The sequence below is a fragment of the Cetorhinus maximus genome, chromosome 4 (genome assembly GCF_964194155.1).
Source record: "Cetorhinus maximus chromosome 4, sCetMax3.hap1.1, whole genome shotgun sequence".
Classification (NCBI taxonomy): Eukaryota; Metazoa; Chordata; class Chondrichthyes; order Lamniformes; family Cetorhinidae; genus Cetorhinus; species Cetorhinus maximus.
The window spans coordinates 120,011,154-120,083,242 of NC_135882.1; the positions used below are offsets into that span (position 1 = coordinate 120,011,154).

At 43.9% G+C, this 72,089-nt stretch overlaps 1 long non-coding RNA gene across 1 annotated transcript; it reads left to right on the plus strand.

Annotated features, from left to right (window-relative positions):
- The first annotated feature begins 10,513 nt into the window (after positions 1-10,513).
- On the plus strand, positions 10,514-36,703 carry LOC144679354 (uncharacterized). The gene is made up of 3 exons (XR_013576327.1): positions 10,514-10,651; positions 19,525-19,580; positions 36,301-36,703. It is a non-coding gene; the product is annotated as an uncharacterized LOC144679354 (long non-coding RNA).
- The last annotated feature ends 35,386 nt before the right edge of the window (positions 36,704-72,089 follow it).

Here is a 72,089-nt window from a genome sequence, read left to right on the forward strand (position 1 = left end):
GACCGCTTTGTGGAACACCTTTGCTCAGTCTGCAAGCATGGCCCAGACATTCCTGTCACTTGCCATTTCAACACACCATCTTTCTCTCATGCCCACATGTCTGTCCTTGGTATGCAGCAATGCTCCAGTGAACCCCAACGCAAACTGGAGGAACAGCACCTCATCTTCCGATTAGGCACTTTACAGCCTTCCGAACCTAACATTGAGTTCAACAACTTCAGACCATGAACTCTCTCCTCCATCTTTACCCCTTTTTTAATCCATTTTTTTTTCTCTTCCCCTCACCCCACAACAGGGCCATCTGTCACTTGTTCTTAGATTTGCTTTCACAGAGCGCTGACCCTTGTTCTGCTATTAACACATTCCGCTCTTACCTTTATGGCACTATCAGCACCTTGTTTAATCTTTAACCCTACCCTTAACACTTGCTTCATTCTGTGTCCACGATATCTTTGTCAAATCTCTCCTGAGCTCCCACCTATCCCTGACCTTCTATTTTGCTCCACCTGCTCCACCCCCTCTTAAACAGTATGAAATCCATTGCATTTCCACCTTGCTTTAGCTGTGAAGAAGTCATACAGACTTGAAACGTTAACTCTGTTTCTCTCTCCACAGATGCTGCCAGACCTGCTGAGTTTTCCAGAATTTTCTGTTTTTATTTCAGATTTCCAGCATCCGCAGTATCTTGCTTTTATAATATTTCATATTATTTGTTCTGAAAAAATATACTCATAGTACATTATTGTATTCATAGTATTTGTTCTTTGAGATTCACCGTTCATTCAGAAACAACTGAAGCCTTTTTTTATAAACTTCTTTTTGTTCACAGGACTTGACTCAGTAAATCAAATACTTCTTCAACAAACAGCAGAACCAATCTTGGGCAACCTCACACTGGTGAGTGAGGCTATACATTCATTGTATGGAACAGCAACAATATATTGCTGCATTTTTATCAAATTCTATAAGCAAACACAAACCTTAGTCCAGCACTAAATTCAGATTGGCTAAGGAGCAGGTCTTTAGGTGAAAATTTATTCAGCAAAATCATTTGCAGCACAAAGGTAGGAGAAAGCTATAAATAACCCAATACTTAGAAACATTGCAAAAAATGGATAAATTAGTAAGACTTGGGCCAGGATTTTCGTGCCCGCTGGCATCGGGCATGCTCAGTGGCATGAGCGGATAATATGGCGTGATCAGTTTCACGACAGTGTGAAAGCAGTTTGCGAACGTCTGCTCAGCCCGCCAATGGTGGTCCGTGTTTCCCGCCATCGGACATCAGGAACCTCATTTTAATATATCTGCATATCATTATTAGGCCTGCTCGCAGGAATCCATCCTCCGCCCCCGCTGAATCGTCCGCCCACATCGGAGGGAAAGCACGCCGACATGTTTCACAACAGCATATAAAAGGCATGCACTTGGCAGGCTGCACTTTGAGGGGAACTCAGAAGTGAGTACACAGCAATGTTGTGCAGTGCTCACCAGGGTCGCCTGTTGGACTTCAAGCTTGAGACATGTTTGGGGGTAGCGGGGTGGTGGGGGGGCGAGTGGGGGCAAGGGCAGCCCTGTGGTAGAGGTGACCTGGCGGGGGGGCACTTGGGCTGGCCTGCACTTGAAAGTAGTGCACAAGCATTTGGGGCAGAGCGTAGAATGGGCAAGGGAAGCATCACCTTATATAAAGTAACCATTCCTCTGCAACTGAGACAGCTCAGCTGGAGACATTGATATGATTGGAGTCGGGCTTCTAGCTTATCTGCCCACTCAAGCAACGCAGAAGCATCAAAGTGCCACAAGTGCTCCAGAGCTTTTCACCCCTTGAGCACAGACTGCAAATCAATCAGTGTATTAGCGGACTGCAGAACTGTTGGCCAACTGTGCATGTTGTACAATCTCCTTGCCAAAGATGGCCATGGAGCAGTCACTGGTGGAGGCGTTCACAGCCCCTTACAATGTCAGCATCCCGATTTGGACCAGTCTTCCCTATGGTTCAATCTAACAGTGCTGCCTTGCAGCGCGGGTTAGGAGAATGCCCCTGAGCTGAGAGCACAGCATGCAGTCTAATGAGCTGCAGCCAATCGGTCAGGTGGAGTGGGGCAGAGGTGGGTGGGGTTTCAGGCAGCCATGCAGCGCACTAAACTCTGGCCATCCAAGTGGTGGCTAGCACTCTCCAGGATGCCTTAAAGGGCCTTCACACTTAACCAGGACAGGCCCTTAGTACACCCATGCTAAAACACGTGTCTCTCTCTTTCATCTTGCAGGAGGAGTAAATCAGGATCATGGAGCCTTGTGAACTAGCTGTATGCCTTGTGGTGAATACGACGGAGGAGAGAGCGACTGAGGCGCCTGGCTGCGCAGAGGGAGGAGCAGCACCCTCAGGAAGAAGGGGCAGCTGGGGCTCCTGCACACGCCGCCCAAGAGCCACAATGAGCCGTCACTGGTCAGTGCCTAGCAACACCTAGGGTCCATAGACCCTGCCTTTCATTCCTGCAGATGACAGAGAACCTGTGTCGCCAAAGACTACGCATGTCTAGGGAACTGGTCAGTCACATCTGCCACCTGATGAAGGATTTGGCGCCACAGGGACATGGAAGGCATCCACTACTAGCACTCTCCGGGATGCCTTAAGGGGTCTTCACACTTAACCAGGACAGGCCCTTAGTACACCCATGCTAAAACACGTGTCTCTCTCTTTCATCCTGCAGGAGGAGTAAATCAGGATCATGGAGCCTAGTGAACTAGCTGTATGCCTTGTGGTGTACAGAGAGTGAATACGACGGAGGAGAGAGCGACTGAGGCATGCAAGCCACAGCGGCGCTCAATTTCTATGCCAGTGGCTCCTTTCAGAGCTCCACAGGTGACATTCACCCACAAATGCATCCATGAGCTTACGAATGCAATCTCCTCGAGGGCACACAACTTTATGCATTTCGCCCGGGACCAGGAGAGCCAGGATGCGAGAGCGATTGGATTTGCCCAGATCTCAGTTTTCCCATGGGTGCACGGTGCCAGCAACTGCGCTCAAGTGACACTCAGGTTTCCATCACGACATACAGTCAACTACATCAACCGCAAGCGATTCCATTCTCTGAATGTGCAGCTGGTATGCGACTACCAGAAATGCATCCTGCAGGCCTGTGCATGGTTTCCAGGGAGTGTGCACAACTCCTACATTCTCAGTCACTGATCCCTGATGTATTCCAGGGTCCACAGAAGCTGCAGGGATGGTTCCACAGGGACAAGGGCTACCCACAGAGGACGTGGCTGATGACACCCGTACAGACTGTAGCAGAGCGAAGGTATAATGAGGCTCATGCTGCAACTCGCAACTTGGTGGAGCAAACCATCGGGATGCTGAAAATGAGGTTCAGTGCCTGGACTGGTCTGATGGAGCCTTGCAATATAGTGCACAGAAGGTGTCGCACATCATCATCCCCTGCTGCACCCTTTACAACCTGACACTGCAGTAGGGAGAGGAGCTGGCTGAGGAGGAGATGGAGGAGTTGGAGGTCTCCTCAGATGAGGAGGACGTTGATGGGGATGAGGTCCTCACACTGGCCAGATGAGGGAGGCCTTCATGGCTGCTAGATTTGTGGAGGATGATGATGACATGCAGTTAGGAGACCCCATAATTCCTCACATTGTACCTGTTAATGTTTGATTCCAGTCTGGCTTGTGGCAGGGCACATACCCTCTGTGGTAATACTCCTGTCATGGAGATGCAGTGGAGGCCCTAATAGTCGCTTGATTGCAGGAGAATTATGACGACATGCAGTGAGGGACACTCCATAGATCTTCGCATAGCCTCTGAGAATGTCTGACTCCTGTCTGGCCGAGGGCAGCTCGCTTGTGCTCTGTGATCAGGGTCATATCATGGAGATGCAGCCATGAAACTTTAGAAGCACCTGATCCTTTGTCCATCTTTAGCACTTTACCCCTTCAGGAGGTCAGTGGTCACAGACTTTCATTTATTATTCATTCACGGGATGTGGGCTTTGATGGTTGGGCCAGCATTTATTGCCCATCCAGCATTTATTGCCCATTTATTGGACACTCTCTGGAAACTGTGCGCAGACCTGCAGGATGCATTTCTGGTGGTCGCATATCAGCTGCACATTCAGCGAATGGAATCCGTTGCGATTGATGTAGTTGACCGCATGTTGTGATGGAGATCTGAGTGCCACTTGAGTGCAGTCAATGGCACCCTGCATCTGTGGGAAAACCAAAATCTGGGCAAATCCAATCAGTCTTACATCCTGGCTCTTCTGGTCCCAGGCAAAATGCACAAAGTTGTGTGCCCTCGCAAAGATGGCATCTGTAACCTCATGGATGCTGAAGAGATGGGGCCAGCCTCACCTTAAAGGGGCTGAGAGCACTCAGAGAGAATGACGGAACTCTGTGACGCCTGCCCACTACATTCTGGCAGCAATGATGAGCTTTGTCGAAGTGCAGGCATCAGTAATGTGTCCAGGGAACGCGAGGCTGGACCATCACTGTGGTCTGAAGGCTGCACAAGGCACAGTGAAGAGGCCTTGGACTGGGACACCTGCCTTCATCTTGTGCAGAAAGATTTCACATCTGAATGACTCAAACACTGCTCATCAGAACAAGCAGCCATAGGCAGGGAGACTTTCTTGGGAGTTTATTGACAATAGTGAGCAGTATGTACAAGTGATTAACACCCCTGCCCAGGCTGTGCGACTAATTCTCCTTAATTTTCATAACCCTGCCGCTACATCTTGGTGCTCCACAGACATCCACAGTGGAGGTGGAGGCAGCCTGCTGACTGCTACGCCCTGTCTGTGATGACTTTGGCGGGCACCCTCTGGAGGGCCGAGACCTGGAGGACCCCGGCCTTCTTTCAGGGTCCTGCTATGTGGCAGTGGCACCCTCCTCGGCCTGTGTAGCTGAGGCTGCTGAGGCCATAGGAAGAGAGAATTCAGATGGGCCGGACATTCCCAGAGTCACCTGGATGGATGGCCCCGGAGGGGACAACTGCTGATCCTCCTCCCTATGGGTGCCCAAGGGCCCCCGGCTGACTCCTTGAGGAGAAGGGGTAGTAGGAGTGAGATCAAGCTGCCCCACACCTGTCTCGTGTACACACTGTTGGAGACCAACTGTGGCAGCAACGATGGAGTTGTGCCTGCGCAGCAGTGCAGGAGCGATGTCCTGTACCAATATCTCCATGGCGGCTGCCATCCTACCAGTCTTGACCTTGGTCCGTTGCAATGCCGGCACTATCAACTCAGGCTGAAGGCGGATGGACTCCTCTATCGTGCCTTGCAATCGGAGGAGTGCAGCGGACCACCCTTACTGATGTTCCCAAGTTTGCCTTTGCAGCTGCAGTAATTGTGACATGACTGAATCCAGAGGCTCGTCATCTGACTCAGACTCAGCAGATTTCTGGCCTCCAGCAGTCCTCTGAGTGCCAAACACCTGGGAAGTCCCTGCCGGCACCTGCTGCGGATCAGACAGTGCGATATGCTCACCAGATTGTGATTCTGAGGCTATTGTAAAGCTAGGTCCCACAGAGGTGTGTGTCTCTGTGCTTGTGGAAGGTGTGGGTGAGCGCTGTGATGGGACTTCAAGGAGGATGCCTTCAGATTCCTCTTCAGAGGTTTCTTCGAGGCTTGATTGGAGGCCTTTGGTTGTGGACTGTTGGCTTTTTCCCAGGTGTGCCTGCAGAAGCAACGGGAGATAATTAGTGCATGGCAATGGCCTGTGAAACAGGACACATCACTCACCGAATATTTGTCTGATGGATGTTGCACTGCCGACTTTACCGTCAGCACAGGAACGGCCCAGATCATCGCTGGCCAGCTGGATGGCTCTATTTTCAAAGTCCGTGAGGATCTTGATTTCAGGCATTCCTCCAGCAGTCTGCGACCTCTCCCTTGTTGTGTGCCAGCTTGTCCTGCATGAATAGAGATGGAGAGGGTATAAGAAGAATGCCTTCCAGGCCAGAAGATAAGTATGCCTGGCATGTGTGGGTGGTGAGTGGTCCTATGGACGGGATGAGGACAATGAAGGTGCGTATAAGAGAGTGAGTGGTGATGTCCCTTGAACTGGCCGTGAGTGAGATTCCTGTGAATGTATGATGGGTTTGTGAGCTGAGAGTGTGAGAAGAGTGACTTACTCTGGCAGAACAGAGATTATTCATCCTCTTGTGGCACTGGGTGGCTGTCCTCTTTTGAAGGGCATTGGTGCTGACCACAGTTTCACCGCCTCCCAAGCCAGGTTGGTCAAGCCACTGCGCATCCTGCGGCCAGAGCGGGTGTAGAGAACATCACGGCTGGCCTCCAAGGCATCCAAAAGGTGTCCCAGTGGCACGTCACTAATCCTGGGGGTTGCAGTCTTTTTGCCTTTCATGGACATTTTCCCTGCAGCAGTCATGGGCTGGAAGCACTGAGATGTGTGCACATGGATGGACTTTAAATATGGCGCCCGGCATGCTGAAGCGGCAACGTGATGTCATAAGACCACAAGACGTAGCAGCAGAAGTAGGCCATTCGGCCCATCGAGTCTGCTCCACCATTCAAAGAGATCATGGCTGATCTGATAATCCTCAAATCCACTTTCCTGCCTTTTCCCCATAACCCTTGATTCCCTTACTAATTAAAAATTTGCCTATCGCAGCCTTGAATATACTTAACGATCCAGCCTCTACAGCCTTCTGCGGTAAAAAATTCCAGACTGATAACCCTCTGAAAGAGAAGAAATTCCTCCTCATCACTGTTTTAAACGGGTGCCCCCTTACTCTGATATCATGCCCTCTGGTCCTAGACTCTCACACAAGAGGAAACAACCGCTCAGCATCTGCCCTGTCAAGCCCCCTAAGAATCTTATATGCTTCAATAAGGTCGCCCATCATTCTTCTAAACTCCAATGAGTACAGGCCCAACCTACTCAACCACACCTCATAAGAAAATCCCTCCACACCCGGGATCAACCTAGTGAACCTTCTTTAGACTGCCTCCAATGAGGCATACCTTTCCTTAAATAAGGGGACCAAAATTGTTCTCAGTATTCTAGGTGTGGTCTAACTAGTGCCTTATATAGCTTTAGCAAGAATTCCCTATTTTTATGCTCCATTCCCTTTGAAATAAAGGCCAATATTCCATTTGCCTTCCCTATTACCTGTTGAACTTGTATATGAGTTTTTTGGGATTCACGCACAAGGACTCCCAAATCCCTCTGTGCTGCAGCTTTCTGCAGTCTTTCTCCATTTAAATAATATTCAGCTCCTCTATTCTTCCTGCCAAAGTGCATTACCTCACATTTTCCCACATTATACTCCATCTGCTAAGTGTTTGCCCATTCACTTAACCTGTCTATATCTCTCTGTAGACCCTTTGTGTCATCCTCAACACTTGCCTTCCCACCTATTTTTGTGTTGTCCGCAAACTTGGTGATAGTACATTCACTTCCCTCATCTAAGTCATTAATATATATTGTAAATAACTGAGGCCCAGCACTGACCCCTGTGGCACTCCACTAGTTACAGATAACTCTCTGTCTGCTATTAGTTAGCCATTCCTCTATCCATGATAAAATACTACTCAACACCATTGGCTCTTATCTTATAAAATAGTCTGATGTGCAGTACCTTATCGAACACCTTTTGGAAATTCATATATATTACATCTATTGGTTCCCCTTTATCTATCCTGCTGATTACCTCCTCAGAGAATTCTAATAAATTTATGTTGTAGCGGGCGAATGAGAGCCTGCCATACAAATGGCGTGTTTCCCGGGAATGCATAAGTAATGCGGTATTTTTGGGACGATAAGGCATGCAAATCTGGAACAATTCCGCCCTTAAAGTTAATAAATCCCCTGGACCAGATGGCCTGCATTACAGAAATATTGGATGCCCAGAATTATCTAGATTCTAGAACAGTCCCCATGGATTAGAATGAAGCATACATAACCCCACTATTTAAGAAAGGAGGAATAGAGAAAACTGACCAGTTAGACTGACATCAGTAGTAGGGAAAATGCTAGAATCAATTATTAAGGATGTATAACAGAACACTTGGGGCAGAATTTTAGGTCCTGCAGATAGGCACGTGCCCAACGCAAACGGGCGTAAAATTGCACGAGAAGATATCAGGCGAGGGTCCTGACGTCATCTCGCACTCGCATGATATTTCGCTCGGCAGGCGCACGCAAAAATCGGAAGTACGCCCACCGACAATTAAGAGGGCAATTAAGCCCATTAAAGGTGCAATTGCCTCCGATTTTTCGTGGCCTGTCCAACCTTAAAATGGGCGAATTGGCCAGGTGGCCTTTACATTTCTCATCAAACCACATCTAAGGGCAGGAAGAAATTTCCATTATGAAACAAAATTGAAATAAATATCCGTGAACAACATTTTCATCAGCTGTAGTTTCAGGTGATTGATTGTGATGCATGGACATTTTTTTTCAGCTTTTTTAACCTTTATTTCATCATTTTCAGGTCTGCAGGTCCCTAAGGCAGCTGTCTGCATTCAGGGAGCTTTCTCGCAGCCCTCACCCGCGCCCGCAGAAACATCATCGCCCATTCTCTTGCCGCCAAGAGGCGTCAGGACAGTGGGGGCAGGGGGAGGGTCGGTAAAGCGGGGGGGCCGGGGGTGTCCCATGGAGGTGGGGAATGGTCTGTGTGTTTACAGTAGTTATCCAGAAGTTACAAGAGGTTTTAATTCTTCTAACCTTTTCTGAGTAACTATTTGTGTAACACAGCCGTAACCATCTGAAGTTTGCGATTTAAATCACATTTTCAGATGGTTCCCAGAGCAGGGCAATTGCCCAGAGAAAGTTTGCACCTCTGGGCAATTGCCATGCAAACCCTTAGCTTTGAAGTTCCGAGAGAGGTTCCCCAGTGCATCTTTGGCGTACCCCCCAACCAAATATGACACAGGGGAGTTCGGAAGCTACAGCCCAATGTATCCAAGTTTGCTGATGATGCAAAGTTAGGTGGGATGGTAAGCTCTGAGGAAGACACCAACAGGCTTCAAATGAATATAGCTCGGTTAAGTGAGTGGGCAAGAACACGACAGACAGAATGTAATATGGGGAATTATAAAGTTATTCACTTTGGAAGGAAAGTAGAAAAGCAGAATAGTTTTTAAATGGTGAAGGACTGGGAAATGTTGGTATTCAGAAGGACCTGGGTGCTCTTGTATATAAATCACCAAAGTTTAGCAAGTAGGTAGAGCAAGCAATTAGGAAAGCAAAGGGTTTTTTCACCTTATTATTACAAAGGGATAAGAGCGAATAAGTCTTATTTCAATTGTATAGGGCCTCAGTGAGACTAGTCTCCTTAACTGAGGAAGAATTTACTAGTCTTGGAGTGAGTGTGCAAAGATTCACTAGACTGGTTCTTGGGATGAGGGGATTGTCCTGTGTTGAAAGATTGTGTAAACCGGGCCCATATTCCTGGAAATTAGAAGAATGAGAGGTGATCTCATTGAAACATATAACCTTCTTCAAGGGCTTGATGGGGTAGATGTTGGGCAGATGTTTCTCCTGACGGGAGAGCTAAAACTAAGTGTCACAGTCTCAGAATAAGGGGTCGGCGATTTAGGACCGAGATGAAAAAAAAATTCTTCACACAAGGGATTATGGATCTTTGGAATTCTCTATCTCAGAGTGCTGTGAATGCTCAATTGTTGACTATATTCAAGAGCGAAATGGATAGATTTTTGGATTCTAAGGGAATTAAAGGATGTGGGGTTAGTGTGAGAAGATGGAATTGAAGTAGAAAATCAGCCATCATAATGAATAGCAGCGCAGGCTTGAGGGGCTGTATGGCCCACTCCTGCTCCTATTTCTTATGGTGCTATGAATTCTTGTCAGCAATAAACAAAAAATTATTCTCAATAAATAGTCTCTGTTTTTTCAAATCATCAGTTAAGAAATCACAGTAACAGGTATTGTTGTTCACATGTGTTACAATCATTGAAGAAAAAAATCTTAAGCACAAAAGAGGCAGTCCAATTTAGGCCCACACCCTATCTTCTTCCCCATAACCCTGCAAACTAGTTTTCTTAAAAACACGTCCAATTGCCTTTTGAAAGTTCCTATGAAATCTGATTCCACTACCCTTTCAGGTAGTGAGTCCTGGACCCTCTATGTGAAAAATAAATTCTTATTTCCCCTCTAGTTCTGGTGCCAGCTATTTTAACTCTATGACCTCTGGTTACTGAACCACTTGCCAGAGCAGTTTCTCTTTATTTGCTCTATGAAAAACCCAACATTTTGAATATCTCGACAGTAAGTCCCAGATTAACGTTGCCCTGTTTTACATTGTTTACTTTAATGTGGGTCAGTTAATGGGGCATGTATTCCAATTAAATGTGGCGAGTTTTGTTTTAAAGTCGGTTTGCACCAGTCTGACATAGGGCCGCATGATCCGACCAGCGCCATTTTGGAGCAGCCTGTCCTGTTTCCTGAGCCTTTCTCTTGCTGCTGACCCTCCAACTTGTGGCCACTCCTACTCCCTGACTCTCCCTCTTGTCGAACCTCCGACTCTCCTGTTCACCGCTTCCCTCTCCTGAACTCTTGCTGTGAGCGAGGGCTCTGGAGATAAGCAGCAAGAGGCATGAGGAGCAGTTTCGACTTGTAGGATCAACAGCAACTAGGATCGGCAGCGAGCAGGAGTTAAGTAAAACATTACCAAACTGTATTTCTTTTATATTTTTAAAATGTGTTTTGTTTTAAAAGTTATTTCATTTACTAATATAGGAATTTAGCAATGTAAAGTTTTTCAACTTACAGGGTATATTTTTTTTTCCGAAGAGGAAGGTCCTATAGAACCTAACTATAGCTTTTACGTTGGTTTTAATGGGAAAATGTGATTCACTTAAAGTCAATTCACTTAAAGTTGCACTTTACAGGACGCAACTACAGCTTTTAAGTGAGGACTTACTGTATTAGTTACTGCAAAGGTCAGTGCTGGGGTTGTCTCATTGTGTGTCTGGGGTCTAGATGGGAGTTTTGGTGATTGTCTATTCTCCCAAAGTATGCTGCTCGAGTCTATAGTTTTTCAAAACCATTACTCTTTACTTACATCAAGTTTTTACACATTTGGACCTCTATATGAGGTTGCAGCTTCTCCTCCTTCCAGATCTCTCTTACTCCTCAGGCATGTGATCTGACATCATTATTACATCAGCATCATGTACGCTTCTGATTTTAACCCTTTACTCTACAGGGGTCTCAGCTATTTACAACCTATATCAATGTCCTCCTGAAGTTTAAAAATAAGCGGTCTCCCATTTAAGACGGAGATTAGAGGAAAACTTTCTCTCAGAGCTTCATTAAACTTTGGAACTCTCTTCCCCAGAGAGCTGTGGAGGCAGGGTCAATCTATATTTTTAAGGTAGAGGTAGATATATTCTTGACTAATGAGGAAGGCAAAGGATATCGGGTGTAGGTGGAATGTGGAATTGAGACCACAGTCAGATCAGCCGTGATTTTATTGAATGCTGAAGCAGGCTCGAGGGGCCGAATGGCCAACTCCTGCTTCTAATTCATAGGTTCGTATGGAGTTTAGAAGAATGACAGATGATTTCATTGAAACATTGAAGAGTATGAAGGGGTTAACAGGATAGATACTGAGATGTTGTTTCCCCGACTGGGAATTCTAGAACACGGGGGAACAGTTTAGAATAAGGGGCCGATTATTTAGGACTGAAATGAAGAGGAATTTCTTCACTCAAAGGGTTGTGAATCTTTGGAACTCTCTACCCTAGAGTATTGTGAATGCTGCACTGTTGAATATTTTTAAGGCTGGGATAGACAGATTTTTAGTCTCAGGGAATCAAGGGATATGGGGAGTGGGCGGGAAAGTGCAGTTGAAGCCAAAAATCAGCCATGATCATATTGAATGGCAGAGCAGTCTCAATGGGCCATATGGTCCTGCTCCTGCTCCTATTTCTTATGTTCTTATGTTAGGCTTTGGAAAGGGAAAAAGAAAAAGCAAAGATGAAAATACTCAACTGGAAGAGTGATTTGATAATGAATTCAGCACAGGTGGACTGGGAACAAAGACTGGCCAGGAAGACAGTAAATGAGCAATGGCAGGCCTTCAACACCAAGATTCTTTGGATACAAACCAAACATATTCCCATGAGGAGGAAAGTTGAAGCATCAATAGCTGGAGTTCTCTGGATGATAAAGAAAATAGAGATTTAAATCAAACAGAAAAACATTTATGACAAATGTCAGGTGCAAAATTCAGTCAGAAATCTTTTCTATCACAAACTTACCTTCACTGGTCAATGCACACGTTGGGATTCCTACAGCTCCACACACTAAAAGATTAGCCTTATTGGCAATCTTGTAAATAGGGCCCAAGCCATTTGCTCACTGTGCAAGCTTGATGCTGAAATAGGGTGCATCAAAGCTATCCTGTGGTAAAATGGCTGCACCTATCAGATCAGTGCATTGCTGTGTATCACACATGCAACTAGGACTAAAGCTGCCACTTTACAGGGGTCTCAGCTATTTACAATCCATATCAAAGTCCTCCAGAATTCTATCGTATTCACTAGGTATTATATTGCCAAGTTTGATATCATCCACAAACTTTGAAGTTGTATTATATCCAAGGCAAGGCCATTTACAAGCATCAATGGCATTACCATCGCTGAATCCCCCACTATCAACATCCTGGGGGTTACCATTGACCAGAATCTGAATTGGACCAGCCATATAAATACTGTGGCTATAAGAGCAGGTCAGAGGCTAGGAATCCTGTGGTGAGTAACTCACCTCCTGTCTCCCCAAATCCTGTCCACCACCTACAAGCCAGGAGTGTGATGGAATACTCTTTACTTGCCTGGATGAGTGCAGCTCCAACAACACTCAAGAAGCTTGACACCATCAAGGATAAGGCAGCCCACTTGACTTGCACCCCATCCACAAACATTCACTCCCTTCACCACCAATGAACAGTAGCAGCAGTGTGTACCATCTCCAAGATGCACTGCAGAAACTCACCAAACCTCCTTAGACAGCACCTTCCAAACCCACAACCGTTACCATCTAGAAGGACAAAGGCAGCAGACTTATGGGAACAGCACCACCAGGAAGTTCCCCTCCAAGCCACTCACCATCCTGACTTGGAAATATTCTGCCCTTCCTTCACTGTCGCTTGTTCAAAATCCTGGAACTCTCTTCCTAATAGCACTGTGGGTGTACCTACAGGGACTGCAGTGGTTCAAGAAGGCAGCTCACCACCACCTTCTCAACGGCAATTAGGGATGGGCAATAAATGCTGGCCTAGCCAGTGATGCCCATATTCTGTAAATGAATAATAATAACAAGAAAATGGTCCTAATACTGACCCCTAGGAGGCTGCACTGCATACTTTCCTTCAGTCGGAAAATAATTTGTTCACCACTGTGTTCAGCTTACTATCCTTGAGGGAATTATGTCCCCAGGTTACCACCATGCCTTCAATACCACACATTTCTATTTTCTGAATCAGTCTGTTGTGTGGGCCTTTATCAACTTCCTTTCGAAAATCTATATATGCAACATGTACTGCATTACCTTCATCAACACTCTATGTTACTTCTTCAGAGAATTCTATTAGGTTGCCTTTAGCAAATCCATGCTGGCTGATCCTAATTAATGTGGCATATTTCCTCAAGTGAGAACTAATTTTGTCCTTGACAATGGTCTCTAGTAGTTTTCCCACCATTCACATTAGACCGATTGGCCTGTGGTTACCAGTTTATTCTTCTCCCCTATTTTGAACAGGGCTATAACATTTACAATCCATCAGTCCTTAGAAACCACAGAAATATCAATGGAGGATTGAAAGATTGTGGTCAGAGCTTCAGCTATCTCCATCCTAGTTCCCTCAGCAACTTAGGTTGCATCCCATCTCGACTGGATATCTTGCTAAATTTGGGTAAGGCCAACCTATTTCACACTGTCTTTCTATCTATTTTTATCCTTTCCAATATCTCTACTCTCCTCCCTCTACTGTATCAGCAACTTAATTCTCTTTTTTGTGAAGACTAGTGTAAAGTACTCATTGTGTACATCAGTCTTGCCCTCTGGCTCCACCAGAAAATTTCCTTTTTTGTTTGTAATTGGCCACACCAGCCCTTTAACTATCCTTTTATTATTTATAGGTTAATAAACAATTTTGGGGTTCCTTTATGATACCCACTAATCTTTTCTCAGATTCTGTCTTTGCCTTTCCTATATAATCGCTTGGTAGTACAGAGCTTGAGTATTGCTGAAAAAAGAGAAATGACGTTGAAGCTTTACATCTTGCACTCATCAGGACAAATGCGAGAATGCCAAATTTTGAAGGAAGCAATAATTTATACTGCATGAAAAAATGGTGCTGATTGGTTGGCGAGTTGGCTTGGATTAGTCGAGGCATTGTCACAGAGAATGCACTGGGAAACAATTGTTCTCCACGCCTTTGTTTAATTCAAAAAAGATGCAATGCCTGGGCATGTTCCTTTTAACTGCAGGGGACAGGTCTCTGCTTATGAATATAAGTTGCTTCTGGCAAGTGTATATGAGCCACATTGCGAGACCGATTCATAAACTTAAGTTGATTATCAATGTAATTCTTAGCACACTTAGGATTGTTCAGAAAGTGAGGTCCAATCGCTGAAGCACATCCAAGGTCAGACATTATGTTCTGAGTTTGAAAGCACGGGCTGGCTGAGTACGGTCAGCACTTGTCCTGTTGCGAACGGCCAAAGGGATGTGCTGTTTGATATGATCCGCCAGTTGTTGGCACGCGCGACCTACATCACACAGGCACTGAAATTAATATGAATTTTACCACTTTACTCATTTGTGTGGTAGGCAGAGCACCTCTTTGGTTTGTCAGCAGCACCCTGCTGGCAGAAAATACCACTCAAGTTTCTACTGCATGGTAGCAGTGTGAAATGGCTAGCTTCATCTGTTGCTCAAATTTTTGAGATACCTTATCCTTCCAGGGTAATATGATGTAGACTGGTCAGTGTTCAGATCCGAAAGTGGCGGCCATAGGCCCAGTCGTGAGTAAGTGCGATACATAGCAATGCACTGATCTGATTGGGGTAGCCTTAATATTACAGGGTAGTTTTGATGCACCCTATTTCGGCGCCAAGCTCGCACAGTGAGCAAATGGCTCAGGCCCTATTTACGAGATTGCTAATAAGGCTATTCTTATAGTGTGTGGGGGTGTAGGAATCTCAACGTGTGCATTGACCAGTGAAGGTAGGTTTGTGATAGAAAATAATAGAGAAGCCATTAGCAGATTTCTCAACTAGCATGTCGAGGAAAGCTAGTTTGTTAGGCTGCTTTGTATAGCCTTTTCCAATTTCCCCCTGCACTCCTTATATTCTGCCAGGTTTCTGACTGAATTTTGCACCTGACATTTGTCATGAATGTTTTTCTGTTTGATTTAAATCTCTATTTTCTTTATCATCCAGAGAACTCCAGCTTTTGATGCTTCAATTTTCCTCCTCATTGGAATATGTTTGGTTTGTATCCAAAGAATCTTGGTGTTGAAGGCCTGCCATTGCTCATTTACTGTCTTCCTGGCCAGTCTTTGTTCCCAGTCCACCTGTGCTGAATTCATTATCAAATCACTGAAATTGGCACTCTTCCAGTTGAGTATTTTCATCTTTGCTTTTTCTTTTTCCCTTTCCAAAGCCTAACATAAGAACATAAGAAATAGGAGCAGGAGCAGGACCATATGGCCCATTGAGACTGCTCTGCCATTCAATATGGTCATGGCTGATTTTTGGCTTCAATTGCACTTTCCCACCCACTCCCCATATCCCTTGATTCTCTGAGACTAAAAATCTGTCTATCCCAGCCTTAAAAATATTCAACAGTGGAGCATCCACAACACTCTGGGGTAGAGAGTTCCAAAGATTCACAACCCTTTGAGTGAAGAAAATCCTCCTCATCTCAGTCCTAAATGATCGGCCCCTTATTCTAAACTGTTCCCCCGTGTTCTAGAATCCCCAGTCGGGGAAACATATCAGTATCTATCCTGTCAACCCCTTCATACTCTTCAATGTTTCAATGAAATCATCTCTCATTCTTCTAAACTCCATATGAATCTACAAATTCGCAGCAGGAGTTGGCCATTCGGCCCCTCAAGCCTGCTTCAGCATTCAATAAAATCATGGCTGATCTGACTGTGGTCTCACTTCCACATTCCACCTACACCCGATATTCCTTTGCCTTTCTTATTAGTCAAGAATCTATCTACCTCTACCTTAAAAATATAGATTGACCCTGCCTCCACAGCTCTCTGGGGAAAAGAGTTCCAAAGATTAACGACCCGCTGAGAGAAAAAATTTCTTCTAATCTCCGTCTTAAATGGGAGACCGCTTATTATTAAACTGCGTCCCCTAGATTTAATCTTTCCCACAAAGGGAAACATCTTTTCAGCATTCACCTTGTTAAGTCCCCTCATGATTTTATATGTTTCAATAAGATCACCTCTCAATCTTCTAAACTCCAATAGATACATGCCCAGCCTCTCCAACCTTTCCTCATAAGACAACACCCCCCATCCCAGGTATCAGTCGAGTGGATCTTCTCTGAACTGCTTCTAACGCATTTATATCTTTTCTGAAATAAAGAGACCAAAACTGTACACAGTACTCTAGATGTGGTCTCACCAACACCCTGTACAACTGCAGTAAAACATTCCTGCTTTTATATTCCGTTCCCCTTGCAATAAATGACGACATTCCATTTGCCTTCCTAATCACTTGCTGTACCTGCATACTAACTTTTCCTGATTCATGTACAAGGACACCAAATACCTTTGTAGCTCAGAGTTCTGCAATCTCTCTCCATTTATATAATTTGTTGTTTTTCTATTGTTTCTGCCAAAGTGAACAAGTTCACATATTCCCACATTGTACTCCAGCTGCCAATTTTTTGCCCACTGTCTTAATCTATCTATGTCCCTTTGCAGACTCCTTATGACCTCTTCATAATTTAGTTTCCTATTTACCTTTGTGTCATCAGCAAATTTAGCAACCATACATTCAGTCCCTTTATCCAATTGTAAATAGTTAAGACCCCAGCACTGATCCCTGTGTCACTCCACATCTTGCCAACCCAAAAATGCCCCATTTAGACCTACTCTCTGCCTCCTGTTAGCTAACCAATCCTCTGGCCATGCTACTGTGTTACCCCCATTCTACACCATGAGATTTTTTTTGCGTAGTAACCTTTGATGCGGCAACTTGTCAAATGCCTTCTGGAAATCTAAGTATAGCACATCCCACAGGCTCTTCTTTATCTAAGTTGCCTGTTACTTCCTCAAAGAACTCCGGTAAATTAGTCCAACATGATTTCCCTTTCATAAAACCATGTTGACTCTGCTTGATTTTCTAAGTTTTCTAATGAGATTTTCTAATTTTCTATTAATAATAAATTAAGGAGAGATTATCATCTTTGAGGTAATGTTCTTTAATCTTTTCCTAGTTCCTGAAACTCTGACTGTAGGATCTCAACCCTTTTCCTACCTATGCCATTGGTTCCAACATGGACTACAACTTCTGGCTGTTCTATTATCCCTCACCTATTTCCTGTACCCATTCAATGTTATTATTTACCTTGGCATCAGGGAGGCACACAACATTCAGGACTCACATCTGCAGAAACAACAGTCTGCCATCTGGCCATTGAATCCTTTCTAACAACTTTATTTCAACTGTTTCTTGCACCCCCATTTGCAGCTGAGAGTTTCCCACAGTGCTGTGGATTTGCTCTGACTGCACTTCCATAAGGTGTTATCGCCTGCACTGCTATTCAATACTCAACATCAGTTTGTAAGTGCTACATTTGTAGCTGATACCACCTGCCTGTTCCTTTTTGTCTGCCTGGTGATCACCCACTCCCTCTCCTCCTGCACTCTCTACATTGTGGGATGACTACCTCCTAAAACTCTCAGCTTCTCATGCACTTCAATGATGTCAACCACCTCTGAACTCGAGCTCTTATTTTTCACAATTGTGACTTTTCACAGTCTATGGGCAGTTCAGAGTAGAAAAACACAGTTGCTAATATATTTGTATGAATGCAATTCACTTGATAGAAATAAAATCTTGGAGGATTTAATGTCTATCCATCTATAATTAGCCATAGTCCACGAGGGGCCATAGGCATCTCTCTCTGTCCACTGCAATTCTGCTTGTCACTGTCATTCCTCTCTCCATCCAGTTTCTGATGTTGCCTACCCATCCAGTCCTCCACCAACCTTTTCTGTTCTTTCCTGTTGTTTCACCTTCTATTGTTGCCAATGCCAGACTTTCATGCTGCCTTTTCCAGCGGTTGGACTTTCATTTACATATCCATTGTTCCCTGCCAGGTCAGCCCTTCCCTAGTTGTATTTAGTGTTCCACCAACCCTGGAGGTCCCTTCTTTACTTTGTACTTCCATTTCATAGAAAGAAACAAACGGTTATAGTTTCAGGGGCACCATTCCACAAGCATGGCTGAGCAAAAATCTCCAAAACACCAAGGTCCTGCTCTACCACCGACCTGCGCCTTCACTGCTGTCAGAGTCTTCAATTGACTCCACTGCTGGAGATTTCAAGCACTTGAGGGGTATATGTCCTCATCACTATTAAGGTACTCTTACATAATTGGCCTGTGGGTCAACACTTGCTGCCTGGGATGTAGTTGCTGCCATGCCCATGCAGTTACTTGGAGCCATATATGAGTCTACAGGTAGGTAAGTTTAATAGTGAGAAATATATAATTTTGGATTTTGAACTTTTATTTAAAGCCTTATTTTTTACATTAGAAATATCAATTACTAAGAAAGGTGACATGATTTTTTTTTCATAAATCCTTTTGAATGATTTACAGTATAAATATGTGCTACCCAAAGGCTGACAGATATTGTAACAGGTCAACCTTCCTGGATTCCGATTAGACTGCCATTTGGTAGTGTGACTGGTAATAGTTACAGGTAAGTGCTGGCATTTTAACCTTAATGTTAATATAACCATTTCTCAATGGAGTATACGGCCTATAGAAGATTTTTAAATAAAAGTTAATAAAATATAGATAGATGGGTAAGGATTTTAACTGCCTGATGTAATCCCTTATTTATTTATTTGCTTTCATAGATCACATATTTTACAGTTCCACACCATGTCCTTAAAAAATTTGGGCAGTAGAAATGTAGCAGATAGCTCTTTGTATCCTATTGCCTGGTTCTGGCAAATGGGGTGTCATGGTATATTTTAATTATTCTTTTTAGTAAACCTGCAGCACCAATGCCTATTCCTTCTATTTCTTGACCCTAGGTTATTTTTGAACAACAAACCTTCATTGTGGTGGAAGTACCCTGCTATTTTGGAATTGGGCTTATGCTCTATTTAACTATCTGTTTAATACTTTACTGGAATAGTTACACCATTATAGTGGTATGGAGCAAACTATTCCTAAAATTGTGAAGTCCAACTGTGCAACTATCTTTGCAAAAAAAAAACCTGTTTGACTATATTGAGGGATTTTTTTTTAACCATGCAGGAAGAGGTCAACAACAGATATATTTCTCTGGAAAAAGAGAAAGAATGGCAGCAGTTTAAGGTAAATATGCATTTTCTACTATGGATTTGAATCATGACGCTTCCTGGGAAAGGGCAGATAATTGCAGCTTCATTTTAAATCCTACGAATTTTGGAGTGTTTATGAGATGCCTACTTGGAGCTGCTGAGGTTTATAACTCTCTAGATTCCTTTATGTAGCATTGATTTGCGAACCCTAGATGATGAAAAGGCTATGCTCACATTGTAAGATGCAACTAAAGATAAAAATCCAGCAAAGATGACTAGGCTATTTTAGAAAATAAGATTAAGTAACACCAGGCCTGAGTTTTAAGAGCTTTTTGATTTTAGGAGGCAGACAGGATTCCAGGAGGTAGACTGTGATTAGATGCAGACCAAACTTTCTCTACTTTGTTTCAGCATAGGCCAGGATTTTCTGATTGCCATTATTTTGGTGCTAATGTTAACCAAATTATTTTAATATTGGTACTGTTCAACCAGTCTCTTCCTGTTATCTTAAATGCCCTTGTCTACAGTAAAACCTAGGATTTTGTGCTTTAGGTTGACACCCCAACCACCAAGTGTTGATTCCAACTCCATGCGCTATGTTTGTTGTGCTCATGTATGCATGCCAATCAAGACAATGACATGTACCTTAAGAAGCTGCATAGTGACATCACTGTGACATCGCCGTGTGTAAGGCTGGAGGATAAAATACGCAACCTCCATGTTAGATGTTCACTATTGCCTGTGATCTCTACTGCAGCTGTTCACTACTGCCTGTGACTCTGTATCAGTAAGACTTCATGTATACCTTATGAATCAGGCATATAGTCAAGTAATCAGCCTAAATAACTGTAAGGACCTAGACTAGATCAAGGCCTGTGCAAGGCTGTATATAGTTGTTGCTAGGAATAAACTTCATGTAATTATGTTCAACCAGAGCCCTCATCAGTCTCAATACCTTGCTTAACGTAGATAGCATAGAGACAGATCCCTTGAGGTCTACATCGAGACCCTCAAGCTATATGGTGGCAGCAGATCGTAATGGACCATGACATGGCTGGAAGCTATGTCGCTTCTAAAGATCTTGCAGCAGCCAGAACACAAGGCAGAAGAGTACTTAAGCAGCAACATCAACTGCAGTGATTCCACATACCCAGCTCCAATCCAGAATCCTCGAGGGAAGTATAGCACTTTAAGGGAAGTTACACAGGAAACTTCAATTCAGGTGCTTTGGTTTGAAAACAAAAAAGTCCAGTTCTTCAACTACAAGAACCTGGCATCCGACATTAGCTACAGAGACTATTTCCAAAAAACATCCGAGTTCAGAAGCCAGTGAATACCTCACACAAGCTCAGTGATTTGGGCAAAAAGCTTTGTTTTAGCTGAACGTCAAGATCAGCTATTTATAAGTCACTCATCTTCACAGTGAAGGCTAGAGCATCAAGTTTGTTTAAAAAAAAATGTACCCTAGGCTAAGAGGGCTGCGAGTGGCAAGTTCCATTGGCTCTCGGCAGAGCTCAGTACAACTGTCGGTTGTTTCCGCCATTTCTTTTTCAGTTTCGGTGCTTAAACCAGCTTTCCCTCCATGACAATTGAGGCATGGTAGCAACCTAGCAGAATAAAATGGTACAGTCTCAATACTGCAATAGAAACAATGAGCAAGGCAAAATTTCTGCAATCTAAAGATCTGCAACTTAAAATTCTTTCTCCTTATTTCAAGCCAGACTGCAAGAAGCCAAGCATCTAAAGTGCTACTTTTGAAATATACAGTAAAAGGAGCAGAAAGCTTTTTCCTTTAGCAGCACACTGTTATGAGCCAACAGTGATACATTGCTGTGGCATTTGTTCTCCAGAGGCAAAGGACAACAGACAGGCAGCGAGTGCAAATTCTTATCCAAAAGACACAGCACTCAGCAACTACATTTGTGTAGCACCCAATGCAGCCAATAACCAAGAATATCACAATGGCAAATAGAAATTTGACAATGAACTGGCACACAGGAGATCATCTTGCAGAATTTAAACTCTTTAGACAGAAGATGCGCTTACATTTTGTAGACCAGCGGGTACAGTAATAAGAGAAAAAGGCCGCCAAATTACTAATTGCACTTGGCAATGCGGGGCTAATGTGTGTAAACTCATCTGGTCTATCTGATGAAGACCAAAAGGACCCCGACAAAATCTTCAAGTTCATCAAAGGTCCAAGTCAACTTTAGAATTTCTACTGACAGCAGCCAAGTGAAAGCATCGATCAATTTATAAACAGGTGCTGGTGCAAAGGAGCCTAATGCGATTGCATGAATCGCTGAAAGCTAGTATGCAGGTACAACAGGTAATAAGGAAGGCAAGTGGAATTTTGGCATTTATTGCTAAAGGAATAGAGTACAAAAATAGGGAAGTGTTATTGCAACTGTACAAGGCATTGGTGAGACTGCACCTGGAATACTGTGCACAGTACTTGAGGAAGGATGTAGTTGCATTGGAGGTGATTCAGAGGAGGTTCACTAGATTGATTCCAGAGATGCGGGGCTTGTCTTATGAGGAGAGATTGAGCAGTTTAGGCCTATACTCGCTAGAGTTTAGAAGATTGAGAGGATATCTAATTGAGATATATAAGATGCTAAAGGGGATAGACAAAGTAGACGTGGAGCAGATGTTTCCCATTGTGGGGCATTCTAGAACGAGAGGCCATAGTTTTAGGCTAAGGGGTGGTAGATTTAAATCAGAGATGAGGAGGAATTACTTTTCTCAAAGGGTCGTGAACCTGTGGAATTCACTACCTCAGAGTGCAGTGGATGCCGGGATGCTGAATAAATTTAAGGAGGAGATAGACAGATTTTTAATTAGTTAAGGGCTGAAAAGTTATGGGGAGAGGGTGGGAAATTGGAGTTGAGGCCGAAATGAGATCAGCCATGATCGTATTGAATGGCGGGGCAGGCTCGAGGAGCTGAATTGCCTACTCCTGCTCCTAGTTCTTATGTTCTTATGTTCAATGCCGATAACCTTGAGACATAAAAGCAAAATACTGCGGATGCTGGAAATCTGAAACAAAAACAAAAATTGCTGGAAAACTCAGCAGATCTGACAGCATCGGTAGAAAGGAATACAGAGTTAACCTTTCCAGTCCGTATGACTCTTCATCAGAAATAAAGAGGAATAAGAAATGTGGTGAAATATAAGCTTTTTAAGGGGGGTGGGACAGGTGGAGCTGGATAGAGGGCCAGAGATAGGTGGAGGAAAGGAGAGATTGCCAAAGATGTCATAAACAGAAGGACAAAGGGGTGTCGATGGTGGTGATATTAGCTAAAGGATGTGCTAATGGTGACATTAAGGATAGAAAGCAAGATGAGCACGTGACAGATGGCCCTAGTGGTGGTGGGATGGGGGGAAGGGATTGAAATAGGCTTGAGAGAGATTGATGCCCACCCCACAACACAAGGATGACCTGCAAAGAATTTTTATCTCCATACATCAAGGGTTTTCCAGCCAAAGTTTCCTCACTCAGACACCTCCTCAAGAAGGATATGCCATGAAGATCACCAGCACATTTTTCAGAGATCGAAGGACACCCTGTCTTCGAGCTCATGCATCTTGTAATACTACGACCCCTCCAAACACACTGTACTCAAGGTGGATGTGTCACAGAAAGGTCTTAGTGCATGCCTACTACAGGATGACAAGCCTGTTGCCTTTGCCTTAAAGTCTTTCACCACTGCGCAAGCCAATTGAACACAAAACTCTTGCGTTAGTATTTGGCATCCAACATTCCCACATGTATTTGCTGGGGAAAAACTTCACGGTCCAAACAGCCCACGAGCTGCTGGAGATGATCTGCTGAAACCAGTGTACCACCACGGCTCCAGCATCTATCTATTCGTGAAGATTCAGGGCCACAACCTTCATGTCCAAAATGGTAACCTCTGACACCCTGGGTCGGTTACCCAACCCAGCCAACAACACAGATGTGCCTCTAGACCTCCACGTGGACAATATTGAATATGAGGTGGAAGACAATCTCACGTCAACTTGGCCCATTTCGGGCATGGTCAAGCCAAAATGATACCACAGGCCAGCCGAGAAGACCCACAGCTACAACAGCTGAAGCAAGTTGTTATCGCTGGTTGGCCCGATCACATCAAGGATGTTCACGAAAGTATCCGATCATTTTGGCACTACAGAGATGAACTGGGAATCTCCAGAAGCATTATATTCAAAGGCAAACAAGTCCTCATGCCTCAGGCAATGAGTCAAACCATATTAAGCCACCTACACGTTGGACACATGGGCACAGAACAAATAAAACGCCTTGCCAGAGAATCGGTTTATTGGCCAGGTATTAACAAGGACATTGACAAATTGACACAGACATGCTATACCTACCAGATTGCACCAACCACAGCAGAGCAGAAAACTATTGTTACCACATGACATCCCCTCTGTCCCATGGTCGAAAACAGCCACTGATTTATTCCATCTAAATGGCAAAGATTGCATCTTGGTAATGGACTATTTTACCAAATTCCCTTTTGTTTGCTTGACCAAGGACATGACCAGCTTTATAGTTGCTGACACACTCACTGCAATTCTCAGCATGATCGGTGTGCCTGACAACATCATCTCAGACAACGGTCTCCAGTATATAGGACAACCCTTCCAGGACATGTGCAAAAAGTGGGATGTAAAACACATCACATCTTCCCCGCACTACCTTCAGTCCAATGTAGGGTAGTGCTGGGAAGGTCAAACCAAGTATGTCTGCTCTCAAAAAGTTTTTCTTTTATCAAAAGAGAACAGGGGGATGATGTTATATTGTATGCATGCCAATGCAGACAATGGGCAGATTCATTCCAGATTTGCACTAAGTGCGGTAAGCAGGTAAAACAACGGTGAATTTTCATGCCGTATCATCCCAAACCCGCCACATTATTTATGCATTCCCAGGAAACACGCCGTTTCCTTGGCGGGCAGTCTCCGATTCACCTGCCACACCATCACCTCGCCGCTTCATCACATCAGGCACCACATTTAAAGTACAGCCGTGCTCAGTACTTCCAGCCCAGGACTGCAGCAAAGAAGGCATGGCCCTGAAAGGCAAGAAGACTTTGGAGCGCCCTTTGGACGCCGTGGAGGCCTGCTGTGATGTCCTCTACTCCCCGCTCTGGCCAAGGAAGGGCAGCAACATTACATTGATAGGCGATGGTAGTGGTGATCAGTGCCAATGCTGCACAGAAGAGGTTGGCCATCCAATGCAGATAGAGGATGAATGATCTCATCCATGCAGCCAGGGTATGGCAACCATTTCATCACTCTAAACTTACACATTCACTGGCATCTTACTCACTGCCAGCTCAAGGGACATCACCACCCATTTCAGCGGGCAGGCCTAATAGTGATATGCTGATGTATTAAGATGAGATTTCCGACGTCCAATGGCGGGGAATGGGGCCCGCCATCAGCCGGCTGAGCGGACGATTGTGAACTACTTTCACACCGTTGTAAAACCAATCGCACCATATTGTCCGTTCACACCACCAAACACACCCAATGCTGGCGGGCACGGAAAATCCCGGCCAATGACATGTACCTTTATGAAGCTGCATAGTGACATCACTATGACATCGCCATGTGTAAGGCTGGAGAATAAAGTGTATAGCCTCCATGTAGATGTTGACTATTGCCTGTGATCTCTGCTGGAGGTGTCACTACTGCCTGTGATTTTGTATCAGTAAGACTTTAATTATACCTTATACGACAGTGTTGGGAGTAGTCACCCAACAGTGATTTTCCTGAGTTGGCAAGAAGATTGTCCAATTACGGACAGCGGGAGAGCTCTCGAAGCTGAAAGGTCAATAAGAGACCCTCCAGCTTGGAAGGACCTGCAGAGAGAGAGAGGGTACCTCCAGGTAGGCGGGAGGGCCTTAAAATCTGCCTGGAGTGCTGGCCTCTTGGTCTGCCACCCAAGACTGCCTTCAGGCAACTGGCCTGTTCCCAATTTCAGTCAGCTTCTGATAATTGGCCTTAATTGGCCTTTAAGTTACCTTAATTGGCTACCCACCACTTGCAAGCAGGGAGCCCTTCTGCTCCGATCCTGCCTCCAAGAAAATGTTTCATAGCAGTATGATTCCTGCAAGCCAGCACACTGATCAGCAGCATGAAATTAAGCACCAGCTTGCCTCCAGTCTCACCCCTTGTCAGGGCAAAAATTCAGCCCTATTTATCCTTCCAGCCTGGTTGTTCTCTATAATATGGGCCCCATCTTCACTGCCTAAAGTCCAAAGGCACAATCATGACCACACCACATAACTGGTTTAGCCATCTGTTCCCAGTTGTGGCTGGACTACATAAAGTGCTATTGGACCTCACTCTTTTCTGCCAAAATTGGCTACCATTCAAGGATCATCGTGCTGACCTTTTCTCCACTGCTAAACATCTCCTTAAACTATTGCCCCGCCCCTCTCCACTCTCAACTGAAAAAGCAAGTGTGAAAAACTCACAGGCTTCGCTGTCACTGAGATTGTGATCATCTGCTCAACTATAACTGTTGCTTACCCCCCACCTGGTCCACCCAACTTACTTCACCTTACCCATCAAGTCCTACCCCCAGGCTGTTTCCTACCTAGCTTGGATCCAGCATCATACTCTTATTTCTTTCCTAGCTGCCTCCATGCCCATTCTGATCTCATCCTGTCATAGACTCACCTCCTACTCTCCTAACCCCATTTTCACTAAACTGTTGATGACCAACTTCCTTTCCGGCCTCTTTGCTAGTTGATGTGGCTCCTCAGGCTCGTTGATGTGGCTCATTCTCTTTCGAGGCAGCCATTATCACACCGCTCTTCTTTTTTGGGAAATTATGATACACTTCAAATACAGTATTGTGACTTTGCATAATACTTTACTATAAGTTCCTGTTTGACTATATAAAGGTACATTTTACAAGGCCAAATTAATGACATGAAGTTTTATTCAGTCAGGTTCACAGGTTGGACAATTGTACATGGAAATAAGTGCACCTAATTTGCAGTAATATTTTATTTTTCTGGTTAGTAATTTAAATAACTAAATCAGGAATGCTGTTCATTAGCTATGCTGACCTCTATGCCCAGTCACAATTCTGCGCTTTCATTAAGCTTCCTTTGTAATATCCTAAATCCTAGATTTTCTGCTTTATGTAATTAGGCTGCATCTCTGGGATTGGAAGAATAACTTCAACCTCCCAACAGATGCACCCTAGATCTCAGCTAACCCTCCATCCTTGGGATTATTTAAATATCTAAAGCGAGTTATCTAGTTGTTTCCAGATTGATGAAGAGCATGTGACATGCCTTCATGCTTTTTGTAAAAGGAGGCAATATTTTTTCATATCTTTACTTCAATCTTTGTAATCCATTACTCTGTGAGTGATTACATAAAACCATAAGGTAAGAATACAAGAAATAGGTGCACCATTTAGCTGCTTGAACCTCTTTTGCCATTCAATAAGGTCATGGCTGATCTGATTGTGGCCTGAGCTCCATTTCCTGCTTGTTCCCCATAGCCTTTGATCCCCTTGTAGATAAAAAATCTGCCAAACACAGCCTTGAATAAATTCAATGACCCAGCCTCCTCTGCTCTTTGGGGTAGTGAATTCTAAAGATTAACAACCCTCTGAGAGAAGAAGTTCTTCCTCATCTCTGTCTTAAATTGTAGACCCCTTATTTTGAAACTGCACTTCTTAGTTTTAGATTTCCCCATGAGGGGAAACATCCTCTCAGCATCTACCCTGTCAAGCTCCCTCAGAATCTGTTTCAATAAAATCACCTCTCAAGTCTTCTAAACTTAATACAGGCCCAACTTGCTCAACATTTCCTCATAACACACCCCTACATCCCAGGAATATTCCTCCTTAAATAAGGAGACCAAAACGTACGCAGCACGCCAGGTCTCACCAATGCCCTGCACTGTTGTAGCAAGACTTCTCTACTTTTACACTTCATCCCCCTTGCAGAAATGGCCAACATTCCATTTACCTTCCTAATTACCTACTGTATCTGCTAACTTTTTGTTATTCATGTATGAAGACACCCAGATCCCTCTGTGCCAAAACATTCTGCAGTCTCACTCCAGTTAGATACATTCTGCTTTTCTATTCTTCTTGCCAAAGTGCACAAGTTCACATTTTCCCACTTTATACTCCATCTGCCAATTTTTCCCCATGCACATTACCTATCTTTATCCCTTTACAGACTCCTTATGTCCTCTTTATAACTTACTTTCCTACCTATCTTTGTGTCATCAGCAAATTTAGCAATCATACAGTCGGTCCCTTCATCCAAGTCATTAATATAGATTGTAAATAGTTGATCCACAGCACTGATCCCTGTGGCACTCCACTACAGTTTGTCAAACTGAAAATGATCCATTTAACCCGACTCTCTATTTCCTGTATTTTGCCAATCCTGTGTCCATGCTACTATATTAGCCCCCAATACACCATGAGCTCTGATCTTGTGCAGTAACCTTTCATGTGACACCTTATCAAATGCCTTTTGGAAATCAAAATACATTAAATCTTCTGCTTCCCATTTATCCACCCTGCTTGTTACATCCTCAAAGAACTCTAATAAATTTGACAAGCACAATTTCCTTTTCACAAAACCATGTTGACCCTGCCTGATTATATTGTGATTTTCTGAATGCCCTGTTACCACCTCCTTAATAATGGATTCTAGCATTTTCCCAATGACAGATGTTAGGCTAACTGGCCTATAGGGCAGAATTTTGCCATTGGCGAGCAGGGGGCGGGGCCCACTCGCCGACGTGTAAAATGACGCAGGATGATGTCGAGCAGAACCCCCGATGTCACCGCGCCCCATTTAAATTTTCAGGAAGGCGGGTGCGCAGCAAAATCAGCTGCACGCCCGCCAACCTGTCAATGGCCAATTGAGGCCGTTGACAGAATCATTTAACCAATTAAAGGACCTGCCCGTCCAACATTATGGTTGGCAGGTCGGCCAGGAGCCCCAGCAGCAAATAGAGAAAACATGAAACCTCATCCAGTGGCGGGATGAGGTTTCATGTTGGGTTTTAAAAATTGTAATAAAGTTATTCTGTAAATTATGAACATGTCCCAACTCATGTGACATTGTCACATGAGGGGACATGTAAGGGAATTTTCTTTTCTCTATTTTTAATAGTTTTAAAAGTCGAAACGATCTCCCTGAGGCTGCACTTAGCCTCAGGGAGATGTGCGGTCTTTTGTGCGCATGCGCGGAAGAGCGCACTCTCGATTTTAGGGACTCCCCCCCCGCCACCCGCCCAGGCAGCGCATAGCACTTCCCGCCCATGTAAAATGGTAGTGCGGCCCGCTTTGCTGGCAGCGATCGGCTCCACGCCCAGCGGAGATTGGGTCGGGCCCGCCTGCCCAACGGGCACAAAATTCTGCCCATAGTTTCCTGCATTTTCGCCTTTCTCCTTTCTTGAATAGAGATGTTCCATTTGCGGTTTTCCCATCCGTTGGAACCTTTCCAGAATCTAGGGAGTTTAGAAGATTACAGCTGATGCATCCACTATTTCTGCAACCACTTCTTTTAAGACCCTAGGTTATAGGCCATCAGGTCAAGGGGACTTGTCAGCCCATTAGTTTACCGAGTACATTTTCTTTTCCTTCTCATTTGCCCTGTTTCCCTGTCTCTCGTAACTTATTTACCATCTTCTTTCTTGGTTCTGCACATCTTTTCTCAGTGATTGGGCTTTTCACAAGCTGCAGTTTGATCCACATGTGGGACATTTCCTTCTTTCTGTGAATTCATATGGTCATCCTCAGCTCTTGCCCATCTTTCTCTCTGTCTGGTGCATTCTTTTTTTGTTATTTCATTGCATCAACCCTGCTCCCTTTCTCTTGATTAGCTGAAGGCTAGCATTTTGGGTATTCAGCATCTTGATCTGTCTACTCGCGGCTTCACGTGCTCTGACAGTGTCTACAGCCTGCGATATTGTGAGCTTATCCTTTCCAATTAAATCTATTTGTACTTCAGGGTGCGCAGAACCCCAAATGAGTTAATCTGGCAGCCTTTCATCTATGTCCTTAAATTTTGGGGCTGCATTTTTCAGTCTTGTTAAGAAATTGTCAACAGGCGCACCTGATTCCTGCCTCAGGCCTTGAAACTCATATTGGTGGATCCGATGATTTGACTTTGGATAGAGATATGTGCTAATTTTGTCAAAAATTTTGCTTTTTTCTGTCATCTTCACTTAGCTCCCAGCTATTAAACAAATTGAACCCTTTCTCTTCTGCCCTCAGAATTATGCAGCTAACTCTTTCCACTTCATTAGCGCCTTTTAGAAAGCTACTGGATGTATGGCTGCACTTTTGCCTAAACTTCCCAAATTCCCACAACATTTTTAGCCTCCCAATTCATGGAACTTTGGGCTGGAACTGTGTGTTTATTACAGTGACAGCCATTTTAATTTTGGCAGAATTCGGGTTGATTTTTCAATTTATTTCAGCACTATATTTGTGTAAAATATTTGGACTTTTACTCAGACAACCATTGCCGCCATTAATGCCTACTGCTTCCCATAAGTTAGAAATAATCACACTTAGGACTCAAATCGCTGAAGCTTCTTTGAGGGTGTTTCCTTCTGTTCACCATGTGGCAGGTAGACTGCTAGATTAATACATTGTTACTCAGTACATGACTGCAGTCTGACAATGAATGTGGCACCCTGGGATTTATATTCACATAACACTTTGTTATACTATTCATAAAGAACTAGAAACTATGTAACACATTCTTTCTATGTTATCCTCCCATCCATACATGAATAATCCTAATCTTTCTCTTCTGACTGGTCGACCATAGAAGTAGATCCAGAGATTACTAGCCTTAGAGGTTCTTATTCTAGAATTTAGCTCCTTAAAATTCCTTTGCAGAACCTCAAACACACTCCGACCTTTATTATTGGTTCCCACATGAACCCATGACCTCTGCTTCATCACCTTCCCCCACCACCCCCCAGAACCTTTTGTATTTATTCTGTGAAGTCCTGCTCCCTGGCATCTGGGAAGCAATTCACCATTTGGGATGCTGGATCATATCTAAAGTATTTACTTCCCTGACAATAGAGTCTTCACAATCACTAGTCATTGTGCATGTAACAGTTTCATACAGAGCTGATCCATATTCATCACTGCTTGGATGCCTGGCTCACTGAGGCTAAGTTTGTTAATGGACAGGCCTTGCAGAAGTATCCATGCAAGGTCTTTAGAACAATCAAGTAACAATCAAGCTACCATTAAATGCATGTATAGTTTCTGCTTCCAGAGGATCTTTTGACATGGCTCATTGAAAGTTTGGCTTTCAAGAGACAGATTCTCAGCCATGCTGCCACTCATTAAGATGCCTTGGGCCCCCAGGTATTTCAGTACTCTAATGGATATCTGGGCTCTTAAACCAGGATTCTGGCTGATTGACAGCTCTGGCTTCTTTCTCTTCTGTCAATTTCACTTTGTTTATTTACACAAGATAATTAAGCTTCAAGCTCTTGCAGTTTCAACTATTGATACTTTTAAGGGTCTGGATGATTGACACTTTTATTGAACTGTAGTAAAAAGGAGGTATTTTTAAAGAAAGTGGAAATTTGGAAAGTGAAAACGTGGAATGACTGACTTTTTTAACATAAGAACATAGGAACTAGGAGCAGGAGTAGGCAATTCAGCCCCTTGAGCCTGCCCCGCTCTTCATTACAATCATGGCTGATCTCATTTCGGCCTCAACTCCAATTTCCTGCCCTCTCCCCATAACCTTTCAACCCATTACTAATTAAAAATCTGTCTATCTCCTCCTTAAATTTATCCAGCGTCCCGGATAGTGTCCAGAATACACTGTACTCTGAGGAGTGAATTCCACAGATTCATGACCTTTTGAGAAAAGTAATTCCTCCTCATCTCTGATTTAAATCGACAACCTCTTAGCCTAAAACTATGGCCTCTTGTTCTAGAATGCCCCAGAAGTGGAAACATCCGCTCCATGTCTACTTTGTCTATCCCCTTTAGCATCTTATATACCTCAATTAGATCTCCTCTCATCCTTCTAAACTCTAGCGAGTATAGGCCTAAACTGCTCAATCTCTCCTCATAAGACAAGCCCCACATCTCTGGAATTAATCTAGTGAACCTCCTCTGAACCGCCTCCAGTGCAACTACATCATTCCTCAAGTAAGGGGACCAAAACTGTGCACAGTACTCCAGGTGCGGTCTCACCAATGTCTTGTACAGTTGCAACAACACTTCCCTATTTTTATATTCTATTCCTTTAGCAATAAATGCCAAAATTCCATTTGCCTTCCTTATTACCTGCTGTACCTGCATACTAGCTTTCAGCGATTCATGCACAAGGACACCCAGATCCCTCGGCACTGAAGCATTCTGAAGTTTCTGTCCATTTAAATAAGTCGCCTTTTTATTCTTCCAGCCAAAATGGATAACCTCACACTTATCCACATTAAACTCCATCTGCCAAATTTTGCCCATTCACTTAAATTGTCCATATCCATTTGTAAATTTCTTATTTCTTCATTGCAACTTACTTTCCCACCTATTTTGCTGTCATCTGCAAATTTAGCTATTGTACCTTCTATCCCTGAATCCAAGTCATTAATATAGATTGTAAATAGTTGGGGCCCAAGGACCGAGCCCTGTGGCACCCCACTTGTTACAGCTTGCCATCCAGAAAAAGACCCATTTATCCTGACTCTCTGTTTTCTGTTGGTTAGCCAATCCTCTATCCAAGCTAATATATTACCCCTAACTCTGTGTGATCTTATCTTGTGTATTAATCTTTTGTGCGGCACCTTATCAAAGGCCTTCTCGAAGTCCATATATACTACATCTACAGGATCCCCATTATCTACTTTGCTTGTCACATCTTCAAAGAACTCTAGCAAATTAGTCAAACACAATTTACTCTTCATAAAACCATGCTGACTCTGATGGATTGCATTTTGACTTTCCAAATGCCCCATTACTACTTCCTTAATAATGGATTTCCAATGATAGACGTTAAACTAACTGGTCTATAGTTTCCTACTTTCTGACTCCACCCCCCCTTTTTGAATAAGGGCATTATATTAGCATTTTTCCATCATGTCCTGGGGACTTGTCACCCTTCATATCCTATTGTCACTATACATTTCACTGGTCCTATACAGCGTATAGTGGGTGAATGGGCATGGAAGTGACATAGCTTGGCATGGGGTCATGAGGAGCCATAGGGGGTGGGTGGGTGAGGGTGTTTACCTTGCATGGGGGTCATGAGGAGAACATTTTGAACTTACATTTCAAAAGGGTCCTTTATGTGGACTATGATTCATGATACCTCTGAGGTGCCATGAGCCACGGCTCTTTGAAAAGCTGGCTGAACTCAATGAAAATTGCGGAGTACTAGGACATGCTAATCTCTAGGTTAGAAGGGCAGGTTGCGGGCTCATGACCCGAGCAAGCCTTCACCTTTAAAAAACATTTCTGAAAATTGGAAACCCAGGAACGGGGTCAGGAATCCTACAATCAGGTTCCGCTACCCATTTTCTCCCCTCCATGGCGTCTCCCTGACTCCATGAAAATCTAGCCCAATAGGTGGAACTAAAAAAGACAGTTTCATCTTCCAACTACTTTTGGGTCTATGATTGATCGAATTAACTACAGAACTTGTATTTACATAGTTCCCTTCACAACCCAAAGACGGGAGAGGTGATGGAGTAGTGGTATTGTTGCTGGGTTTAGTAATCCAGAGACCTAGAGTCTGGGGACCTGGGTTCAAACCCTGCCACAGCAGATGGTGGAATTTGAATTCAATAAAAATCTGGAATTAAAAGTCTAATCATGAAACCATTGTTGATTGTTGTAAAAACCCATCTGGTTCACTAATGTCCTTACCTGGTCTGGACTACGTGTGACTCCAGACCCACACCCACAGCAATGTGATTGACTCTTAAATGCCCTCTGAGATGGCCTAGCAAGCCACTCACTTGTATCAGACCACTGCAAAATGCATGCGAAAGAGCACACTGCTTCCTGAGACCAAGTGCTGTCTCAGGGAGATCACTGACAGGTAAAAAAATCATTAACATATCCCCCTCATGTGACAATGTCACATGAAATGGGACATGTTAATAAGAAACACATAAACTTTATGAAACTTTTTAAAAACGAACATGAAACCTCATCCCGCCAGTGGATGAAGTTTCATATATAATCAGGAGCCCACTGGGGCTCCTGGCCTGCCCACCAGCCTTAAGGTTGGACGGGCAGGGTCTTTAACAATCTTAATTAGCCTGATTTCGCTGTCCGCCCCCCTTTCTGAAAATTTAAAAGGACCAGGATGACATCGGGGGTTCCTCCCGACGTCATCCCGCGTCATTTTCCCATCGACGAGCCGGCCCCGTCCCCAAATCGCCGACGGGAAAATCCTGGCCACTGCTTTTCTTTGAAATAATGCTATGGGATCTTTAACATTTACCTGAAAGTATAGACAGGACCTCAGATTGACATCTTGGGCGAAAATTAATGGTCACAGCAGGGAGCCCATCCTCCGGCTGGAAAACCAGTGTCAAGTTGCGCCATGGCCATTTTTAGGAGGCATGATAGGACTTAATCCCAATAGGGCACCTACCTGCCTGTTATTGGGTTTCCTGGCTCCAGTGAGGAGGATTTTCCCCTGGAAATCCTGGCAGATATCCCATCTCCAAGAGCTGCTAATGAATCAGAGGCCACCACTTGGCGCAGTGGCCACTGCTTGTACTGCATTGCAGCCTACATTGGAGCTGGAGCCCCAGGAAAAAGGTGAGTGGGTTTTATTCACCAGGGTTGGACAGAGAGGCCCTGATGGCATGGTTCCGGGTCGGCTGGCGGTTGTGGGGGAGAGGTGATTGATTAAAGGAAGATGGGGTCTTACTCCCGTTCCCTCTGTAACCTCCATCAAGTGCCTCCATCAGGTAGAGAGGCCCAGGTAAGAATGCCCTCCACCTCCCCACAACCCCCAAACCAGGCCCCAGGCCTACATGCCAGCATTTTCCTGCTGGTAGACCCACATGTTGAGGCACCCGCCTGCTGCAGGTTAAATACCGTGGTGGCAGGATGAGCCCCTTAAGTGGCCCCCATGCGGGAGGGTCATCCTCAAGCCTTCCAATTCCGGACTTAATTGAGGGAGGCTGTATCTCCACCTTGCACCTGCATGTCTGATCCCACGGCATCCACCCACTCCCACCACCGCCTGACTGCCTCCCAACCCGCCTCCAATGGGAAGCATTAAATTCGCCCCTTATCTGATAGACAGCACCCCTGATAGTATTTCCTCGGTACTGCACTGAAGTTTTAGCATGGATTATGTGTTCAAACCTCTAGATCTCTGGATTGTGACTTGAAGGCACACCTTCTTACTCAGCAGTGAAAGTGCTACCAGAGATCCAAGGCTGGAAAGCTCTTCTTTTTGGGAATGAATATTTTTATTGTGTTTGTTTTTAATGAATCTGAACTTCATAAGCATTTATTTCATTTTGAAGAGAGCAATTGGGATTGAAAATTCAGATTCAACTCGGTGCTGAGCCCTCGGTCTCTCCTGAATTAGTTGATCTCAAACATGGAGAAGGCAGGAATATTGTAAATGGCTGTATCATTCCTGAGTAATGAAGGAGAAATAAAAAGAAAAAGCAAAAGTAAATTACAGAATTATTTGAAATCAAAATGTAACTATTTACACATGAAATGCTTGATAAAATATGTTCACTTTTGGCAATAGTGCCCTAGCAGGTTAAAACATTCTAGCCCTAAAAATTGGCAGTTCACAAAGGTAAGGGCACAACTGGAGATATATTTACAGTGGATGGCTGTAATTAGGAGCAGAACACAGGTCCACTGGGTTTCCATCCCTTTCGGCAAAAATGATCAATTGCACTCCAGAGGTGAAGGCACTTCTCCTCAGCAGATGCCTAAAACAAGCATCTGGCCTTTGAATATGTTACTGTCTGCCCTCCGCTGGATTCTTCAGCAGCTGCAGTGACCACCAATGATAGGTAAATTGTATAAAGTTTTTTTTCAAAAGAAAGCTCCTTCCTGTGAAGTCAGGAGTAGTATGAGTGCTCCCTTACTCCACAGACATTGTAATCAACCATCCCATCCCCAAGGTGGCTTGATTCAACCTCTCTCCCACAACTTATCTACGGGTGGCTGATATCACAGCTGCCAAATATTGGTGTGAGCTTTTTGGGGACATGCAGCAGGTGACCACGTTTTTCCTCCTCCTCCTTCAGGTACAATGCCCTAAAAGGGCATTGGAGACCATAGACTTCCATTGCATTGGTCCATGATTATACTTGGCAAAGCACTGCAGTGGTTTGCTGTTTCCTTCTGCAGTATGGCTGACCAGGAAACTCTCCCACTCTTACCACCTGTCATCAGGCATATTGGAAGGTTTTACAGGCTGATAATAAACCTGTTTGGCCACATTATGAACACACCTTCTGTGGCCATCAAACCCTGAAGTGGGACTTGAACTCAAACCTTCTGGCCCAAAGGTAGGGACACTATGACTGTGCCACAAGACCTCCCTTGACCACATCTTACAGGTGTAATTTAAAGTAGGTCTAAGATTTAATTTTGATTGGGCCTTAGGCTAACCTGTTTTGCTGAACCCAATTCAAATAACATTTGATTATCTAGAATATCTAATACTTGATAATGAAGGATGTTGATTAATTTTTCTATCATTTTTTTCCAACAGCAAAAAGTGATGAGGCAAACAATATCTAATAAAGGAATAAAGCCTGGCACTGGAAAATGGAAACATGACTGGAATAAAAAAGAACACCCAAAAGGAAATGCCTCTCAGTCATTTTGAGAACGATACCAGAGTATAAAGATTGGAACAACAGGGTGGACCTGAATCACCTAATTACCACTAAGCATCTGGAGTCCAAAACTTGTGCTTCCATTTCCTGTCCACTTCAGCAAAAAAAAACTCTCTTCTTCCTGTAGAACTGAAAGCAGAGGCTCTGAAAACTGCACATTACTCCAATCATTTCCTTTGGCATGAACTGCTGTGATGATGGATGCTTCATAAAAACAATGCATGTGATTTTTCATAATTATCTTACTTATTCCCACTTTTATTTTCAGATCCTGAACAGAAATTGTTGGAGATTAACAGATTTTAAACAAGTAGAGAAAAAGGAAAAGGGGAGGATTGGAAAATCCAAAAAGGTAATGTTTGTCTGTGATAGGGTGCAAGGAAGAGAGTCAGCATGGCTTTGTCGGGGGAGATTATGCCTAATAAATTTGACTGAATTTTTCAAGGAGGTGGCTAATTGTGTAGATGAGGGTAGCGCAGTTGATGTAGTCTACATGGAATTCAGTAAGGCTTTTGACAAGGTCCCACATGGGAGAATGGTCAAGAAGGTAAGAGCCCATAGGATCCAGGGGAATTTGGCAAATTGGATCCAAAATTAGCATAGTCGCAGGAAGCAGAGGGTGATGGTTGAAGGTTGTTTTTGCTATTGGAAGCCTGTGTCGAGTGATATACTGCAGGGATCAGTGCTGGGACCCTTGCTGTTTGTAGTGTACATTAATGATTTAGACATGAATATAGGAGGTATATAGGATATAGAATATAGGAGGTGAAGTATTTAGATATTCACTTGCGTTGCCATAGCCTCCAGGGCTATGGGCCAAGCACTGGAAAATGGAGTTATACAGCACCATCACCCTCCTGCCACTAAGCCAATTTTGGATCCAATTTGCCAAATTGCCCTGGATCCCATGGACTGTTACCATCTTGACCATTCTCCCATGTGGGACCTTGTCAAAAGCCTTACTGAAGTCCATGTAGACTATATCAGCAGCACTACTCTCATCTACACAATTAGCCACCTCCTCGAAAAATTCAGTCAAATTTGTTAGACATGATCTCCCTCTGACAAAGCCATGCTGACTATCCCTGATTAATCCTTGCTTCTACAATTGGAGATTAATCTTGTCCCTCAGAATTTTTTCCGATAGTTCCCCGACCACTGATGTTAGACTCACTGGCCTGTAATTACCTGGTTTACCCCGACTACTCTTCTTGAATAATGGCACCACATTCACTGTCCTCCAGTCCTCTGGCAGCCCTCCTGTGGCCAGAGAGGATTTGAAAATTAGTGTCAGAGCCGCTGCAGTCTCCTCCCTTGCCTTACATAGCAGCCTGGGATACATCACATCTGGGCCTGGGGATTTATCCACTTTTAAGCCCGCTAAAACCGCTAATACCTCCTCCCGTTCAATGCTAATTTGTTCAAGTATATCACAGTTCCCCTCCCTGATTTCTACACCTACATCATCCTTCTCCATAGTGAACACAGATGAAAAGTAGTAATTTAGAACCTCACCTACGTCCTCCGGCTCCACGCACAGATTGCCACTTAGGTCCCTAACGTGCCCTATTCTTTTAACGTTTTGAGTCCGTATGACTCTTCATCAGAACTGAGAAAATATAGAAATGAGGTGAAATATAAGCTGGTTGAGGGGGGTGGGACAGGTAGAGCTGGACAGAGGGCCAGTGATAGGTGGAGGCAAAGAAGAGATTGCCAAAGATGTCATAGACAAAGGGACAAAGGGGTGTTAACGGTGGTGATATTAGCTAAGAAATGTGCTAATGGTGACATTAAGGGTGGAAAGCAGGACGAGCAAGTGACAGATAGCCCTAGTCGGGGTGGGGTGGGGGGAAGGGAACGAAATAGGCTAAAAGGTGGAAATGAAACAAGGGATGGAAATACATTTAAAAATAATGGAAATAGGTGGGAAAAGAAAAATATATTAAAAAATATAAATGATTGGAAAAAGGGGGATCGCAAAGGGGGTGGGGGTGGAGGAGAGAGTTCATGTTCTGAAGTTGTTGAACTCAATGTTAAGGCCGGCAGGCTGTAAAGCGCCTAGTCAGAAGATGAGATGCTGTTCCTCCTCACCTTATCTTCTGACTAGGCACTTTACAGCCTGCTGGCCTTAACATTGAGTTCAACAACTTCAAATCATGAGCTCTCTCCTCCACCCCCACCCCCTTTGCGATCCCCCTTTTTCCAATAATTTATATTTTTTAATATATTTTTCTTTTCCCACCTATTTCCATTATTTTTAAATGTATTTCCATCCTTTGTTTCATCTCCACCTTTTAGCCTATTTCATTCCCTTCCCCCTATCCCATCCCCACTAGGGTTGTCTGTCACTTGCTCGTCCTGCTTTCCACCCTTAATGTCACCATTAGCACATTTCTTAGCTAATATCACCACCGTCAACATCCCTTTGTGCTTTTGTCTATGACACTTCTGGCAATCTCTTCTTTGCCTCCACCTATCACTGGCCCTCTGTCCAGCTCTACCTGTCCCACCCCCCTCAACCAGCTTATAGTTCGCCACATTTCTAGATTTCCTCAGTTCTGATAAAGAGTCATACGGACTCGAAACGTTAACTGTGTTCCTCTCCGCAGATGCTGTCTGACCTGCTGAGTTTTTCCAGCTATTTTTATTTTTGTTTCAGATTTCCAGCATCTGCAGTATTTTGCTTTTATCTTAGGGCCCTATTCTTCCCCTGGTTATCCTCTTGCCCTTAATATATTTATAAAATGCCTTGGGATTTCCTTTTATCTTGCCCTCCAGTATTTTTTTCGCTCTTTTAATTACTTTTTCAAGTAACCTCCTACATTTTCTATATTCCTCTAGGGCTTCTGCTGTTTTCAGCCCTCTGCATCTGCCATAAGCCTCCTTTCTTTTTCCTTATCCAACCCTCTATATCCCTTAGACCCCTATATCCTTATATCCAGGGATCCCTGGACTTGTTGGTCTTACCCTTCATCTTTACGGGAACATATTGGTCCTGAACTCTCACTAATTCCTTTTTGAATGACTCCTGCTGGTCTGATGTAGACTTTCCTACAATTAGCCGCTCCCAGCCCACTTTGGCCAGATCCTGTCTTAGTATATTGAAATTGGCCTCCCCCAATTCAGAACCTTTATTTCCAGCCCATCTTTCTCTTTTTCCATAACTACCTTAAATCCTACAGAGTTATGGTCACTAACCCTGAATTGCTCCCCCATTTACACTTCTACCACTTGCCCGGCTTCATTCCCTAAGATTAGGTCCAGTACTACCCCTTCTCTTGTAGGACTTTCTACGTGCTGGCTCAAAAAGCTCTCCTGGATGCACTTTAAGAATTCTGCCCCCTCTTAGCCTTTCACACTAACACTATCCCAGTTAATATTGGGTAAGTTGAAACCCCCTACTATTATTACCCTATTATTCTTACACTTCACTGAGATTTGCCTACATATCTGCTCCTCTATCTCCCCCTGACTGTTTGGAAGCCTGTAGTACACTCCCAGCAAAGCTTTTGCCACCTTTTTATTTTTAAGTTCTACCCCAAATGAGGCACCTTCTAAGATACCATCCCTCCTTACTGCAATAATTGACTCCTTGATCAATAGTGCAATGCCACCTCCTCTTTTATACCAACCACCCCCCCCATTCACACCTGAAGATTCTATACCCTGGAGTATAGAGCTGCCAGTCCTGCCCTTCCCCCAACCATGTCTCTGTGATAGCAACAATATCATATTCCCATGTGTTACTCAACACCCTCAATTCATCTGCCTTGTAAGACTCTTTGTGTTAAAATAAATGCAATCCAGCCTTGCATTATTTCCTTGTGCCTTAACAGGTCTAGATTTGTTCTGCCTTCCAGACTGACTTTTTTCCTCTTCTGTATTTGGCTGTGCATCACCTCCTACTTTACCTCCATTCTGTATCCCATCCCCCTGCCGAATTAGTTTAACTCCCCCCACCAACAGCACTAGCAAACCTCCCCGCAAGGTTGTCGGTCCCGTTCCGGTTCAGGTGCAACCCATCCGACTTGTACAGGCCTCACCTTCGCCAGAAACAGATCCAGTGATCCAGGAAACTAAAGCCCTCCCTCCTGCACCATCGCTTCATCCACGCATTCATCCTCTCTCTCCTCCTATTCCTATACTCACTAGCATGTGGCACAGGGAGTAATCCAGAGATTACAACGTTTTGAGATCCTGCTTTTTAATCTACTACCTAGCTCCCTAAATTCTTGTTGCAGGACCTCATCCCTCTTTCTACCTATGTTGTTGATACCAATGTGAACCACAACCTCTGACTGTTTGCCCTTCCCCTTCAGAATGCCCTGCAGTTGTTCTGTGATATCCTTGAGCCTGGCACCAGGGAGGCAACACACCATCCTGGAGTCACGTCTAAGGTCGCAGAAGTGCCTGTCTGCACCCCTCACTATTGAGCCTCCTACCGCTATTGCTCCTGCACTCCTACTCCTCCCACCTTGTGCAGCTGAGCCACCCACAGTGCCGTGAACTTGGCTCTGGCTGCACTCTCCAGAGGAACCTTCATCTTCACCGTTTTCCAACACAGAAAAATGGTTCTTGAGTAAGATGCACTCTGGGGCTTTCCTGACTACCTGCCTGCCTCCCTTCTTCTGACTGGTGATCACCCATTCCCTCCCTGACTGCAGTTCCTTAAGTTGTGGAATGACCACATCTAAAAACATGCTATGCACGTAACCCTCAGCCTTGCAGATGCACCCGCTGTATCTCCAGCTGATGCTCAAGCTCTGAAACCCGTTGTTCAAGCTGGTCAAGCCGGTGGCACTTCCTGCACATGTGGTCACCCAGACTGCAAGGAGTGCCTAAGAATTCCCACATGCTGCAGGCCATACAACACACGGGGCTGAGCTCCCTTGCCATAATTGTTGTTTGTTTTTAATTAAAAGACTATTTCCTTAAATTTAAGCCCTGCTCTGCTAACTGAAGTCTCGCTCTTTACAGCCCTGCTCTGTTCACTGAAGTCTCGCTCTTTACAGCCCCGCTCTGCTCATTGAAGTCTTGCTCTTTACAGCCCTGCTCTGCTCAAAGTCTCCCCCTTTACAGCCCCGCTCTGCTCACTGAAGTCTCGCACTTTGAGGGTCTTTAATGGGACCAATAAAGGAACAAAAGTTGCAATTTGAGGAGGTGTAAATGGGGCTAGCAAATCATTACCAATAGCTGTTGATAAAAATGTGTACAGTGGTTAAGATCTGAAATTTTTGAATTCAATGTTTATGTCTGGCAGGTTATAAAGTCTTAATCATAAAAAGAAGTGGTGTCCCTTGAGCTTACCTTGATCTTCATTTGAACAGTGTAAGAGGCCGGGGTCAAAGAATTCAGAGGAGGAGTAGGGTGAAGATTTAAACTGACAGGCAACTGAAAGCTTAGGGTTACACTTGCTGACTAAATAGAGGTGTTTCACAAAGTGATCCCTCGATCTGTGTTGGTCTTACCAATGTAGAGGAGAATGCATTGTGAGCAGTGAATACAATAGACTAAATTGAAAGAAGTACAAGAAAATTGCTGGAAGGAGTTTTTGAGGCCCTGGACTGTGAGTAAAGTAGAAGCCAAAGAGCAGATGTCGCAGCTTGTGCACTTGCACGGGAAGTTGCTGTTTGAAGGTTTTGGGGGTGACTGAGGAACAAACAGGTCTGATGTATAGGGAACAGTTCCTTCAGAATACTGAAAGAGGAAAGGAGGTGTAGATGTGTTTGGTGGTGACATTATGCTGGAGGTGATAGATCCATTGCAATTGGGGGTTGTTGTGCTTAAAGCTGAGAGCAAGGGAACCCTATTATAATTCTAAGAAGGAGGGGAAGGGTTGAGAGTAGAAGTGCAGGAAATAGGACAGACAGGATCAAGAGCCCTGTGAACCATAATGGGAGGGAGCTTCTCTATTCCTTTCTTCTTCATGCATGTATCAAGCCTCATCTTAAATGTGTTATTGCTAGCTATTTCTTATGGCAGTGAGCTCTACATTCTCCCTAATATCTCTGTAAAGAAATTACTCCTAAATTCCTCATTTAGTGGCTATTTTATATTTATTTCCCTTTGTTTTGAATTCATCCACAAGTGGAAGCAGTTTCTCCTATTTCAACACTTTCCTTAATTTTAAAGACCTTTATCAGGTCTCCTCATAGCCCTAACTTGTTCAATCTTTTCTAATAATTTCCTTCCTAGTATAACTGACTTTTCAGTCCCCTAACTCCCATTCTTCCAGTTCATTGTTTCCCTTTTAGTTCAAATGTAGCCCATCCTTGTTGAACAGCTCCCACTTTCCTCTGAACTGGTGCCAAAGCTCCATAACATGAAACTCTCTTCCGGACAACATAACCACATCTTGATCCCAATAATCCTCCTGGCTTTTTTTATTCTAATTCGTGGCTAGAGAAGTAATCCAGAGATTGTCACCCTTGAAGCTCTGCTCCTAAATCTGCTCCCCAACCTCCCAAACATCTATTGCAGGTTGAAACCTTTTCTTTCCTATATCGTTGGTCCACCATGGCTGCCACTTTTCCTTCTCTTTCCATATTCTTTATGGATCCTTCCTGGCTTTCAATTTCACTACAACTTTTAGTTAATTTCACATTCTTAATAATTTAAATTCAAAAAGAATATTTTGTTCCTCCTTCACCTCTGCCCTAACTCCCAATCTAGTCTAATTTCCATCATAGAAGCATTATTTCATTCACCCCATAGTTTGTTCTCCACTGAAATTGGTGGGATCTCATCACTACCTCTACTTTAATTTACTAAACAACAATCAGAAGTGCTCATAAACCATGAAATAATAATCATAAAAAGAGCACTCATCACCCATTACAGGGCTATAGGGAAACCAGGAGGTGCACAAACATCTTTTGCAGTAGTCAGAACAAGGCCTCAATAGAAATATTAACTGTGGACATGCCAATGTTAGCGTATTCATTGTGAGAGACATGATTTCTCGGTAGAACAATGCCCCTCTCAAATCTCACAAGAGGACTCCAAAACTTTGGGATTTTGCTGCACATCAAAGGTGAAGCTGGCAGAAAAAGAAATGGGGAGCTGGCAGTGGCTGCAGACGAGACCTGAAACTGTAAGGAATGGAGAGGCTCAGGGAAGAGAGATGATGCCAACAGTGTGAAGAGAACTCAGTGGTGGTGGTGGCTCTTCAAGATGGGAGTGGCAGTGTGGCCTCCAAAGAGCACATTTTGAAAGAGCATATTTTCACCTGTTGTGTTCTGTGGAGAAGATGTCACAATAATAATAGTGTTTGTTGTAAGAAAAGTACAAGTTTTCAGATTACACACTGCCTGCGACATTGCAAGTGACCAAAGATTATGCAACAATTGAAATATGTTCACAAAAAGAGCTACATCAGGATTATAATGTAAAATGGTACATTTTTCAATGCGTCCAGAACCAGACAAATTCTTTCAACAGCTTCTACAATGAAGTTAAAATCTTTTCTGTACTAAATAAAAGCAACATCGATTCCCAGTCAAACTTAAGACATTTGTTGTCAAAAGCCCACTTTTGAATTTAAATCAGCTCAGTGAACCAATTCCGCAAATATTACAATTAATTTGAACTCAATGACCCCGATCATTTAAATTGAGCCACTAATATTTGGATGAATGGCTGTCTACCTCAAGTTCCTTCACACTAACTATAAGCTATGCACTCACTTTGATGGACTGTTTCTCCCTCAGTGTCAATATATGTCATTTGCAAGCAGCATTGGAGATTTTATGTTATTCAAAATAGGATATGGATTTTTCTGAGTTACAGCACCAGTTATAAGTGCATGTGCCAAACCAATTGGATCGTTTTAAAAACATTTTCAAAGGATGTGGGCATCCCTGGCTAGGCCAGCATTTATTGCCCATTCCTAATTGCCCTTGAGAAGGTAGTGGTGAGCTGCCTTCTTGAACCGCTGCAACCCAGTTTCTAGTCTATGGAAAATCCAGGATGTTGATAGTGAGGGAATCAGCTATGGTAATACCATTGAAGGTCAAGGGGAGATAGTTGGATTCTCTCTTTTGTTGGAAATAGCCACTACTTGGCACTTGTGTGGGCCTCTTATAAGCCGAAGCCTGAATGTTGTCCAGGTCTTGCTGGATAGGGGCACAGACATGGGTACGGACTGCTTCAGTATATGATGAGTCACGAATGGTGCTGAACATTGTGCAATCATCAACGAACAACCCACTTCTGATCTTATGATGGAGGGAAGGTCATGAAGATTGACCTTTAACAACCATAACCATCTTCCTTTGTGCTAGGTATAACTTCAATCAGTGGAGAGTTTTCTCCCTCATCCACATTGACACCAGTTTTGCTCGGGATCCTTGATGCCACACTCGGTCAAATGCTGCTTTGATGTCAAGGGCAATCACTCTCACCTCATCTCGGGAGTTCAGCTCTTTTGCCCATGTTTGGGCCAAGACTGTAATGAGGTCAAGCCCTGGCAGAACCCAAACTGAGCATCAGTGAGCAGATTGTTCTGAATAGGTATTGTTTGACACCTTCCATCACTTTACTGATGATCAACAGTAGACTGATGGGTGAGTAATTGGCTGGGTTGGACTTGTCCTGCTTTTTGTGGACAGGGCGTACCTGGGTAATTTTCCAGATTGCTGGTGTCATGAAGCTATTAATGTATATAATATTTTGGAAAATATTTTTCTTTTAAAATAGAGGTTTAATTTGCAGGTCTGTCTTAATTGGATTAAAGGCAGCTAGTCTGGGGGCTTTGACATGTACCAGTTTTGATACGTAAGAGAGATAGCGTGTATTTGCATTTTTTGAATAGAACATTCAAGAAGTGGGATGAAAACTTGACATCTTTCTAACAGCTGCCAAGCAATATGTTTATATTACTAATACAATTGGTAAACGGGGTTTCATTGTTAAAAGGTGAAGTTCAAAGAGGTTGTTGAGACAATGAGAATTTGAATTCAATCAGTGGTGGTAGGTATAACTTCAGTAGTTTCCGGGTGTGCAGGCAGAGGCAATGTAAGATCAAAAGGCAGTTGTAAGCCTCCAACTGGCTCCAAGTGAAAAGAACCTCATTTTGAATTTGTAAGGTGACAATGCTTTGCCTGGTGTTTGGTTAAGTCTATGGATTGCTGTTGCCTTAATGGAGGTTAGTTTGGGAAGTTGTTAAAAGTTATGATAGTAGTAATTTGTAGCCATGTGTATATATTTTAACCTATGTAATTAATAAAATGTTTCATTTAGTTTAATGTAAAACCTCGAGAACTAGTGGACTGAGTCCTGAGTTTAGAGTTGCATCTCAAACATAACACTTAAAATTATTGGTTATGGCAGTTATTTACAGTTTCCCTCTGAGATTTTTAAATAACTCCGCTTTACCAACTACGTCAGCCATAACAGCTGGGTAGATGCCAGTGTTGTAGCTGTATTGAAACAACTTCGCTAGGGGTGCGGCTAGTTCTAGAGTACAGGTTTTCAGTACTATTGCTGGAATGTTGTCAGGGCCCATAGCCTTTGCAGTATCCAGTGCCTTCAGCCATTTCTTGACACCACATGAAGTGAATCGCACTGGCTGAAGATTGACAGGTGTGATGCTGGGGACCTCCGGAGGAAGCCAAAATGAATCGTACACTTGGCACCTGGCTGAAGATGGTAGCAAATGCTTCAGCCTGGACTTTTGCAATGATATGCTGGGCTTCCCCATCATTGAGTATGGGGAGATTTGTGGAACCACCTCCTCCAGTAACTTGTTTAATTGTCCACCACCGTTCGTGACTGGATGTGGCAGGACTGCAGAGCTTATGCTGTTTAGCACGCAAGTAGTCCTTTGTTGATACTTCATTTTTAGTTATGCCTGGTGCTGCTCCTGGCATTCCCTCCTGCACACTTCATTGAACCAGGGTTGACACAACAGCTTGCTGGTAATGATAGACTGGGGGATATGCCAGGCCGTGAAGTTACAGCTTGTGGTTGAATACAATTCTGCTGCTGTTGGTGGCTCACAGTGCCTCATGGATGCCCCATTTTGAGTTGCTAGACCTGTTTGAAATCTATCCCATTTAGCACCGTGATAGTGCCACACAACATGATGGAGGGGATATCCTCAATGTGAAGATGGGACTTCGTCTCCACAAGGACTGTGCAGTGATCACTCCTATCAATACTGTGGTGGACAGATGCATCTATGACAGGTAGATTTGAGAGGACCAGTCAAGTAGGCTTTTCCCTCTTGTTGACTCACTCACCACCTGCTTCAGAGCCAGCTTAGTAGTTATGTCCCTTCAGACTTGGCCAGCTTGGTCAGTAATGGTGCTACTGAGCCACTCTTGGTGATGGACATGAAGATGGATCTTACTATTATACAATCTTACTATTACTCTCTCTGTCCAGTCTTGGGCATCATTGCAGCATTAAAGGAGATGCTGATGGCAAATGAATAAAGTGAGTATAATTTGTCAATCGATGTACATTGGTGAGAAGGAGCACAAGTAAGTTCATGCAATCATGTCAGCAAAAATCAAGCTTTATCCATGAATGTAAGGAAGTCATTTTCAAAATTTAAAATTCACAAATTTAGATTTCCATCTTTACTGCCAATGAAGGTAATCTGGCAATGTTGTCTTTTATAGAACCACCCAAAGCTAATGCATGAGAAAATTGGCTGAGGTGAAAAACTGGTTACCAATCAACTACTGCAAGCTCTCCATCTCTGCTGAAGTTGCAAATTATCCCCAGTTATATTATGCTGAGGGCCTAAGCTCCTTGATTCATAATGCAATAAAGTTGTAAAACGAGGTCATTGGATCACATGAAGCTTGACTGTAAGTTGCAAGAACATTGTAGGAGATTATAGACATTCAAGATTACAATGCTGGGTCCACCTCTCTGAATGACTCCAAGGTCAACATGGCACTTTCATAATTTATGCAGTTAAGATTGACATCAATGAACCATCATTCCAGCAATTCTCTCTAGTTTTAAATAACTAACTTAAACCACCACATACTTAGAAAGTGCATTTGCAGTACCTGTTGTGGTTGATGGACAAGGTGCTGTAAAATGTGTACAAGGTATTAGATGAGAACTGATGAGGAGAATTTTCTTCACTCAGAAAGTTATTGGGATCTGAAACAGGCTATCAGAAAGGGTGGTGGAAGTTGATTCTGTAAATACTTTTAAAAGGAGCAGGTAATTGAGGATGAAGTACTTACAGAATTATAGACGAAAAGTGGGGTTGTGGGACTGAGCGCAACTGTTTCATAGGCGGGTGTCCATGTCTTGGCCTGAAGTAACGAACTGTTAACATGTAAGCTGTTACAAAAGACTTATACTATCTGACCTTTTCCTCTGTAACTTAATATAATAACTTTGACTCTGACAAGACTTCAACCAATTATGGAAAAAGCAGAACTCTGAATAGTAAATTTTAAAATAAATGTATTTTTAAAAGGAGAAGAGCATATTTATTCAATACACGACAGACTTTTACAACTTCAATTGGGTGATCAATCCAGGTAGAAGTTTAAAATCAACCTCAGGTTCCCTCACTGATCGTGATTTCCCCAAAATCCTGCTTAGGGAGCACTCAGTACCTCTTATGATTAGTCTCTCTCTCGTGACTAATTAGCAAAAATAGTTCTCAAAACCTCTATTTCTAAACCTTGAATTAGCATTACTTCACCTCAAATCAAGCCTGTTGTAGCTACTTAATTGATCAATTTCATTACTGGATTATTTTTATTGGATTTAGCGATTTATGCATATTGTCCCATCAAGCAGAACATTGAGACTGTTCAGGTCCTCTTATCTGAATTTGTACAAGTCTTTTCTTTACCATGCATCTGTTTCAACCTACCAATTAAGGCCAATGGAGGTCCTGTGTTGACAACATATCTGATTGCTCACTTTCCCACAGTGATTTACTTTGGTAGGAAGAACATGAAGAGACAACATAAAATAAAGGGTACATTTGTAAAGTGGAAGAGCAGAGGCACCTCTGTGTATATGTGCATAAATCATTGAAGGTGGCAGGACAAGTTGAGAGAGTGGTTAATAAAGCACACAACACCTTCGGCTTTATTAATAGGAGCATAGAGTACAAAAGCAAGGAAACTTGTATAAAATACTGGTTCAGCCACAACTGGAATATTCCGTCCAGTTCCGGGCACCACATTTTAGGAAAGATGTGAAGGCATCAGTGAGGGTGTAGAAAAGATTCAAGAGATGGTTCCAGGAATGAGGAACTTCAGTTCAGTAGATAGATTAGAGAAGTTGGAACTGTTTTCCTTAGAATAAAGAAGGTTGGAAGGAGATTTGATAAAGGTGTTCAAAATCAGGAGGATTCTGTTATCAGAACAGATAGAGAAACTGTTCCCACTGGTGGAAAGATCAAGAACCAGAGGGCACAGATTAAGGCAATTGGCAAAAGAAGCAATGGCGACATGTGGAAAAACTTTTTCACACAGCAGGTGGAATTTTCCCATAATGAAACAAAATGTGGTGGCAGGCAGTTTTGGCAGCACCCAGCACGCTGTCTGTAATGGTGGCAACTCCCGCCCGATTCTGTGCTTGGAGCCTCATTTATTATTCAGAGGTGCATTTCGGTCAGAGTCACCTGGCAGGTCGGGAGCTGATTCGTCTGCCCGCTGTCAGCTGGTGGGTTCAAAGGTCCACGCGCCATATTTAAACGCCGGTCCAAAACACAATGTCACTCTCTCCAGTCCACCAGAGATGTCTGGCAGCCAGAAGAGGAAGGCCAAGAGCCAGAACAGGAAGGCAGCACCCCCATTTCACACACCAGGCCCTCCAGTCTTTGATCAGGGGCTGTAGGCGCACGAGCAAGTACACTATCCCAGGGATGGCTGCAGGAAGCACAGCAGCCTCACCTCTCTGGCCAGAGAGACCATCAGGATTCGCCTCTCCTTCCTTCACCTCCTCCATGGCATTAGGGCTCTGACAAAGGCAACATTGAGCCCTGGATCCATATCTGCTTTTTCCTTCTCTCTGAAAGGAAACATTGAAGACATTAATGATTCAAGGGGTAAGAAAGCAAAGCTCAGTAGATGATATGCTTGGAGACTGGCAGGGTCCATGGTTTTCCCTGCCCTACATGCATGGTGGCTGATGCCGCCTTGTCCCTGAGACACTAGCACACACATCGAGGTGTCCAAGGTGGCATTGCAGATGTAACATCTTGAGCCCTGTGTGGGATGCTAAAGTTTCAGTGAGTTGAGTGACCCAACCTAGCTCTGTGCTCCAATCTCTGATGTGACATATTAATGACCAATCAATTGCTCATGCTCAATAAGTGAATGCCCTTTAGCCCATTAAGAGTGTCAAATCTGGTGAACACATGACAGGCCTTCATTGATGGAATGCTACATATGATACAGCTGTGCCTCCTTCACTATTGCCTGCATTCCCACATTCTACATTCCTATGTGTTACTCTTGAGATGCAGCAACTGTGATATGAAGCCACTGAGTTCTGAGTGGCCCTTTAACAGTAATAATGAAGTCATTGGCTTAAGTTGCTTTCATTGCAAGGAGATATTCCTCCTTTCTAAGCAGACTCCTGCTCACTCCCGTGGCAACAAGAGGTGAGAGGGCGACCCCAGAAAGTTCCCATAGTGTTCGCCTTTCCCTTTCACTGCCATTCCACCACCTTCCTTCCCCATTGCCCCCCTCGTGTTTGCCTTTCCCTGTCACTGGAATTCTACCGCCTTCCCTCCCAGTTGCCCCCATTGTGTTCGTCAACCCGACATTCACCCCACAGCCCACCCCCGATTGAAATGCTAGTTTCTGAAAGTGGAGACCTGCGTGAGTACCACAGCACAGTGGTGATCCTTGGGGTAATGAACGCAAAGAGGAGGAGCAGTCCAACCCTACAGCCCCAACAGAGCGGCACTCATCGCAACAAGACCAGCACAGCACTATGGCAAGTATGTTCAGCTCGCCTCGAAGTTCCCAGCGAACTGAGGTCCAACTTGTGCACACCACCCTTTTCCAGACAGGTTTGACACCAACGTAATTTCCTGCTGGCGTGCCGGAAGATTGGAAGGCGTAGCAAGACTCTGGGGAGCAGCTGTTTTAATGAGCATTCATGACATGCTAAAGAATGCAAATGGCGTACACATGACTAGTCGGCGGGATAACTGACCTACCATGAATACACCGTCAGGAGAATTGTTTTTACAACGGCGGATCTGCGGCTTTTTGCCTGCCACTGGATTCTCCGCTCCCGCCCGCCACAATGGCTGCCATGGACGGGAAAATTCCAGCCAGCGAGTGGTTGGGATCTGGAATACACTGCCTGAGAGTGTGGTGGAGGCAGATTCAAGAGGGAATTGCATTATTATCTGAAAAGCAAGAATGTGCAGGGTTTTGGGGAGAAGGCAGGTGAGAGGCACTAGATGAATCACTCCTTCAGGCAGCTGGCACAGACGCAATGGGGCGATTGGCCCCTCTCTCTGCAGTAACCATTCTATGATTCACTCTTTCCCAATCAAACCCCACATCTCACTAAGATAAAAGCAAAAAACTGCGGATGCTGGAAATCCAAAACAAAAACAAAAATACCTGGAAAAACTCAGCAGGTCTGGCAGCATCTGCGGAAAGGAACACAGTTAATGTTTCGAGTCCAAATGACCCTTCAACAGAACTAAGTAAAAATAGAAGAGAGGTGAAATATAAGCTGGTTTAAGGGGGGGGAGCGGGGTGGGACAAGGAGAGCTGGATAGAGGGCCAGTGATGGGTAGAGATAACCAAAAGATGTCACAGACAAAAGGACAAAGAGGTGTTGAAGGTGGTGATATTATCTAAAGGAATGTGCTAATTAAGGGTTGAAAGCAGGACGAGCAAGGTACAGATAGCCCTAGTGGGGGTGGGGTGGGGGGAAGGGATCAAAATAGGCTAAAAGGTAGAGCTAAAACAATGGATAGAAATACACTTAAAAATAATGGAAGTAGGTGGGAAAAGAAAAATCTATATAAATTATTGGAAAAAAACAAAAAGGCGGGGGAAAACCGGAAAGCGGGTGGGGACGGAGGAGAGAGTTCATGACCTAAATTGTTGAACTCAATATTCAGTCCGGAAGGCTGTAAAGTGCCTAGTTGGAAGATGAGGTGCTGTCCCTCCAGTTTGCGTTGAGCTTCACTGGAACAATGCAGTAAGCCAAGGACGGACACGTGGGTATGAGAGCTTCCTCCTCGAACAGAGGCCTGAACAATCCCCATCCACCACTACTCTCCTCCGTCTGGCTGAACTTGTTCTCACACTGAACAATTTCTCCTTAAACTCCTCTCACTTCCTCCAAATAAAAGGTGTGGCTATGGGCACCCGCATGGGCCCCAGCTATGCCTGTCTCTTTATAGGGTATGTGGAACATTCCTTGTTCCAGTCCTACTCCGGCCCCGTCCCACAACTCTTTCTCCGGTACATCGATGATTACTTCAGTGCTGCTTCATGCTCTCATCTGGACCTGGAAAAATTTATTAATTTTGCTTCCAATTTCCACCCCTCCATCATTTTCACATGGTCCATCTCTGACACTTCCCTTCCCTTCCTTGGCCTCTCTGTCTCAATTTCTGGTGATAGAATGCCCACCAATATCCATTACAAGCCTACCGACTTCCACAGCTACCTCGACTACAGCTCCTCACACCCCGCTTCCTGTAAGGACTCCATCCCATTCTCTCAATTCCTTCACCTCCGTCGCATCTATTCTGATGATGCCACTTTCAAAAACAGGTCCTCTGACATGTCTTCCTTCTTCCTTAACCGAAGTTTTCCACCCACGGTGGTTGACAGGGCCCTCAACTGTGTCCGGCCCATCTCCCGCGCATCCGCCCTCACACCTTCTTCTCCCTCCCAGAAACATGATAGGGTCCCCCTTGTCCTCACTTATCACCCCACCAGCCTCCGCATTCAAAGGATCATCCTCCGCCATTTCTGCCAACTCCAGCATGATGCCACCACCAAACACATCTTCCCTTCAATTAGGTGGCATTCTGCAGGGATCGTTCCCTCTGGGGCACCCTGGTCCACTCCTCCATCACCCCCTACACCTCAACCCCCTCCCACAGCACCTTCCCATGCAACCGCAGAAGGTGCAACACCTGCCCCTTTACTTCCCCTCTCCTCACCGTCCAAGGGCCCAAACACTCCTTTCAAGTGAAGCAGCATTTCACTTGCACTTCCCTCAACTTAGTCTACTGCATTTGTTGCTCCCAATGCGGTTTCCTCTACATTGGAGAGACCAAACGCAGACTGGGTGACCGCAGAACACCTTTGGTCCGTCCGCAAGTGTTACCCAGACCTCCTGTCGCTTGCCATTTCAACACTCCACCCTGCTCTCATGCCCACATGTCCATCCTTGGCTTGCTGCATTGTTCCAGTGAAGCTCAACGCAAACTGGAGGAACTGCACCTCATCTTCCGACTAGGCACTTTACAGCCTTCCGGACTGAATATTGAGTTCAACAATTTCAGCTCATGAATTCTCTCCTCCATCCCCACCCGCTTTCCGATTTTCCCCTGCCTTTTTGTTTTTTTCCAATAATTTATATAGATTTTTCTTTTCCCACCTACTTCCATTATTTTTAAGTGTATTTCCATCCATTGTTTTATCTCTACCTTTTAGCTTATTTCATTCCCTTCCCCCCACCCCACTAGGGCTATCTGTACCTTGCTCGTCCTGCTTTCTACCCTTAATTAGCACATTCCTTTAGATAATATCACCACCTTCAACACCTCTTTGTCCTTTTGTCTGTGACATCTTTTGGTTATCTCCACCTATCACTGGCCCTCTATGCAGCTCTTCTTGTGTTCCCCCGCCCCCCCACCCCGCCACCACCCCCTTAAACCGGCTTATATTTCACCTCTCTTCTATTTTTACTTAATTCTGTTGAAGGGTCATTCGGACTCGAAACGTTAACTGTGCTCCTATCTGCAGATGCTGCCAGACCTGCTGAGTTTTTCCAAGTATTTTTGTTTTTGTTTCCCACATCTCACTGGCATACTTGGCATTTGCTACTGTTTTCATTTCCTCACATCTGTACCATCTTTCACACAATCTCCACAGTATTTTAAAAAATTTATTCATGGGATGTGGAGGTCGCTGGCTAGGCCAGCATTTAGTGCCCATCCCTAATTGCTCTTGAGAAGGTGGTAGTGTGCTGCCTTCTTGAACCACTAGAGTCCATATGGTGCAGGCACACCTGCAATGCTGTTAGGGAGGGAGTTCCAGGATTTTGACGCAGTGACATTGAAGGAACGGCAATATAGTTCCAAGTCAGGATGGTGAGTGGCTTGGAGGGGAACACGCAGATGGTGGTGCTCCCATGTGTCTGCTGCCCTTGTCCTTTAGGCGGTAGAAGTCGCAGGTTTGGAAAGTGCTGTCAAAGGAGGCTTGGTGAGTTGATGCAGTGCATCTTGTTGCTGCCACTGTGTGTCGGAGGTGGAGGGAGCGAATGTTTGTGGATAGGGTGCCAATCAAGCGGGCTGCTTTGTCCTGGATGGTGTCAAGCTATTTGAGTGTTGTTGGAAATGCACTCATCCAGGCAAGTGGAGGGTATTCCGTCACACTATTGACTTGTGCCTTGTAGATGATAGGCAGGCTTTGGGGAGTCAGGAGGTGAGTTACTTGTCACAGGATTCCTAGCCTCTGACCTGCTGTTGCAGCCACAGTATTTATATGTCTATTCCAGTTCAGTTCCAGTCAATGGTAACCCCCAGGATCCTGATAGTGGGGAATTCAGCAATTGTAATGCCAATGAATGTCAAGGGGCAATAGTTAGATTCCCTCTTTTTGGAGATGGTCATTGCCTGGCACTTGTGTGGGGTGAATGTTACTTGCCTGAATATTGTCCAGGTCTTGCTGCATTTGGACATGGACTGCTTCAGTATCTGAGGAGTAGTGAATGGTGCTAAACATTGTGCAATCATCAGTGAACATTCCCACTTCTGACCTTCTGATGGAAGGAAGGTTAGTGATGAAGCAGCTGGAGATAGTTGGGCCTAGGACCTGACCCTAAGGAACTCCTGCAGCGAAGCCCTGGAACTGAGATGACTAACCTCCAAAACCACAACCACCTTCCTTTGTTCTAGGTATGACTCCAACCAGCGGAGAGTTTTCCTCCTGATTCCCATTGACTCTGGCTTTGTTAGGGCTCCTTGATGCCTTGATGTCAAGGGCAGTCACTCTTACCTCACCTCTGGAGTTCAGCTCTTTTGTCCATATTTGAACCAAGGTTGTAATGAGGCCAGGAGCTGAGTGACCCTGGTGGAATATAAACTGAGCATCAGTGAGCAGGTTATTACTAAGCAAGTGCTGCTTGATAGCACTATTGATGACCCCTTCCATCACTTTACTGATGATGGAGAGAAGACTAATGGGGAGGTAACTGGCCGGGTTGCATTTGTCCTGCTTTTTGTGTGTAGGACATACCTGGACAATTTTCTACATTGCTGGATAGATGCCAGTGTTGTAGTTGCACCGGAACAGCTTAGCTAGGGGCACATAATGTTCTCTTAGAGTCATAGGGTCATAGAGTTTTACAGCATTCAAAGAAGCCCTTCGGCCCATCATGTCCGTGCTAGTCATCAAGCCCCTATCCAAACTAGCCCATTTCCAGCACTTGGCCGGTAGCCTTGTATGCTATGGTGTTTCGAGTGTTCATCTTAATACTTCTTAAATGTTGTGAGGATTCTCGCCTCTACCACCCTTTCAGGCAGTGAGTTCCAGATACCTCCCTCTGGGTGAAAAAAATCTTTCCTCAAATCCCCTCTAAACCTCCTGCCCCTTACCTTAAATCTATTACCCTTGGTTATTGACCCCTCACTAAGGAGACAAGTTTCTTCCTATCTACCCTATCTATGCCCCTCATAATTTTGTATACTTCAATCATGTCTCCCCTCAGCCTTCTCTGCTCTAAGGAAAACAACCCTAGCCTATCCAATCTCTCTTCATAACTGAAACACTTCAGCCCAGGCAACATCCCGGTGCATCTCCTCCGCACCCTCTCCAGTGCAATCACATCCTTCCTGTAGTGTGGCAACCAGAACTGCACACAGTGCTCCAGATGTGACCTAGCTAATGCTTTATACAGCTCCATCAAAACTTCCCTGGTCATGTACTCAATGCCTCGACTAATAAAGGCAAGTACCCCATATGCCATCTTAACCACCCTATCTCCTGCCCTGCTGCCTTCAAGGATCTATGGACATGCACACCAAGGTTCCTCTGCTCCTCTGTACTTCCTGGGGTCCTACCATTCATCATGTACTCCCTTGCCTTGTTAGTCCTCCCAAAATGCATCACTTCACACTTTTCAGAGTTAAATTCCGTTTGCCACGCTTCTACCCATCTGATCAGCCTGGAGCACAAGTCTTCAGTACTACTGCCAGAATATTGTCAGGGTCCACAACCTTTGCAGCATCCAGTGCCTTCAACCATTTCCTGATATCACTTGGAGTGAATGGAATTGGCTGAAGACTGGCATCTATGATGCTGGGGACCTCCGGAGGAAGCCGAGTTGGATCACCCACTCAGTATTATCCTGGCATGTATAATACAAGATATCTCATCAAGGTCCCACCCACACATTCCTTTCTTGCAGGAGAAGCTGAAACACAGTCTCTGGGAGCAGGTATAGATAGAAGGATGGTGACCACATGTCTATCTCTCTCTGTTCCCACTACAGGAAGAGATATATTATACATTGTGAGAAGAGGAACTTTGGACCCCTACTGACTGGCAAGGCTGGAGGACGGTACCACAAGTTTTCTGCACATCTTTCTCCTTTCTCATTGTAATCTAATAAATAACAATTGTTCTCCTTAGACAGCACCTTCCAAACCCACGACCGCCACCATCTAGAAGGACAAGGGCAGCAGACACATGGGAACACCACCACCTGGATGTTACCGTCCAAGTCACTCACCATTCTGGCTTGGAAATATATTATCATTCCTTCACTGTCGCTGGGTCAAAATCCTGAAATGCCCTCCCTAACAGCACCATGGGTGTACCCACACCACATGGACTGCAGCAGTTCAAGAAGACAATTCACCGCCACCTTCTCAAGGGCAATTAAGGATGGCAATAAATGCTGGCCCAGCCAGTGAAGCCCACATCCTATGAATGAATAAAACAAATGTAGTGCTGTTCATGCTCTAGCAAAGGGCTGGAATACTGCAACGGTTAACACAGCTCAGTGATAATGTCCCCTGTGAAGAAAAGCATACTGGACACACCTGCTCCTCAATCAAGTTGTGGTAAGGAAAACAGTTTCTGGATGTTCCAACTGTAACACCTTCTGCGCCCTCACCTCTCACCAATTCTACCAGTGTTTCTTAATTTGTGGATTCTTGCTTGTTGGTACTGCTGCTGCTCCTTACCCTCCAGAATCAATGTAGACCCAGCAGATCACACATTATAAAAATAATGGGTCTGAATGCAAAGCAGGGCAAGATTCCTGAACTTCTAAAAGGCTCAACATATTTTTAAGGACTGTAAGTGCATTAAAACACCTCAAGCGAAAGGCCCAATTGCACCCTCAAACAACTAATCAGAAGCTTACCTTAATGGAGATAAGGATTCCTCTAAATAACAGGACAGTAACCTGTTTCTCAACTGTTCTCACCACAATTAGCTAAGCGAGTTTAAAAATTAGTGTATTAGATGTTGGTATAGAACGAATGTCCTGAAATAGGCAAAGGATCCTGATTTAAATAGGCTAAATGCATATTTCAGTCAGGCACCCAGGATTTTTTATTGTTTCATGGGATGTGGGCGTTGCAGGCTAGGCCAACATTTTTCTTGCCCATCCCTAATTGCCCTTGGGAAGGTGGTGGTGAGCCACCTTCAAGAACTGCTGCAGTCCATGTGGTGTAGGAGCACCCTCAGTACTGTTAGGGAGGGAGTTCCAGGATTTTGACTCAGCAACAGTGAAAGAACGGCGGTATATTTCCAAGTCAGGACGGTGAGTGGCTTGGAGGGGAATATGCAGATGGTGGTGATCCCATACATCTGCTGCCCTTGTCCTTTAGGTGGTAGAGGTCGCAGGTTTGGAAAGTGCTGTCAAAGGAGGCTTGGTGAGATGCTGCAGTGCATCTTGTAGATGGTACACACTGATGCCACTGTGCATCAATGGTGAAGGAAGTGGGTGTTGGAGGTGGTGGATGGTGTACCAATCAAGTGGGCTGCTTTGTCCTAGATCATGTTGAGCTTCTTGAGTGTTGTGGGAGCTGCACTCATCCAGGCAATTGGTGTGCATTGCAGTACACTCCTGAGTTGTGCCTTGTAGGTGGTGGACAGTTTTTGAGGAATCAGGAGGTGAGTCACTTGCCGCAGAATTCCCAGCCTTTGACCTGCTTTTGTGGCTACAGTACTTACAGTTTCTAGTCAATGATAACCACCAGGATGTTGAGAGTGGGGGATTCAGTGATGGTAATGCCTTTGAATGACAAGGGGAGATGGTTGGATTCTCTCTTGTTGGAGATGGCCATTACCTGGCACTTGTGTGGTGCAAATGTTACTTGTCACTTGTCAGCCCAAGTCTAAATGTTGCTCAGGTCTTGCTGCATATGGGCATGGATTTTCAGTATCTGAGGAGTTGGGAATGGTACTTAACATTGTACAATCATCAGTGCAAATCTACATTTCTCACCTTATGATGGAGGGGAGGTCACTGGTGAAGCAGCTGAAGATGATTGGGCCTAGGATTACTATGGCATCTAACCAAATGGTAGACAAACCTCTGTCAGGCTTTTGAACCAGCCAATAAAATGTTTTACATCTGAAAAATAAATGATTTGACATCCAATTTCTCTTTCACTGTTTCAAAGGAAGACTACATTTTCAACTTTGAAGATACATGGGAAAAACAATGAATAAAAGATAAAAAGGACAGTTTAATTCATTACTATCGGTAGTGATGCTCATTTGAGGATAGAAGAACAGGTTCAGTAGTGTTTGAAGATGCCGAATTTCCTAGCTAACAACAGAATCAAATAGAAGAATCAATAGAACATACACTGAAATTTAAAAAATAACATTTAAATTAGGAATAGAATAAAGAAAACAATGAGGTCAACATTCCTCTATTGTGGTCTCCCTTAAATAGACCCCATTGGAAACATATTATAAGTCAGAGTTCACTGTCCTATTGGTAGACTTCTACTGAAAGTGCACCTTCAGACCTTGTGGACCTTTGGAACCTCAATACTTATATAACTCTCAACTATGTTTCACAACATGTAGTGATTTAGTTCCCAGATATTAATTACATGCAAACATATGAAGATACGAACAGACCAACAGTCTATTCTAGTAGTCTGTACTGCATGCCCAATATCAGTTTTTGCATCAATTACAAATGGATGAGGTTTAGTGTAGATGTACTCAATTCTGCTCCAACATTAACAATACTTATATTTGCTCCAAGGGAGAAGTGGACCCATTAAATTGTTGTCATTAATTACCGACCTTCTTCATTCCTTCCTTGCACTTAAAATTAAGAGCACTTATAGCATTAAACAAAATGGTTCGAAGTGTGATGATATATGAAGGAAAATTGCTGAAGTTCATTCGGGCAGAATTTTCCCAGGCCCCGATGGTGGGCTTGGAGCTGGGGGGTGCGTGGGCAGTGATGGTGCCGGGAAAATAAGAACCACTGGATCGGGATGGCTCCCAATGCATTCCCTCCACTAGGGAAGTTTCTCAGGGGCAGGCAGGAAATAAGATTTACATAATTTACATAATTAAGGCCCCAATTAGGGAGCAGGGCCCCGCCAAGTGCAGAGGTCACAAGCTTAATGGAGGCAGCCTCACTGCGATAGGCTGGAGGCCATGAGAGCTCGTGGTTCCATTACCCAAAGAGGGTGTCACGAGCATCAATGGTTCAAGTGGAGTGCTTTGCCTTCCAAACCAAGGGGTCTACCACCTTCCCCGCTCTACCTTCTCCTACCACCTTTTACACCGCCTTGGGCACCTCCATGTTGAGACAGCTTCACAGCCCTCGACCTGCCTCGGCAGTACCTATCCTATCCCTTTTGGGCTACTGAGGCCCTAAAGCTGCCAACCAGCTGCTAGCATCAGGAGCCCACCCACTGTCCTAGGGCCACAAGAATGGAGGAGGCCAATTAGGAGGCCATCTCCAGGAAGTTGGCTGTGGTGGTCGCTCTCCTGGCAAGTGCAGACTTGGGACCCTTATTTGGTCCAGACATTGGTGCCCAATGGGAAAAGCCTGCCTTTAAATTTTAAAAGCTGAATTAGTAAAATTGTTTACTAACGTTCTGATTCTCTCAGACCCACATTATGGATGGGAACAGGAAACACTAAATTACAAACAGCCAGGTTTCCAAAAACAATGAAATGATAAAATAACAAAATCTTTTCCATGCTATGTAGTGCATGGGAATTGTGGTATGTATGCCCTTGTGATAACCAGCCCCTCAATTTAAACCTAATGTAAAATAAACATAGGAGGACCTGACTTTGTGCCATCTGTGACCAACTAAACATAATTTGGTCCATATTAAGCTGTTTCTGGTTTAAAGCCTAAAGGTATTAGTGTTAAACACTGTTTAAATTAAAAATATATACATATTTTAAAATACCAACTGGCTTAAAATAAATATGGACAAATGGAGCTTCTATGTGATATTTAAGGAAGACTTTCTTTGATTTCATTTTCTGCTTGGACAGCATTACTTCGGTGTGACAGGTAACAAATCGCTTTCTTTTGAAGTCCTTTGTTTGTTGTAGTAGAGTAGAATTTTGTGTTTTCGTGGCTTATGGATGTTATTTATCTTCATTTAATTGTTTTCAAGCTATGTTCAACAGAGATTGAAATTTAACCAGATAAATGCCACTGAGTAACCACTGTGACAATTATATTATCAAATGGAAATAAATTTCCCTGTTACCTCTTCTATCCGTTCAAAATAAACTGTAAATTATTTTAATACATTTCTGGCTTCAGGTGACCAAAATACCATACACTGAGCTGAATTTTCATCTCCCGACCCTGAGCCTGTCAATCAATGCACTCCAGCATTTCTGCTTTTTTACTCTAACCGACAGCTACTGCCTGCTTTTTTGCATTTTTAAAGGGCTGGGTATTTAGCGACACTTAAACAGACCTCATTTGCCCTTCAAAAGTGGTTACGCTACCTCTAGAAAATTGTAGTTTCCACAATGTGGGCTGAGGTCCTTGGATTTGCAAAAATGGGGTATGTTTGAGCTCAGCACTAATTTCAAATGCTCCTGCTGCGTTCGGGTTTCCTGCTTGTGTGATTCACACCCCACTTATTTCCTCTTACTGACAAAAATGTGATCTGCCAGAAATGGGGTCGAGACTTCCGCATCTGGATCCCACCTGCCATTTTTAAAGGCCTCCAAAGTCAGTTCGGCTATGGGAAAATCTGGCCTGTTGAGTCATGGAGTCATTATGGCACAGAAGGAGGACATTCAACACATCAAGTCCCTGCCCACTCTCTGCAGCGCAATCCAGTACGCCCCATTCAGCAGCTCCGTCCCTGTAGCCCATCCAATTTCCTTTTAAAGTCATTGATCATCTCCACTTCCAACATCCTCATAGCCAATCAGTTCCAGGTCATTACAACTCACTGTGTATAAAAGATTTTCCTCACAACCCCTCTTGCATCTCTTGCTCAAAACCTTAAACCTGTTTCTCTTAGGGTGGAATTTTCCGTGCCCGTTGGTGTTGGTCATCATGGAGGGCGTGAGGGAACAATGTGGCAGGAAGGCCAAAAATTGATTTCATGACGTCATGAAACCAGGTTGCAATTGTCCGCTGTCCGTCAATGCGGGGCCATGTTTCCTGCGTCGCACGTTCGTAACTTCATTGTAATACATCTGCATATCATTATAAGCCCTGTTTGCCAGAATCATCCCCCAACACTTCATCATCTGAGCACATCACACCAACGCATTTCACAACTGAATATAAGCGATGTGCACCTGGTGAGCTGCACTTCGCTCAAGACTTCGAGGTTTGTTTGCCTACCTTGTTTCAGGCAGCACTCGAGGTCATCAGTGCCAGGCTTTGCAGGCAGCACCTCATCACTTTTAGAGGACTCACGGGCAGGTCTCTACCTACCAGACCAGCTGTAAGGCGGGGGGTGGCTTGTCAATGGCTGCAGGTCTAGGGATTGCTTGGGGAAGGGGAAGAAGTGGCCTCAGGCAAGGGAAGAGGCTGCAGGGTGACCGCTGCACTGGGGAAGGAGAGTATCCCAGGGGATGTGTGGGGACACATGTTAATCTGTGCAAGTGGCCTCAAGATGATGAGGCTGAGGAGGCAGTCTCCAGAGGAGATGAGGCCAAATGGAGATGTGAGGGTTTGTATGAGAGAGTGAGTGGTGATGTACCTTGAGCTGGCAGTGAGTGAGATGCCAGTAAATGTGTGATGGGCTTGTGAGTGTGAGAGTTTAGAGTGATGAGATGGTTGCCTTACCCTGGCAGCACGGATGAGATTATTCATCCTATTTCTGCACTGGATGGCCACTGCTGCCAACGCCTCCCAAGCTGGAGTGGTGAGATTGCTGGACCTCCTGCAGCCACAGCGGGAGTGGAAGACAACATGGTGAGCCTCCAAAAGGCATTCCAGTGGTGGGTCACTGAACTCTTCTTGGCATTCAGGGCCATGTCTTCACTGGAGCAGTCCTGGGCTGCAAGCATTGAGCACTGCGTGGGCGGCTGCGTTTAAATATGGCACCCGAAGTGAGAAAGTGGTGAGGTAACGGTGTGATGGGCGATTCAGAGGCTGCCCGCCAGTGAGACGGTGTGTTTCCTGCGGCTGCATAATTAATGAGGAGGGATCAGGATGAAAAGGCGTAAAAAACCACCCCTGCAGCCGGTGGGTAAAATGTTCTTTTCCCCACTTGTTACCGCACTTACTGCAAACCTGGGGTGATTCTGTCCTTAGTCCTTATATCATCAGCCAATGGGAGCAGCTTTTCTTTTTGTCTACCTTGTCTGAACCTGTCATAATTTTGTACACTTCTATCAAATTTCCCTCAATCTCTTTTGTTCCAAGGAAAATAACCCCAGTTTCTCCAAACTAACCTTATAGCTAAAATCCCTCATCTGTGGAACCATTCTGCACCCTCTCAAGGACCCTCACATCCTTTCAAAGTATGGTGACCAGAACAGTGCTCAATACTTCATTTGCAGCCTAACCAGAGTTTAATCAATGTTCAGCATAACTTGCCTGCTTTTGTGCTCAAGATTGCTTTGCTAATTACTCTCTCAATATGGCCTGCCATAAAGTTTAATGTGCCTCAGTCCCTATCTGTTCCTGCACATTCTTTAGAACTGTGCCATTAAGTAGCTCCTCAAAGATTGGAGAAGAAATCAGTCAACGTTTCGAGCCTTCATGGCCCTTCGGCAGAACTGAAGCATAGTTAGGAGAAAGGAGAAATATAAGCTGGTTTAAGGTGGGGTGGGGGGGGCGGGGGGGGAAGAGAGAAGTTGAGGGTGTGGTGATTGTGGAGATAAGCAAGCCGTGATAGGAGCAGATAATCAAAAGATGTCACAGACAAAAGGATCAAAGAGGTCTAAAGACAAATATCACCACCTTCAACACCTCTTTGATCCTTTTGTCTGTGACATCTTTTGATTATCTGCTCCTATCACGGCTTGCTTATCTCCACAATCACCACACCCTCAACTTCTCTCTTCCCCCCGCGCCCCCCCACCTTAAACCAGCTTATATTTCTCCTTTCTCCTAACAATGCTTCAGTTCTGCCGAAGGGCCATGAAGGCTCGAAACGTTGACTGATTTCTTCTCCACCGATGCTGCCGGACCTGCTGAGTTTTTCCAGGTAATTCTGTTTTTGTTTTGGATTTCCAGCATCCGCAGTAGCTTTTAGCTTTTTGTTTTTATCCTCAAAGATTTGGTCTGCTGCGCTCACTGGTCCCCCAATCAAGATGCAGGGTGGGCAACATTTCATGAATTTTTCACCCCTGTCATTGAGTTTTTGGGGTTTTGTAATGTTTCCACCTGCTGCACTATATATTTTGAACCCTGGAACTTTTGAAAGGTTCCCCTAGAAGCAGTGGCAATAGATAAAATAAATAAGTGAGAATGACTAGCAGAGGTTGCAGCTTTTTGTTTGAGCATTGCTCCTCTGGGATCCTTGGCAGGTGTAAAAGTGTTTTAAGGTTCTTTTGGAGTGCTGGTAAATTGAACACCATTTCACCTTAAACAGCTCTTGTGCCTTTGTTTTATGTTAAACGGTTTGTCAGTTGTATATCTCCTGTAGACTTACTGTTGCAGTTCTTGAATTCAACAAAATACAAAGATAAAAGAGATTAAAATTTACATGTATTTTCCAAAGGAAGAATTGGCTGGTGTGTAAAACAAACCAAGATATGAAATTAGTATTTGAATATTTCCGTTGCATATTCTGCACAAATCAGACAAAACAAACTCTTAATTAATCTACCAATACACAATTGATCTGCACTGTTGACAAGGCTTCAAGCATTTCCCTTGATATTACTTCATTTCAACACAAGTAGTTAATATAGAAATGGGATTTAGATGTTGCAGTTCTTCCTTATGTTTTAAATTGCCTAATCCTGTTTTCACCTCTAAACTAAATTTTTGCCATTTTGTTATCTCAGCCCCAGCTCATTACTCTTAAACTGAAGATAGCCACATTCAAAATTTTTCTTATGCTATGATTAACAATTAATGAGGATTGTTTAAATAACTCAATTTAATTAATATGCAACAAATCCAGATTATGCAGAATAAATAAAAAGCAAAATACTGCAGATGCTGGAAATCTGAAACAAAACCAGAAACAGCTGGAGAAACACAGCAGGTCAAGCAGCATCCGTTATGACAGTGTGAGTTGGTTCTGAGGAAGGGTTTATCCTTGAAATGTCACCAACTCATGTTTTCTCAACAGATGCTGCCTGATCCGCTTATAGTGCCTTTCTGTTTTTGTGCCACATTATGCAGTCCTTTTGTGCCAGTGTCATCCTATGTACACAAGGTCATGGGCATAATGGACTGGGAAAATGCCAGGCCTTTGTTCCTTTTGAGTATGAATGTGTCTCAGGTGGGGCAGAAGCTGAAAATGCATAGATGCTTCTACTCAAAACAAGGCGTATTTTTCAATATAATGGTCTAGATTTAGCACTTAACAGTGCAGTGGCAGCGCTTGCCGCTGACATTGAATGAATCTCCACATGGACCTATCACACTCCCAGTAGTGGGAATTGCCTTGAAGGAGAATCTACTCCTGGGCCTGAATTTTTCAGTCGGCGTGCGGGGGCACGCGATGACATCAGGCGTACGTCCCGACATTATCGCGATGTTTCGTTCGGCTTGCCCACCAACTGAAAAATTCAAGCCCCAATGTGAGCAGCAACACAGGCTAGCATAAGTGAAAACAGTAGACTGTTGTCGGAGTGGCTTACTGTCACTGCATCACAAAAGTATATTTAAAAATGGCTGTTGCAGTAAAATAATGTTGATGTTGAAAAAAGTATTGCAAAATCACATTTTTAGTAGACAATGATACAAAATTAAAATGCTAAACATATTTTTTCAAAATTAATTTTTAAAAAGTACAATAACTGATCAGATATATAATTTTTAAAAAGTGACGTTTAAAAAGGCAGATAAATCATGCCAAACATCATTGATTTTACTTTTGAACCAAATTTATCAGCTTAAAAAAAATGTTTTAAAAAATCAATCCATTTTTAACTTTCAATATGGTGTTAATGACCTCATTAAGTACACATGAATAATGTCTGAAAATACAAGTTTAAAATTTAAAAGTGTAAATAATTCAGAATTAGTTGACAATTAGTTCAAATTTGCATTGGTTCCTTACTTGATATTTGAAGTGATGAACTCGTGAATCCTCAAGAGTGGCATCGTTGGGCTCACTGCAACCTTTGGATCAACACACCATAGTGCACACTCCAGGAATTGTGGAAACTTTCCAACATCTGGCTGCGGTGAACATTGCAGTGTCACTGCTACAAGCGCTGTCAAAACATTACACTGTCCACATCTCTCTCCAAACATTAAGCTGGGTCCACACCACCTTCAGAGAATGAACAGACAAATCCAGATAAAGGGCTTACTTAATTACCTTTACATATAAGCTCCAAATTTCCTTAGAAAGCCTCCTGCTCCATCACCATAATTTCACCACAAGATTTTTCTGCTTTAGGTACTATATTAGCACACATTAAAAACATTTAAACTGTTTTCAATGTTAAAATTTTGCAACCAAGAGCATCAACATGTTGAAGCTTCTGAAGAGCATTGTGAAAATGACGGTGGCGGACTGGATCCAGAAGTCCCACTCCCATCCAGGCCAGTAAAGAATATTGACCTGAACCTTATGGATAGTGAAGAAGGATATAGACTGGGTGCTCTTGGTTGCAAAATTTTAACATTGAAAACAGTTCAAATGTTTTTAATGAGTGCCAATATAGTAACTAAAGCAGAAAAATCTTGTGGTGAAATTATGGTGTTGGAGCAGGAGGCTTTCTAAGGAAATTTGGAGCTTACATGTAAAGGTAATTAAGTAAGCCCTTTATCTGGATTTGTCTGTTCATTCTCTGAAGGTGGTGTGGACCAGCTTAATGTTTGGAGAGAGATGTGGACAGTGTAATGTTTTGACAGCGCTTGTAGCAGTGACACTGCAATGTTCACCGCAGCCAGATGTTGGAAAGTTTCCACAATTCCTGGAGTGTACATTATGGTGTGTTGATCCAAAGGTTGCAGTGAGCCCTACGATGCCACTCTTGAGGATTCATGAGTTCATCACTTCAAATGTCAAGTAAGGAACCAATGCAAATTTGAACTAATTGTCAACTAATTCTGAATTATTTATACTTTTAATTTTGAACTTGTATTTTCAGACATAATTCTTGCGTACTTAATGAGATCATTAACACCATATTGAAAGTTAAAAATGGATTGATTTTTTAAACATTTTTAAAAATCTGATAATCAGGAGGTTACCCATCAGTTGTAGAGCACCTAGTCTATATCTCTTGTCGATAAGGTGTTGAGATGGCTAATGAGTTCAGCTGCTGCTCAAGATGTTGATAATAGGGCACCCAGTGATAGTGACGCTTTTGAAGGTTAAGGGGAAATGGCTGGCCTTTCTTTTCTTTGAGATGGTCATTGCCTAACACTTTTGAGGCATAAATTTTACCGCCCAGCTGTCAACACGACCATTATGCTTAAAGCATAGTTGTATTTAAGGGGAAACTAAATAAATGCATGAATGAGAAAATAATAGAAGGATGTGCTAATAAGGGTTAGATAGAGGAGTGGAGGGAGGCTTGTATGGACATAAACACTGGCATAGACCAGCTGTGCTGAATGACCTATTCTGTGCTATAATGCTATGTAAATCCAGGACCTGCTGCATGTTTGCATGGGTCACTTCATTATAGGAGAAATGATGGAGCTGACCACTGTGGGTTTATGGCACTTTATTGATGATTGGAGAGGTTAATAGGGCAGTAATTGGTTGGTTTAGCTTTATTCCTGTTCTTCCACCACACTGTCAGACAGATCCCAGTCGCATAACTCTACTGGAGCAGTTTGGCGAGGGGAGTGGCTTGCTCCAGTACACAGGTCTTTAGCATTACAGCCGGGATTTGCCAGCCTGATTTGCTTGTCTGTTATTTCTGTATTGTCTGATCCTTCTGGCGACCTATGTTCAGATTTAGTTTCATGGGACTTAGATTGTTATAAATAGCGAATGTTGAATGGCAGTCTGTTTAATGTGGTTTTACTTCCATAAATGAAGCAACCAGGGATGAAATCTCAAGTCAGTAACAGATGGCCAACCTGTGTGATTGGAAATGAAAAACATGTCACACCAACCACTGTACAGTGCCAGCCAGAAAGAACAATTTGAATAATTTATGCAGAATAATTCACAAAATGCAAAATATTGGTTTTGTTGTGCTTTCACCAACAATGCAGTAAATTTAAATTTAAACTATGCTGGGACACATGAGCTTTATAAGAGTGGTGTGTTGGAAATTATTAGCATACTGTGGCTATCTCAATTTAGCACTGAAGAAAGTGACAATTCTCTTTATACATTAATCACTTTACTCTGGAGAAATGTTCCCTATACTCTGCCTGCTCTAAAGGTTTGTTTTGATTAGTATTGAAGATGCATTATTGAAGCATACACGTATATTTCCAATAGAATCAAGCACATCGCACAAAAAAGGAGATTCCAATCATTCCATCTGCTTGTTCTACCAATAGAAAAATTAGTGCTTTTTATTTCTTTGCCAATCAAGCAACTTCATTGTATTCTCTAGAAGAGAACTAAAATAGTATATAAAGTAGTCAACACATACACAAAAGTTGTTCAAGTGCTTTTAACAGCAAATAATTGTGTATCTTTATTAACCATAAAATCAGTGGTGCTTCATTATGCATTTGCACCTTACAGTGTGTTATTTCTGCTTCAACTATATGTCAATACACATGTTACGCCCAATTTGTGAAACTGTCGATTTCATAAAATGGGCACTTTGATGTATCATAGATTATTACACTGTTGGGGATGTTAAAAGACTTTTTCAATACATTGGATTGGATCGTGCAGGAGAAATAACAGTGTGTTAGCGACATGCATTATCAATGTGTAAATTAATCAGCAAATTCAAGGATAAAGAGAAATGGAATCTCCAGAAATTTTGGGTTGACTCCGCCATTTGCTTCACACTAAGGCCATCTTGCGACTTAGTCTTCCTGTTATTTTTAAGAACATTTGATCATGTCGTTTGTTGTGATGTGGCAGATGATGTGTGCCAGCCGGACCAAATCTACAAGGGAAACTTGGGCCAGAGTTTTTCCGTCGGTGAGTTGGGGGCGGGGCCCACTCGCCGACGCGAAAATGACGGGGGATGACGTCAGGAGGAACCCCCAGCATCACCCCATCCCATTTAAATATTCAGGAAGGCGGGGGCACAGCGCAATCAGCTGTCCACCCGCCGACCTGTCAATGGCCAATTGAGGCCAATGACAGGGTAGTTAACCCAATTAAAGACCCTGTCCGTCCAACCTTAAGGCTGGCGGGCAGGCCAGGAGCCCCAGTGGGGTTCTGAAAAAACATGAAACCTCATCCACTGGCAGGATGAGGTTTCATGTCTGTTTTTAAAAAGTTTAATAAAGTTTTAGTCATATTTATTAACATGTCCCATCTTGTGTGACATTGTCACATGAGGAGGACATTTTAATAATTTTTTTATTTTTCTATTTTTGATGTTTATAAAGCTTTCACCAATCTCCCTGAGACAGCACTTAGTCTCAGGGAGATGTGCACTCTCCCCACCCCCCGCACAGGAAGCGCATAGCGCATTCCGTCGGGCAGCCTGCTGGGCGGGCCTTAATTGGTCCGCCCACTCAAAATGGTGGCGGGGCCCGCTTCGGCGGTGGCAATCAGCTGTCCACCCGCCGCTGAGCTGGTCGGGCCTACCCGCCCATCAAGGGCAAAATTGTGCCCTTGGTTACTCTATCCTAATGGTTTCATAGTAATCATCAAACTTTTAATTCCAGATTTTTATTAAATTCAAATTTCACCATCTGATGTGGTGGGATTCAAACTCGGATGCTCAGAGCATTACCCTGGGTCTCTGGAGTACCAGTCCAGTGGCAATACCACTGTGCCACCACCTCCCCACCTTGTCTTTGCTTTTGCGCCAATAAAATATAATATCCCCACTATTATTTACCTATGGAACTCCTGCCAGATGCAAGCATGTTTCATGGTACCTCTGACACCCGTTTGATATTCCAACAAACTCTCAACTTATCTAAAAATGCAAATGTTAGATCTAACTTATTTACTTGTACCTCAAACTGAAAACCTCTATACTTTCCATGTTTCAGACTTTCCAGACAACCTGAATCCGAACAATCGCTTGCCCAGCTTAATTAAATCAAAAAACACACACACACACACACACACACCCTGCCTTCATTACAGAATAACACAATATTCCCCAAAAATATTTTTTAAAATAACACCCATTCTCACAACTGTCACAGGTCATATACTTTTCCTGTCTAATTAGTTAATGCATCATATCTAAACTGTTGCTTATAATAATGTTAATAAGCTATCTTAAAATAGTTGACTGTCTGTCTCAGGTACCTGTGGACCTGACTCCAAAAATTGCACTGTTGATGACCCATCACTTTGCTGATGATGGAGAGTAGACTGATAGGGCACATAATTGGATGGGTTGGGTTTTTTCTTTTTTTTGCTTACAGGGCATACCCGGGCAATTTTCCACATAGCCAGGTAGATGCCAGTGTTGTAGCTGTACTGGAGCAGCTTGGCTGGGGGCACGGCACTTTCTGGAGCACAAGTCTTCTGTACTATTGCTGGAATATTGTCAGGGCCAAAGGCATTTCTGACTGAAGATTGCTGCAAATGCCTCAGCCTTATCTTTTGCACTGCTGTGCTGGACTCCCCCGTCATTGAGGATGGGGATATTTGTGGACCCTCCTCCTCCAGTGAGTTGTTTCATTGTCCACCACCATTCACGACTGGATGTGGTAGGACCACAGAGCTTAGATCTAACCTGTTGGTTGTGGAATCGCTTAGCCCTGTCTATTGCATGCTGCTTATGCTATTTGGCACACAAATTGTCCTGTGCTGTAGCTTCACCAGGTTGACACCTCATTTTTAGGTATGCCTGGTGCTGCTCTTGGCATGCCCTCCTGCACTTTTTATTGAACCAGGGTTGATCCCCTGGGTTGGTGATAATAGTAGAATGGGGGATATGCCGGGCCAAGAACTAACAGATTGTGGTTGTACACAATTCTGCCTCCTACTGATGGTTCACCTTGTCTCATGGTTACCCATACTTAAGTTGCTAGATCTGTTAGAAATCTATCACATTTAGCGTGTTGGTAGTGCCACTCAACATGATGGAAGGTATCCTCAATGTGAAAACGGGCCATCATCTCCACTAGGACTATGCGGTGATCACTCCTACCAATAATGTCATGGATAGGTGCATCTGCAACTGGCAGTTTGGTGAGGATGAGGTCAAGTGTGTTTTTCCCTTTTGTTGAGTCCCTCACCTTAAGACCATAAGATGTAGGAGCAGAGTAGGCCATTCAGTCCATCAAGTCTGCTTTGCCATTCAATGAGATCATGGCTGATAATCCTTAACTCCACTTTCCTGCCTTTTTCCTATAACCCTTGATTCCCTTACTGATAAAAAATCTGTCTATCTCAGCCTTGAATATACTTAACGACCCAGTCTCTACAGCCCTCTGTGGTAAAGAATTCCATAGATTCATTACCCTCTGAGAGAAGAAATTCCTCCTCATCTCTGTCTTAAATGGGCACCCCCTTACTCTGAGATTATGCCCTCTGGTCCTAGATTCTCCCACAAGAAGAAACAACCTCTCAGCATCTAACCTGTCAAGTTCCCTAAGGATATTACGTTTCAATAAAGTCGCCTCTCATTCTTCTAAACTCCAATAAGTACAGGCCCAACCTACTCAACCTCTCCTCATAAGAAAGTCCTCCGTTTCTGGGATCAACCTAGTGAACCTTCTCTGGACTGCCTCCAATGACAGTACATTTTTCCTTAGATAAGGGGACCAAAATTGTTCACAGTATTCTAGGTGTCATCTAACTCTTGCCTGGTATAGTTTTAGCAAGGCTTCTCTAATTTTATACTCCATTCCCTTTGAAATAAAGGCCAATATTCCACTTGCCTTCCCTATTACCTGTTGAACTTGTATGCTAACTTTTTGTGATTCATGCACAAGGGCCCAACAAATCCCTCTGTGCTGCAGCTTTCTGCAGTCTTTCTCCATTTAAATAAAATTCAGCTCCTCTATTCTTCCTGCCAAAGTGCATAACTTCACACTTTCCAACATTATATTCCATCTGCCAAGTTTTTTGCCTACTCAGTTAAGCTGTCTATATCCCTCTGCAGACTTGTGTCATCCTCACAGCTTGCCTTCCCATCTATTTTTGTGTCATCCACAAACTTGGCGATAATACATTCACTTCCCTCATCCAAGCCATTAATACATATTGTAAGTAACTGTGGCACCAGCACTGATCCCCATGGCACTCCATTAATTACAGGTTGCCATCCTAAAAATGCCCCCCTTATCCCAACTCTCTGTCTTCTATTAGTTAGCCAATCCTCTATCCATGCTAATATATTACCCACAACACTATGGGCTCTTATCTTTTTAAGTAACCTCATGTGTGGTACCTTTTTGAACACCTTTTGGAAATCCAAGAGCAGAATTTTGAGATCGTCGGGCGGGCGCGGTGGACGGGCCCTGGAGCAGCTGGGCAATGTTCTGCCGCCCACGATTGGCCCCCGGCTGCGATTTCATGCTGGCTGGCCAGTCAGCGTGAAACACGCACTGAATGACTCAGTGCTGCTGGGTTGAGGGTGGGAGGAGGGCGAACGCTGTAGTCAGCACAGGCGCAGGGGAGCGAGCAAAGAAAGCTCCCTGAAGGCAGAGAGCAGCCTCAGGGAACTGAAGAATATAAAACCATCAACTGAAGATTTTAAAAAGCAGGAAAAAATGTCCACACAGCGGACTTACTCACTTAAACATATAGATTATAAAAATCCTGCCGAAA